The sequence below is a fragment of the Barbus barbus genome, assembly GCF_936440315.1.
Source record: "Barbus barbus genome assembly, chromosome: 5".
NCBI lineage: Eukaryota > Metazoa > Chordata > Actinopteri > Cypriniformes > Cyprinidae > Barbus > Barbus barbus.
In genome coordinates, this window is record NC_136733.1 from 39,987,291 (window position 1) to 40,059,379 (window position 72,089).

The 72,089-nt window shown below is 38.0% G+C and overlaps 2 protein-coding genes across 3 annotated transcripts in view; both read right to left on the reverse strand.

The window, feature by feature from the left end:
- Positions 1-1,689, reverse strand: part of LOC306870004 (heat shock protein beta-8-like) — an 8,632-nt gene extending 6,943 nt beyond the window's left edge. Inside the window, exon 1 of one of the 2 annotated variants that reach the window (XR_013784229.1) lies at positions 992-1,612. Coding sequence is in view for 1 of the 2 variants with exons in the window: in XM_079417014.1 (XP_079273140.1) it covers positions 992-1,361 (370 nt within the window). In the remaining variant the exon portion in view is untranslated. Of the gene's footprint in view, positions 1-991 lie in introns of both variants that reach the window. The other variant, XM_079417014.1, reaches the window with a different exon arrangement.
- A 4,390-nt stretch (positions 1,690-6,079) lies between these two features.
- Positions 6,080-60,170, reverse strand: srrm4 (serine/arginine repetitive matrix 4; the record flags this gene model as incomplete). Its single annotated transcript, XM_079416725.1, has 13 exons — positions 6,080-6,341; positions 9,251-9,379; positions 9,470-9,574; positions 9,693-9,878; positions 10,752-11,080; positions 13,329-13,467; positions 16,676-16,750; positions 20,309-20,359; positions 20,782-20,808; positions 20,927-21,001; positions 21,962-22,051; positions 30,258-30,398; positions 60,040-60,170. 13 exons carry the CDS (start codon positions 60,168-60,170, stop codon positions 6,080-6,082), a joined length of 1,740 nt encoding a protein of 579 aa, XP_079272851.1.
- Between the last annotated feature and the right edge of the window lie 11,919 nt (positions 60,171-72,089).

Consider the following 72,089-nt stretch of genomic DNA (forward strand, 5'->3'; position numbering starts at 1 on the left):
TTTTATTTTTATATTTAATTAATCAAATAAATAAAAAAGTAAATAAAACAAATAGTAAAATAAAATGTCATTTTTTATTTAATTGTTGTGTTGATAATATCACTTAAAATTATCATTTGTATTAAATTAGAAAAACAAATTAGAAACGTAAAACTCATATTAAAGTGTGCAAAGAAACAAATAAATACTTTTCTAAATTACAAAAATAAAACTTATAATAAAAGAGTTGTATATTTTGCAAATAAAAAAATGAAAAAATGTAGAAAAATTAAGAAAAGATACTAAAGGAGTTATGTTATGCTTTATGCAAATAAATAAATAAATAAATTGAGGGCAAGATTTATTATTTATTGTTTTGTGAAAAGAGGCCTTGTTAACATGTAGGAATGATAATTAAAAAATTAGCAAAAATCCTTTGGTAATAAACGTTTCATATCATGTCTCATGATCAGTTTTTTTTTTTTTTTTTTGGTTGTATTGTATATAACATTCTGTGTTATTCCATGATTTATTATTATAGGCTATAAAATATGTGACCCTGGACCACAAAGCCAGTCATAAGGATCAAAGACATCCTCTGAAGGCTGAATAAATAATCTTTCCATTGATGTATTTGTTATGATAGGACAATATTTGGCCGAGATACAACTAGAATCTGAGGGTGCAAAAAAATTAAATAAAAATAAATAAATAAATAAATAAAATCGCCTTTAAAGTTGTCCAAATTAAGTTCTTAGCCATGCATGTTGCTAATCAAAAATTAATGTTTTTAAATATTTACAGTTGGAAGTTTACAAAATATCTTCATGAAACATGATCTTTACTCTAATGATTTTTGGCATAAAAGAAAAATCTATAATTTTGACCCAAACAATGTATTGTTAGCTATTGCTACAAATAAACCCGTGCTACTTATGACTGGTTTTGTGGTCCAGGATCACATATGTTATCAATAACACATCCTTCTCAAAGTTCAGATGTGTTTTCTCACCTGACACCTCTACAAAACCTTCTTTAGTTTTGACATTAAGCTCCTCAGGTCTGAAGCTGTTCACGCTCACGCACACTTTCCACGGCTCGTCTGGGTTGGTCAGAGGAGTACTGGATCGGCGCGGACCCTCGCTGTATCTGGCGCTGAAGCCCCGCGGGAAGCCCGTGCGCAACGGGCCCGTCCACGGCGCGTCAAGGCGGGTGCTCAGTCGAGGTCGTGCCCAGCCGGGCCAGTCCATAGATAACTCGTCGTGAAAAGGTGGCAGTCCAAAGTCATCGTCCATAAATCGAGATGCGAGCGACTGTTCACGAAACGGATCCCTTGGAATCCTCTGTCGGTTGCCCATAGTGTAGTAATCCCCTTCTGCCATGGTAAAACTGGGGAAAAATGTGACTTCAAAAAACTTTTCTCCTTCCAAACGTCGCGTTCCTGTTAGAACTCAGAAATTAATCAATTATCAAGAAGAGTGCAGTTTGAAAAAGTCTCCAGGCGCGTAATTACGCCCCCAAGTTTACGCGTAACACTGCGCTCATTTAGGAGTTCTAGAAGTTTACTGACGATGTAAGCTCTTTCCACTGGTTTATATGTGATTTACCGGTCTACAAAGTCCAGAAAGTGCTCGGCGCACACGACAGCTGACTGAAGACCCTCCCCATCCAAGTTTAGACCCCAGGCTGTGACTGGCTCCACCGGACAGCGACTGGTCCAATCTCACCCTCCCCCAGATGACTCATTCCCTTCATAATAGAAAACTACTCACTCCTCAAGGCCAGGAGAGGAGTCACACACGCATATGAAGAGCACTAATAATGTTCTAAACACGAAATGTGACGAAAGGCATGCGGTATCTGCTTCTCCTTCTTCAGATGAATCCTTGCATTCGTCATGAAGAGTAAAGTTGAAAGATGGGCAAGAAAAACATGCAACAAGTTATATTTCAGGATGTCTTCTGTCTGCTGAAAAGTATGCAGTGGCCTAAAAAGCCTCACTTTAAATGTAATTTCATGAGACAACAAAATATCAAGCAAACTGATAATTATTTTGTCAAAATACAGCACTTTTCTGACAGAAAAAATAAATATATACACACAACCCAAATTCCGGAAATGTTGGGATGCTTTTTTAAATTTGAATAAAATGAAAACTAAAAGATTTTCAAATCACATGAGCCAATATTTTATTCACAATATAACATAGAGAACATAACAAATGTTTAAATGGAGAAATTTTACACTTTTATCCACTAAATGAGCTCATTTCAAATTTGATGCCTGCTACAGGTCTCAAAAAAGTTGGCACAGGAGCAGCAAAGGGCTGAAAAAGCAAGACATTTTTTAAAGAATCAGCTGGGAGAACATCTAGCATCTAATTAAGTTAATTGGCATCAGGTCTGTAACATGATTAGCTATAAAAGGGATGTCTTAGAGAGGCAGAGTCTCTCCAATCTCTGAAAGAGGGCGTAAAAAGATTGTGGAATACTTTAAAAACAATGTTCCTCAACATCAAACTGCAAAGGCTTTGCCAATCTCATCATCTACAGTGCATAACATCATCAAAAGATTCAGAGAAACTGGAGAAAGCTCTGTGCGTAATGGACAAGGCCGAAGACCTTTGTCGGATGCCCGTGGTCTTTGAGCCCTCAGACGACACTGCATCCCTCATCGGCATGATTCTGTCATTAACATTACTAAATGGGCCCAGGAATACTTCCAGAAACCACTGGCGGTAAACACAATCCGCCGTGCCATCTGCAGATGCCAACTAAAGCTCTATATACAAAAAGGAAGCCATATGTGAACATGTTCCAGAAGCACCGTCGTGTCCTGTGGGCCAAGGCTCATTTAAAATGGACTGTTTCAAAGTGAAAAAGTGTTCTATGGTCAGATGAGTACAAATTTGACATTCTTGTTGGAAATCACAGACGCCGTGTCCTCTGGGCTAAAGAGGAGGGAGACTTTCCAGCGTGTTATCAGCGTTCAGTTCAAAAGCCAGCATCTCTGATGGTATGGGGGTGCATAAGTGCATACGGTATGGGCAGCTTGCATGTTTTGGAAGGCACTATGAATGCTGAAAGGTATCTAAAGGTTTTAGAGCAATATATGCTCCCCTCCAGACGACGTCTATTTCAGGGAATGCCTTGTGTATTTCAGCAGCTATTACAACAGCATGGCTTCATAGTAGAAGAGTCCGGGTGCTGAATTGGCCTGCCTGCAGTCCAGATCTTTCACCTGTAGAGAACATCTGGCACATAATTAAACTAAAAATATGTCAAAGGCGACCACAATCTCTTCAGCAGCTGGAAACCTATATCAGGCAAGAATGGGACCAAATTCCAACATCAAAACTCCAGAAACTCATAACCTCGATGCCCAGATGTCTTTAAACTGTTTTGAAAAGAAGAGGAGATGCTACACCATGGTAAACATGCCCCCGTTCCAACTATTTTGAGACCTGTAGCAGGCATCGAATTTGAAATGAGCTCATTTTGTGCATAAAATTGTCAAATTTCTCAGTTTAAACTTTTGTTGTTTTATCTATGTTCTGTTGTGAATAAAATATTGGCTCGTGATTTGATTTTATTCAAATTTAAAAAATGTCAACATTTGTTAATGTTACTGTTGCTATTTCTTATCAAGCAACTTCATCTCATTTTGCACATTATTACTGTTACTACTGCTATTATTATTATTTAGTTAGATAGTTTGCACTTGTCTTGGCATTCACTGTGGACAGCAAAGAAATAATTTCATTGAACAGAGAAACGTGTTTTTCCTCACTGTGCACATGACAATAAATGCTTGAAACTTAAATATCATAATTATTTTATCCAGTCTGGGTGACTCGTCTTACCCCACTGTCCCTTTTTCAGTAAAAAAAAATCATGTATACAAAGAAATAGCTTCAGTGTGAATAAAGAGAGTGCAATTTCAAAGAAGAAAAATACTGGGTGAATTAATTAGATGAATAATTTATTTAGAACTCTTTGAATATCATATTAAGACCACAGAGAACTAGTCATTAATTTACTTTAGCAAGGGAGACATTGATATTCTTGTGCACATAGACAACAGTGTATATACATTGTAGAATAGGGGAAACTGGGGAATGTTCTTGACATAATCTTCCTGACTGGCGTCCTGCATTGAAAATTTTGACTTTGCGCTAAAACACAGACTTGCTTTTCTTACATCTTCACCGCGCACTCTGAGCAAAAATAAATGAATTACTGATTTTACCGGTGTTTGCAATAATTTTTGCAATTACAGAAGCCAGATTCTGTGAAATAGGTTGGATTCATGGCAACATTTCAGCATGTTTGGTTTTTAGAGGTAATGCAAATTATGTCAATTAGAAAGCCAGCCTTGTAAATAGTCAGTTCCACTATACTCCATCTCAATAAATAAAGCCCATGCCTAATATTGCCACACTTAACGTTGGCATATTTACACAACGGATTTACATAATCATTTACTAAACTCATTTACGGTTTGAGACTAGAGAACAAGATGAATTCAGGAAGATAAAACATTTGTGATACACTTCGAGATTTTCATCTTTCGTCTACAGCTTTTATATCTGTACAAGTGTCAGAATTCACAACAGTCAAACAGCTAAATAATGTACAGTGCATAGAGATCACCATGCCTTCATTTAACAAGCACTCCAATAGACTTTATGACACAGAAACAAAAAAGCTGCCATCATCTGTCATGATGAAGGTGATGATTTTTAGACGCCGTTTCATCAAACGGTATGGCACACCAAATATATCTCTTTGATCCTCTTTGATAAAAAAAAAATCCTGGTCACTCTGACTGACTTCTTATTATAGCCATCTTCATTTCTGTAATAGTTTCTCTGCTGTTGCACTGACGTGCAACCAATAAATATGCTTTATAAAACATTCATATTTATAAACATCATCGTGTGTGATATAATTAGTGCAGGACTGGATGTTTAAACTGTGGGGTTTTGAGGAAAACGAACAGAAACAAGTCAGAAATAAATGATACAAGCAAAAAAAGTTTTTCTATGTGAATATCAAAGGTCTTACCTTATAAATAATTCATATATTCGAACCGTACAATCAGAAATGATCACAGATAAAAAATACAAAAAAACTGAGCAATAAATTAATAAATAATATGCAATTTAACATGGCTCAAGGGTTGTGCATTTTGAAAATTACATAAGAATAATCATAATAATTAATTATAGCAGTGCTTTGAATCTCAGAAACAACAGGACAGGGAAAATGCTCCTTTTCTTTGATCACTCAGACACAGCCTCGAATTCTACAGATAAAAATACCTTTCAGTCTCTTGAGGTCTGCAAGATCAATATGTACGTTAACATATTTGGTAGACACCTGGATACGCAAAATTGCATTTTGATTGTCCACCACCACCACCATCATCATCATCATCATCATCTCCATCACGGCCAATGACATTTGAATTGTTTTCCAGTTCAACAGAAGATAAATAAAGCTGGCATTTGGGCTGATGGGGTGTGCGTTTGCCAGTGGGGCCAATTTGGATGGCACATTTTTCAAAGCAAAGGTGTGGGCAACACAGAAGCAGCTGTTATGGAAGCAATAAATCTTTCTCCTCAAGCGCTTTTGACATCTCCTATAAAAAAAGAAAACACTAGAAAAATACAATAGATTCATACATGGACTTTTACGGTCAAGGATATGAGTGTCTGGTGAGTGACCCTGCACTTTCTTTTATCTACTACGTCTGTTTTGATAAACGACTAACAATATCCTCACACCTATGAGAAAAGGTATAGCAGAACTCACATATTGAATCTCCCGGTCCGGTCTTTCCTACAACAGCAGGCTTTGTGATTGATAGACACGTTTTCCTTTGAGCGGGATGGATGAAAGCACACAGTTTAGTACACAACAATATGGAAAGCTTCAGTCTTATCTGACACTGAACAGACGATCCTGTCACTGCCTGGTGTTCCACATCTAAGCACAGCATGTTCTCAGCGCTGCTCCATTTCACTTCCAGTTACAGTGAGATGTGGTCCTGGGATTGTGCTGTAGCTCAGCATTCTGGCATCTGGTTCTTCTGTAAATTAGCGACGGGCTCTGCTGTAGCTCACTACTGAGTCATAGCTTCTGCTCCGACTGCGACTGTGTCTGCTGTACATAGAGTTCCACGATGAGCTGCGACTGTAGCTCCTATATGACGCGTAAGTGTGACTGCGACTGCGACTCCGTGAACGGCTGCGAGTTCGACTGCGATTGAGAGAAAAGAGATGCCAGGACAGGAGGCTGGAGGATCGGCTGCTGACCGAGGGACTGGGACGGTAGTAGGGGATCGGCCTCTTTCTGGCACTGTGCAGGAAAGAGAATACAAACAATGACATGTTATTGTTAAGGGGGAAGTCGTGGCCTAATGGTTAGAGAGTCGGACTCGTAATCGAAAGGTTGCGAGTTCGAGCCCCCGGCCGGCAGGAATTGTAGGTGGGGGGAGGGAATGTCCAGCGCTCTCTCCACCCTCAATACCACGACTGAGGTGCCCTTGAGCAAGGCACCGAACCCCCAATTGCTCCCCGGGCGCTGCAGCATGGCTGCCCACTGCTCCGGGTGTGTGTTCACGGTGTGTGTGTGTGTGTGTGTGGATTTGTTCACTACTCACTGCTGTGTGTGTGCACTTGGATGGGTTAAACGCAGAGCACCAATTTCGAGTATGGGTCACCATACTTGACAATACGTCACGACTTTACTTTACTTTTAATACATCATTCTGAATGGGGAAAAAAACACAAAGTAGCTGAAGTTGTCCGCACACTGAGAAAATACAATCTAAAAAAGGTCTATCAAAAATATATTTTATTTTACATATGCAAAAGTGAAAAAGTGCCAAAAGTGCCAAAGTGTCAGACCAAAACTTTCATGAGCACTGAAGAAAGCATGGGCTGAAAGTCTGCTCTTTGGTCTGTTTTTAGGACACTTTGCACTTTTGTCTCTTTTTCTTTACTCCAGTCTTCAGTGTCACACGATTTAGAGATTTGTTTTGAAGACATTAATGCATATAATCAGCAAAGATGCATTAAATTGATTAAAAGTCACAGCAAATATGTTTTTTTTTTTATAAAAGATACAAAAGATTTCAAATAAACGATGTTCTATTGAACTTTCATTTTATCAAAAATAATCAAGGTCTCCACAAAAATATTAAAAAGCATGACTGTTTTTAATAATATTAAGAAATATTACTTTATCTCTCGATTTTACTATTGTAATTCAATTTTTCCTTTTTTTCCAGGACTGTGTTGTATACAGTTGTATATCTTTATACTTTGTCATGTTTTTTTATTCCTTTCCCATGCATGTTAGTGTTTCTTGGAAAATAAAAAATGTTTATCACAAAAAAGATAAATGTTTCTTGAGCAGCAAATCAGCATATTAGAATAATTTCTGAAGGATCATGTGACACTGGAGACTGGAGGAATGACTGATGAAATTCAGCTTTGCATCACAGGAATAAATTAAAACCAAAAACACTATATATATTAATTTCTTATATAAATTAATTTCTTCAAATTAATGTTTATACACACACATACATATATATATATATATATATATATACACACACATACACTCACTGGCAACTTTATTAGGTACACCTTGCTAGTACCGGGTTGGACCCCCTTTTGCCTTCAGAACTGCCTTAATTCTTCGTGGCATAGATTCAACAAGGTGTCGGAAACATTCCTCAGAGATTTTGGTGCATATTGACATGATAGCATCACGCAGTTGCTGCAGATTTGTCGGCTGCACATCCATGATGCGAATCTCCCGTTCCACCACATCCCAAAGATGCTCTATTGGATTGAGATCTGGTGACTGTGGAGGGCATTTGAGTAAAGTTAACTCATTGTCATGTTCAAGAAACCAGTTTGAGATGATTTGAGTTTTGTGACATGGTGCATTATCCTGCTGGAAGTAACCATCAGAAGATGGGTATACTGTAGTCATAAAGGGATGGACATGGTCAGTAGCAATACTCAGGGAGGCTATGGCGTTTAAACGATGCTCAATTGGTACTAAGGGGACTAAAGTGTGCCAAGAAAATATCCCCCACACCATTACACCACCACCACCAGCCTGAACCGTTGAGACAAGGCAGGATGGATCCATGCTTTCATGTTCATTACGCCAAATTCTGACCATGCCATCAGAATGTCGCAGCAGAAATCGAGACTAATCAGACCAGGCAACGCTTTTCCAATCTTCTATTGTCCAATTTTGGTGAGCCTGTGTGAATTGTAGCCTCCGTTTCCTGTTCTTAGCTGACAGGAGCGGCACCCGGTGTGGTCTGCTGCTGTAGCCCATCTGCTTCAGGGTTCGACGTGTTGTGTGTTCAGAGATGGTATTCTGCATACCTTGGTTGTAACGAGTGGTTATTTGAGTTACTGTTGCCTTTCTATCATCTCTAACCAGTCTGCCCATTCTCCTCTGACCTCTGACATCAACAAGGCATTTTCGTCCACACAACTGCCGGTCACTAGATATCTTCTCTTTTTCGGACCATTCTCTGTAAACCCTAGAGATGGTTGTGCGTGAAAATCCCAGTAGATCAGCAGTTTTTGAAATACTCAGACCAGCCCGTCTGGCACCAACAACCATTCCACATTCAAAGTAATTTAAATCCCTTTTCTTCCCCTTTCTGATGCTCGTTTGAACTTCAGCAAGTCGTCGTCACCACATCTAGATACCTAAATGCATTGAGCTACTGCCATGTGATTGGCTGATTAGCAATTTGTGTTACCAAGCAATTGAACAGGTGTACCTAATAAAGTGGCCGGTGAGTGTATATATATATATATATATATATATATATATATATATATATATATATATATATATATATATATATATATATATATATATATATATATATATAAACATTAATTTGAATAATTAACTTGTTTCCCTTGAGGATGCAAGCAGAAAGAATTTGAATACTGACATTCCTGCCACTTGCATTTTAATCTGTTAAATATTTTTGCTAATTTGATAACGCCTTCAGCTACCAATTAGAATTCTACTAATATATTCTTAGCTCAGTTTAAACATTTTACAGTGTTTAAATCCATTCTGCAGTTTTCCACAGATTTGCCCGCACAATCAGTAAACCCAGATCTCCAAAGGAAGATCGGCAGAGCAGTTAATCGTGATTCATACAGTAGGTTGTAAGCTTGTATTGTAACACTAGTAGTTCTGTAAGAACAGACCTTGTAATTCTACGGGCTTCCAGGTGACTGGGGGAATCTCTTCTTCTCTTCCTCATTGGAGAACAAGGTCTTCTCCTGCTGTGCTTTCTGCTCTTGCAGGAACTGCAGTGTCTTTTCCGCTCTCGAAATCTTTTCATCCACACACGAAAGATGTGAGCATGTATGTGTTAATCAAACAATTATTTTAGATAAACACTTCTTCTTTTAGCTGAAATTCACCTGTTTAGTGTGCACCGTGAGTGATTTAAACTGCGGTAACTGCTCGCACTAGACAGACTGTCTCTCCGGGAATCCAGCGAATAACTGGATGAACGGGAATATGATCTGTAAATGAGCCGAGGGAGATGATATTGTCAGATTCAAAAATACCAGTTTGCAACTAAATCCAAAGCTTCAAATCAGAGTTGTGGTTTCTATAATGAACAGCAGCTGCGTGACCCACCTCCTCCCTGAGGACAGGGATCGGCTTCTGGAATAGCGCCCTGAGTATCTGCTTTGGGATGATATGCTTCTGCTGCGGGATCTCGCTCGATCCTGATATCTATAATACGATGGACTCTGATTCCTATCAGTGACGACACCTGGGGGCTGTGTCTTCTCCAAATCAGAGCACCTACCCGCTTCTTCACTGCAATTAGAAGAGGGAAGTTATTTATTTACTTTATTTACATTTACATTTAGTCATTTAGCAAATGAAGACAATAGACGCAATCAAAACCACATGAAAGTGCTATGACAAGTCTCGGTTAGCCTAACGCAGTACACGTAGCAAGGATTTTCTTTTTTTAAGAAAAAGAGTAGATAGAATAGAAAAAAGAAAGCTAATGTTAGTTTTTCAAGAAAAGCTAGCAGTTAGAGAATAAATATGCAATTGATAGAGGGTCAAGTGTGTGTGTGTGTGTGTTTTGTTTGATTGTTTTTTAATAAAAAGAAGACAGATAGATAAAATAGAATTAGAATAGAGAGTGTTGGAGTTAGAGGGTCAAATAAAGATGGAAGAGATGAGTTTTTAGCCATTTCTTGAAGATGGCTAAGGACTGCTGGGATTGAGTTGGGCAGGTCATTCCACCAGGAGGGAACAGTTAATGTAAAAGTCCGTGAAAGTGATTTTGTGCCTCTTTGGGATGGCACAATAATGCGTTGTTCACTTGCAGAATGCAAGCTTCTAGGGGCACATAGGTCTGAAGAACTGAATTTAGGTAAAGGGGTGCAGAGCCAGTGGTGGTTTTGTAGGCAAACATTAATGCCTTGAATTTATTGCGAGCGGCTATTGGTAGCCAGTGCAGATTGATGAACAGAGTCAAGTCAAGTCAAGTCCTACATCCAAAATTCTACACTTACGCTGGAAAGATATTGTTAATGTTTATGTCATGGTTTAATAGTGTTTTAGACAGTGATACATTTAATGTATAGCATATATTCTGTTTACTTACTGTAACTGTAATAGAATGAATTCAGACAGATGCAAAGTTAATGTAAAATGCATTCAGTACAGACTCACCCTTTGAACTTGTTGAAGACAGAGCTGTGAAGGGTGTTTTCTTTGAGCATTGGTTTACTCAGAGAGTCATAGCTGGTTAGAGAGTTGCCTGAATCTGAGGCAGTGTCCCTGTCGGCTAGCCTAAGCTTCTCAGGAGATGTCTGATCCTGACATGAGAACTTTCCGTTTCCGGACACCTTTGACTTTGTGATGCCCGTTTTACTTGACGGTGGAGAGGCCGTGTCATTTCCCGAATCGTAATCGGCATGTCCTTTGCCCTTATTGGATATCGAGTCCTGGACGATCACCATTTTGTTTAAACCCTCAACCCCAGGACGTGATGGCGAGACCTGCGAGCAGACAAAGCAAAGTTGTTGTTTTTCTAAAGAAAATCAAGGCCGCATCAATAATCTGCAATCTGCATGATGCAGTTTCAGCACTCTTTAAAAGGCACACATGTCCCTACAGAGCACAGAGAGGAAATTAATCAAGTTTTTTTTTTTTTTGGGACAGAAACTAAAAGATTAAAAATGCCATGCAGATCTGTCACATGCGAGAAATTTGAAAAGGAGAAGAACAAAGCAAGAACTCTTACAAAAGAAACTAATGAAATAGAGACTGAAGAGAGAAAATAAACAATGAACCAATGCTAATGAACGAGACAGATCAAAAAAGAGAAAAGAAAAGAACCTACATGAATAAACTTCCAGCTACTTTTATGTTAGAAGAAAGAGAGAGAAAAAGGAAACAGAAATCCCCAATTTGAAAGTACTTTTCCTTTAAAGAACATTGAACAGACATCACAGAATGGGCTTAAGTAAAAAATTATATAATTATATGAAAAGGGTTGCAGACAAAAGAAATATCTCCATCACTCTAACTAGGTAAAATCCTTGAGAGAAACAAAAAGAACATGTTTCTGCTTTAGTACCCTGTCGGAAGAGATTTTACAGTCCACCAGCGGCCTACAGTAAGTCCCTAAATCTGCGGATAGCATCGACTTACCAATCAAGACTTCCTCCTTAAGTAGGTAAGGTGTAAGAAAAAGGGAAGAGCGGGTGACATAAGTGCATCATTAGAGTGGTAAAGTGCAAGAAAAAGACAACAACCCTCTCTTCTTTAAATCCAACTCCGCTCTGCCACAAACCGGCATGAGCCTTTTTCTTTACCTTTGTTGTGCACCTGTAGGTCTTAAATGAGTTCTCATTTTCTGTTGTGGGACTGATGGAACAAATTCAAACAGACTCTGCATCCTTCGTGGAAAATGGAAAGAAGCTGCTCAACTTCAATAAAGTTCTAGTTTGCTACAGTGGCACAAAAAGCAATCAAACTCTGGTTTGTGGTAGAATTTGCACAACTCTGACAGAGCCCGGTGGTTATTTGTAATGATCTAGCTGTGAAGTGAGACTGAAACAATTATGTGCAGGTTATGTAAAGATCATCAGCTTTTTGTAGCTTCAGTAGCTTACAAGCTTCAGTATATAAAACAAACCGCACCAGAGCAAAGCATGTTTTACTGAAACAGAAAAAGGCCACTGCTAACCAACCGTGCAATAAAATGTATCTAAAAAATACAAAAAACAATTTTTCTTGAAAAGAGAGACTTTTCAAAGACATTTATGTCAACATCTATAGTTTAAGCACTTTCAAAATACAAATAAAAAAAAAAACAATGGAAGAAATATTTTCTTCACATTCTGGACCATCTTTAAATATGATGGCACAAGACTGTTAGCAGTGATTAAAAGATTAGAGAATGCAATTAGTGTAACTATAATGATTATGTCAGGAAAAGTGATTTATCTTCTGCGCATACAAACGATCACCAAAGATACAAAAGTTTATTTAAAAGCTTACTGAATGTAATGTTAGAAAATCCATGAAGCAGTATATAGGTTTATGTTAATTATGACATCATATGACTACTCCCCTGCACCATGTTCTTTAGCGATGGTGAACTTTTATTTATTGAATGATGTTTGATATTTCTGCTTGGAGGGATGCAGTTAGAGTGTGGCAGTAGGTTGCATGTCGCTTTTAACAAGTGTAATTACTGAGAGCGGAAATCACTCGAAAAGCACTCTCGTTAAAAAGTTAATTAAGTTAAGTTTAAATTGTGTGTCAAGCATGTGTTCAATATGCAAATCTCATATTGGTTAAAAATTCCAACCACAACAATAACCTCACTCAAAGGCATTGCTACAATGATGATTATTGTTCCTATTAAAAAGCAAATGGCAATGCAATATTAGCCAATTTTCTAAACAAAACGGACTGTAGAAAAACTTCATCTGTGAGAATTAAAACTGTTATACCTTTATGCTTAACTATGGCTAGCTTCAATCCAAATGCTACCCACTGTTATTGTAAAAGAACTAAACAACTTGCTAAAAGTCACATAAATCACAATAAATATTTTTCCATGGGGGAAAAATGTGCACTTGCTGACTTTAAAATCCATTAGTTATGTGTAAAACAACATAGCTTTTGTCGTCTTGACACCTATTAAGCAAAAATAATCAATGGTTTCACGAGGGCCTTAAACTGAGCAAGAGTTTGGCGCTGTAAGCGCATCAGGTAGCCATCAGTAACACTTACGGTGCGTTCAGAAAAGTGGCAGCAGCACTTAGAGGAGATTTTACTGGTCAGCTTGATTGCCGACCTGCATGCGTTGCCTCCATGGACAGCTGATGAATGGCCACCGTCTTGCAAACCAGATTTTTCACAATCTTCATATCTACAAAGCAATTGAAATCATTGTTAAACGGCCCCTTCACCTCAAGGAGGAATTAAAATATTCATATTCACATTAAATATACATAATACTGTAAGTAGAAACCTTTCAGCTTATCAAGATAATGCTCACAGCACCTTTACAACAGTAACAATAAAATCATAATGTGGGACAGAGAAGGTATAACAGTCATTCGTCAGTTATCCCTTTCTACAGAGTCTGGGCAGTGAGGTGGAAAGGTGAATCCTCCACAGGTTAACATATGGAAAATGTCACTGCAGGCAGAAGCATCAAAGGAAGTGGCAAAAAGTGTAAAAAAAGGAAGCACTTTGTCTAAGGAATCCATTATGCAAAAGCTTCTGAATCGACCAATATTATATTCCTGCTGAAATACCAGTTGAAGAGAGATCCAGCTAATGTCCATTTATTTAAACAATTGGAGACATGCAGACTTCTATTTCATTGTCTTCCATGATCGGCTAGTTCCTCTGATCTGCACAGGCTTAAGGTGGAATAGAACGGTTTCCTATGAAAGGACATGCCAATTATACCAGCTCAGGACATAGATTATCTGTAATAGGTCTTTGTGAAGTGAATGAGGATTCACCGGAATGGGAACTGATGGCCATTGTTCCTGTTGTGTGGCATGAGTGGGCTCTCTGTGCCTTTTCAGCTCCTGAAACCATGTAAAGCTTCACTGTGCTCGCTTTCTATAATGATTTCGTCCTTTGAATATCCCTAAGAAATTCCAAATAATGGAGAGATCAGACAGGGATTTAAAAGCAATCACCTCCAGCTTAAGCTTATTTCAATTTGAAACCTGAGCGCGTTTTTCTCCGGTCTTGAAAATGGCAGAAATGAGAATGAGAGCGGCTTTTGTATGAAGGACCGATGAAGTAATGTGACACCTGGGAGAGCATTTGAGGCCAATTTAATGCATTAAAAACTGTGTCTGTGATTACTCTAATTCAAAATGTTTTTTTTTTTAAATATGCCTTTGACCCAGTACAAAATGGTCTTATTTTACATCTCATAAACTACACTCATTTGTGCAATAAGGAAGCGTGTACTCCAAAGTCCTAACTTGTTAGAGCATTTTTCATAATCTCTGTACATGGGCAATCAGCAGGATTGACATTTATATGCTTTACAGGCATTCTTCACTGACGCCTACTATCAAAGGAAACAGATTTAAACCTGAAACTTTATTTCAACACTATTCCCTACAGTGCTCCATCTCTACAGTACCTCAACCCCATCACCCCACAACCCACTCCAAAGAGGCGCAACTGTCCATGGGGGCGAGATTTCAAATTTCATTCCCTTTCCCGTTTCCATTGATCTACACGCCAAATGTTGGACATCAGCTGTGAGAGGCAGATAAAAGAGTTTCCACTGTGTCACCTCTACCTTTATCAGTCATCGCCACAGTGCCACCGGACACTCACTGATAAGATAAAAACCTGACTGGCCAGCATGAAGCCATAAATATCTCTGGCCGCTCAACCCCCCCCCCCCCCCCCCCCCCCCCCCCAAAAAAAATAATTATTTTTTAAAAATGTTTGGAACGGTCATTTAAAATGTTCCGAATACGAACGTTCTAATCCGTATGAATGTGGGAATGTGCAGGTGAATGAGTGTGCTCACAAACTTCTATTCTATTCTATTCTTACTTGAATTTGACTTAGATCATTAAATGTGATGTTATAATGTCATTGATAGACTGGACAACATAGCAGCTGTCTTCGGTTTTAGACTCTCTATTCTAATCTAATCTACTCTATTCTATTCTATTCTATTCTTACTTGAATTTGTTTTAGATCATTAAATGTGATGTTATAATGCCACTGATAGACAGGACAACATAGCAGCTGTCTTCGGTTTTAGACTCTCTATTCTATTCTATTCTATTCTATTCTATTCTTACTTGAATTTGTTTTAGATCATTAAATGTGATGTTACAATCCCACTGATAGACTGGACAGCATAGCAGCTGCCTTCGGTTTTAGACTCTCTATTCTATTCTATTCTTACTTGAATTTGTTTTAGATCATTAAATGTGATGTTATAATGCCACTGATAGACTGGACAGCATAGCAGCTGTCTTCGGGTTTAGACTCTCTATTCTATTCTATTCTATTCTATTCTATTCTATTCTATTCTTATTTAAATTTGTTTTAGATCATTAAATGTGATGTTATAATGCCACTGATAGACTGGACAACATAGCAGCTGCCTTCGGTTTTAGACTCTCTATTCTATTCTATTCTATTCTATTCTATTCTATTCTATTCTATTCTATTCTATTCTATTCTTATTTAAATTTGTTTTAGATCATTAAATGTGATGTTATAATGCCACTGTTAGACTGGACAACATAGCAGCTGCCTTCGGTTTTAGACTCTCTATTCTATTCTATTCTATCTATTCTATTCTATTCTTATTTAAATTTGTTTTAGATCATTAAATGTGATGTTATAATGCCACTGATAGACTGGACAACATAGCAGCTGCCTTCGGTTTTAGACTCTATTCTATTCTATTCTTACTTGAATTTGTTTTAGATCATTAAATGTGATTATAATGCCACTGATAGACTGGACAGCATAGCAGCTGTCTTCGGTTTTAGACTCTCTATTCTATTCTATTCTATTCTATTCTATTCTATTCTTATTTAAATTTGTTTTAGATCATTAAATGTGATGTTATAATGCCACTGATAGACTGGACAACATAGCAGCTGCCTTCGGTTTTAGACTCTATTCTATTCTATTCTATTCTTATTTAAATTTGTTTTAGATCATTAAATGTGATTATAATGCCACTGATAGAATGGACAGCATAGCAGCTGTCTTCGGCTGACTCCCTATTCTATTCTATTCTATTCTATTCTATTCTATTCTATTCTATTCTATTCTATTCTTATTTAAATTTGTTTTATATCATTAAATGTGATTATAATGCCACTGATAGACTGGACAGCATAGCAGCTGTCTTCGGTTTTAGATTTTCTATTCTATTCTATTCTATTCTATTCTATTCTATTCTATTCTATTCTTATTTAAATTTGTTTTAGATCATTAAATGTGATGTTATAATGCCACTGACAGACTGGACAACATAGCAGCTGCCTTCGGTTTTAGACTCAGCCATGGATTTTATTTAAATTTGGCTTCCTCCCAATTATTCAGTCGTAAGGTCACCACTGTACCTGTTTTCCATGCAGGAAGAACTCCTAATTTCTGCTTTCCGGCGCCGGTGTCTGCGATGAGAGTGGCTCCTTGCCCTGAAGGGTAACCAACAGAGACATACATATCCCACCCACATATTCTGCTATTTTGTGCTGGGACAGCAAAATCGAGACTTGAATTTACATCACATTCCCATTACACCTCTTATCTTATCAAGACAGTGATAGAGAGAGAAAGAGAGAGCAAGCAGTGAGTGAAAGAGTAATTACAATGCCATAAGACAAGAAAAAACATGACACAACACCATAGCAAGAGTAAGAGCTTTTTGTGTGAATGTCTCTGAAGTGTTATAATTTAATGTGGCACATGTAAAACAGTGTTAATTGAGTCTGAAATGGAGACAGTTTAGTAGCACGTTCAGTATTTGAGTGCAGAATTACATGAGATTGCTGAGTGATTTCAATTAAAGTTTAAAACTTAATTCAGCTGCCCGACAACAATACATTATGAAAGAGCAGACTATGTTTAATAGATTGATGTAAAATTAATACACATTAAACAGCAGCTTTTACAGCTAGTAGATTCCATTAAGAGATAAACATTAAGGTGTTTTTTTTAGTACTGTTTTTTTTAAGTCTATATTTACACAGGCTGTATGAATTAATGCTATTACTGATTCTATGTTTTGAGGACAGTGATAAGGATCTTAATATGCAGTTTTCACAACTTTCGAGACACTTTTTGAGACATCTCTTTTTTTTCCGTTAAAGTCAACTTGAAACAGCTACCACAACTATATCCCCAGGGCTCGCGAAATCGCTAGCCTGATGTCCAGGGCTATTGTTTCTACCAGTCGGGCTACCAAAATGTATCACCACCCTGTATCTTAAATACAGGGTTCCCACAGGTCCTTAAAAAGTCTTAAATTTAGTGGAATTAAATTTAAGGCCATAAAAGTCTTTATTAAGAAAAGAAATTTCTTAATTATAATTTCAAGAAGTCTTACATTTGGGGACTGCAAGATAAGAATTACAATACAGCTTAATGTCATGATTAAACTTCAAAAGGCTTTGATTTCATTGAGTATAATGTGGTCTAAAAGTCAAAATATGGCGCGGGTGTTTTTATATGAATGTATCTCTGAAGGGAACCGACTGTCTTCAGAAGAATTTCGATGGAATTTATTTCTGGCATTTATTTCTGGCATTTATTCCATCTTTCCTATAATGCCTGATAAAGCAGCATTTATGAGCAAAGGACTGCTTTGTGTGCAGCCATTACCGGGAAACCACTATATTTCTGTCGTTCCAAAAGTGCCACCTGCTGGCAGAGAATGAATGTGCATCACTGATCATTATACAGATCAGTGATTTGCATTTTCAGTAAGCCCGTCTGCCATTTATGTTCAGACCAATACGAATATCGACCCATATTTTTAAAGCACCAAACAAAATTGTAAATGTGAAAGAAGCTAATGTGCCTTCTAAAAATCTAAACAATTAAGACACTAAGATATATGTTTTAAATTAATATGATAATGTATATGTCATGAATCTGGTCTATGAACTTCCATTAACTCACCACCAGAGGTCACTTGCTCACCACATGGACTCTTGCACCACACTAACTGTTGCACGCCACCTCAGACTACAATTCCCATCATCCATTGCACTGACGACACACAGCTGATTGCACTGATCACACACCCTACATAAACCATGGACTTCCTCTTCCTCTCTGCCGAGTATTGTATTATATTTATCACTCCCCTAGTGTTAGCTGCCTTACCGAGCCATTCTGTGTTTTTCTGTTTAGTTCCAGTATTGTTCTGCATTTATAAATTTCCTAGTTTTAGCTGCGATACGGAACCCACTTTGTTGTCATAGTCTTGTCTTGTGTGTTTTTCTAGTGTTTTGATTCTTGCCCGCGTTTCCTGGATTTACCCCTTTGCCTTGCCGTTTGGACTCTGTTTGCACCTCTCTTGGACTACTGCTCGTACACCTGGGTTATCTCTCTGCCTTGCCCTGTTGGATATTGTTCGCCGATCGTTGACTCTGACTAGCCCTAGAATTGCTCTGTGTCTTGCCCGTACCATACCTGTTTGCCGTTGTTTGATCCTGCCTGTTTATTGACTATGTTTATTAATAAAAGCTTGCACTTGGATCCGTATGTCTCACGTCTTGTTCGCCCCGTTACAGTATATGCTTGACTCATCCCATTTTCTTAATGGTTTAAAGGCTGAAATGAGATGTTTATCAAGATTTATTTATTTATTTATTTTTTGGTGAAAACTTGTATCTGAACTGTAAATCGTGTAATATTTGGTTTAATATGCTACCATAGACATTGCCCAACCCTACTCATACGGTGTTCATTTTATTTGTGCAGGTCTTAAAAAGGGTAATAAAAAAAAACCTTATATTGATTTCTTAATTTTTAATTTGCATATACGCTGTAAATAGTAAAAAAAATCCTTCCTTGATATTTGTGAAAATATTTTTGATTGACATTTCGACACTACCTAATTTTCTATATAAAAAAGTATTATTATTATTATTATTATTTTGGCTAGTTAAATTAATTTTTGGCTACCAAAATCTGAAGAGTGCCTGGCCAAAGGGTTACCAGAGATTTCAAAATTGTGTGAGCCCTGATTTCTTAGTGTATAAGAGTACTTTATGAGAAATACATAATTAATTAATTGACATTCATTTTTCCTAATTTCTGTGGTGGAATATGAATATTTACAAGATTAAATAAAACACTTTTGTAGAATAACATACAGTATCATTCAAAGTTTGGGGGCAGTAAGATTTTTTCTAAAGGCTTTCCACAAATATGCATTAAATTCATAAAAAGTGACTGTAGTTCCATTTCTGCTCTTTTGACATAGAATCAAGATTTCCAAAAAAATATTAAGCAAAACTGATAAAAAAAACTAATGTTTCTTAAGCAACTTATCAATATCATTTAACACTTCAGAAATAACAATATCAGATTTTTGCAAATAAGATTCTCATGTCCTGACTATTTCCTAAATCGTCCTCAGCATCAGTATATCATAAAATGTCGAATAAATCAATAAAATACAGGAATTAATTAAAGCCTATGTAAACAGTTTCAGTACAAGTGCAATTCAGTTGCAAAGGACACATAATTTAGAGTACTGGGTCGTGAAGCAATACCACTTGAGATCCACTGATTTAACACACTCACAAAACCTGAGCGTTTCGAGGATCAGAAGCCCAGCGAGACACTTCTTCTCTGGCTGTGTGTGCAGCAGACTAGCGCCGTGAAATTGGTTCATGTTTCTGTCTCTCTGGCTGCTTTCAGACTTTGCACTCAGACTGCACCAGCCTCCTTCAGTTTGAGAGACCACACGACAAAAGCAGCCAGTAACAGCACTCTCTGAGAGGAGCTGAGGTGCACTACAGTGCGGCTGTCAATACACCGTAATCTAATCTAGAGCATGTGACTCTCGTGCATAAGAGGTCACGCAGGTGCCTTATACTGTGGAATGCATTAAGCTTTTGACACTAAATGATAAACCACAGAGGAACTTGAATATAACTCAATAAAATGTCAGTGCTTGAATTCTTTCAACTGAAGTGTGAGCTAATGGATTTTAAATTATTAATTGTTAATTCACCAACCTCTTTTTATGCTTTTTGTCCTCCTTTCTTTTACATCTGGGACTCGAGCCACTGTAAAATAGGAGGAAAACTATTGATTAGGTTTAAATTAAAGGTCCCGCAGGAAAGAAAATAAACAGGTGAGATATCTTCGCTGTTTCTGCTAGAAAACAATAGAATTAAATGGATCCTGTGTGTACAGATCCCCATATTCTTACAGTATGTCAATAATTGTGCCTTTTTAATCTCTTAAAGAATTGTAGGAGAAACATCTGAGACAAAGTGGATACTCAAATGATACATAACTTCAGTCTCCTGAGCTATGAAAGAGGAACTCTGAGCAATAAAATCTTCCTCTGGGGAGCCATAAACTACTTAAGAATACTTCACAATAATCATCAGGCATTATCTGTACTTTGTGAAAAGCACTGTGCCCTTTATTCTAGGAAAGAGCACTAATAACAAGCGAAATATTAAACAAATATAAAATTCACCTGTGCCGTCCCTTCCTTGACGCAGACCTGGAGGCAGAGAGGAGCTGACTTTAAAGGCAGTCATGACAAAAAACACACACCACACCAGCAAAGTGTACGAAAAGCAAACCTCCAAATGCGATCTGATGTGAAAATCAATCACTACCTATGTCGCTTCCTTTTCTTTGAGCTCTTCTTTTTCTTCTTCTTCCTCACAGGTGATGGACTGCAGGAGGGAGATCTGGAAGATCAAATATGGTCACATGTAGCGTAAACACGTAAAACATTTTTGCCTATATGAATATGTTGGAATGTGTTCCAAAGGCTTTTAAATAATTGAATATACTTAACCCTTGTGCATCAATAAAAAAAAAGAAACACATAGGTCCATAGTGGACAAAAATGTCCATGTCAAAAAACGGACATAAAAATTTGAAGCTTGGGAGCACAGAGTTACGTTTAGTCTCATTTTAAAGAAGACTCATGGCAGATTATTGTTGAAGTAAAAAAAAAAAGTTTAAAAGGTGAAACCAAAAAAAGATGTTATATTATTAATATTTTATATAAAATACATATTTTATGAAACATGTTGAACTCTAAACCTGCTAGAAAATCAAAGCCATAAATCTAAACAAGTTCCAAAAATTAGCTTTCAGTAAAATTTAGTTTGGGCGCAGTACCAAATTTTCTCCATTAGATGCCAGCAAAACTCCGCTGGTGCACACAGTGGTTGGATTTGTGATTTACAGTAGAGTTTTTCCTCTCAAAAATTACAACACACACGCAATGTTTTTTTTTTATGACACACATACAAACCACACTCTGACATTCATACCAGCACACCTACACAATTATAGCTGCATTATTTATCCAGTTGGCTCTATAATATGCAGAAGCAGAAAACAGGAACAAAGCGAGTATTTGCTTTATATGCCAAACCTGAAAAAATGGCACCATCTGGTAAAATTTTTTAAAAAATTTCATTTTAAAGCCTTGCCAACAGAATGAAAGCCTATTAACAAAATTGCATCAGCAAAAATTGCGATTAAAAATAGCAGTTTTAATGGGTTTCAATGGGGACATTTTCGCCTAAAAGGTGCTGAGAGGAGCTATTATTTCAAACATTGTCAGTTTTGTTGACTGCTTAGAATAAAAGATAATTGTCGTCACATGTGATTTCTTTGTGTTTGTTTTGCCTGACCTGTGTCTCCTCCTCTTTCTCTGTGACTTCTTCTTCTTTTTCTTTGCTTTAGGCACCGACCGAGAGGAAAGATCAGCATCTAAAGAGACACTGGAAAAGCAAATACAAGAGAGAACACACTTTCAGAATCTTATTTTCATTTTACAGATCATACAATGACAATTCGATAGTAAGAGCTTGATGAATGACCAGTCATTCACTGTAAGCAAAGGTCAGGGTTGAGTTAATCAAACGCTGATTGATTTCTAACAGTAAAAAATGACAGCTGTACATAAAATTATTTCTAGAGGCACAAACTAATATTCTTGGATGTACTGAATCTACACTGGCAACACAAGCTTATTGAGACAAAAAAAAACGTTTCTGTGGTGGCATTTCAGCAAAATGGCATTGCTTCTTGCACACTTCTCGCTACACCTTCAAAGTGAAATGTCCAATGAGTGGCACTAAAAGCACGTTTCTGTTTAACCCGAAACTGATGAACTGAATCTAGCGATATTTTGTTACGTTGGTTGTTTCATGGCTGTTCGGACATCCTGTGTTCTATAACGTTTGAAAATAATGTAGTACATAAATTAAATCATACACTAAACCCAAGCGATACCAATATTAACTAAAGCAAACGTGAGATAAAAATGCACTTGCTTAATCATTGCATAATAGCTTGCTTCTACAAGTCTATAAGCTCTTTTAGCATGATTTGTGTTTCACAGGACTCATACTCGAGCGCTCCACATTGCAAGTGCAACCTTTTACCAGGTGAGTGACCAAGCATGTCTACATTATTAGAAAACCATACATATGGAGCTGGTTATGCCATGCAAACCTCAAAATGCATTCGTTTACAAATCATGTACTATGGTAAAAGTGTTCTACTTGCAAGGAATTGCACCTTTATTAATCAATAAACAGTGTTTTATTGTCACTAGTGCTCATTTCAGCTGGTAACTGCAGTGAATTAAATGCATAGTTTTGGGAGTTTTACAAAAATGTAGATAGAGGCTCATTTTTTCAATGAACCTATGCTGGCAATCTGTCACCCAAAACATCTAAATTCTTAAGAACAGAAAAGGCACTTGGAAAAATAGAGGTTAAAGAGGAAAGATGCATCAAAGACAGAAAAGAGAGAAAGAAATGGAAAGCTGCATGCTTGGACAGGCAGCCACACTTCTGCAAACAACAAAGCAGAAGATCAGAGAGAATGGACGGCGTGTCCTGACTGAGCGGGACATGTGTGCCGTTTCAAAAGCACTGAGGTGTCACCTCAAAAGCATCTTTTAAAGGCAATAACGTCGAGGGAAGTGCAAGGAAGGATATGAAGCTTAACAGAGAGATACCACAATGCATCTACTACTGAGAGTCTTGGTTCCTCGGGAAAGCAATTCAAGTGCAATCATCAACAGAGAGACTATTCCCAGACAGCAGACATTTATATCACACATTTTCAATGTTTACTAAAGCATGGGGCGCAACTGTTATTATTTTGATTGCAGTGATGGCACACCACTCTCATTCCATCAGGAACGGCAGAAGATTCAATCAAAAGTGGGCGTGAAACGCTTTACCCAAACCACCAATATTGCAGATTCAAACCGAAGGGAAGAGGCCAGCTGAATGAGTTACAGGCTTTTTTCAAGCTAATTACAAAGGTTACATTTCCAACTCCCCAAACGAAGGGAATTTATCAAATATAAAGACCGGAAAGCTGGAATGAGCAAACACTATTCCCCCTGCCCCTATCTTATTTAGCGACATCAAATAATGTCCTTCAATCACTTTTAATCCTTTGAACCCAAAAAAATCCATTAGATGCTTCAAAATCCCCAATCTGTACCATTCCAACACTGATAAGGCCCTTGGAACGGAACAGCTGACCTCTATAATATTTTCAAAGGCAGATGTTCTGATACTGACCCTATTTATATCAAAGACACTCATTTTAGCTCGCTATATTAAGCTTAAAATGCTCTGTGACCGAAAGAGCTTGTCTCGTAAGAATTAGCAGAGTGGAGGAGGGATAGAACATTGAAAATGCAATGCTTTTTTTTCTATGGAGGTATGTGTGGACTAAATAGCTCTTTATACTGTACACATACACAGCAAAACATCACAGACTGTCAGAATGACATGCATCTGACAGGCAGCAATGAAAATATAAAGCGTGGGAGAAGGTATACAGGATATTCATGACAAATACTCATGACTGGTCCAGGTTAAAGGAACGGTGGCAGCGGCAATGAGATTTCCTTCTTGAGGCACATCGCTACAGCAGGATAATAATATTTCATAGACACAGGGGAGCGCTGTCCGTGACAGTCGATGAATTACAGACTGTTGTAGCTCAGCCAGTCAGTGATTCAATATGAGCACAGAGAGGAAACCATTTAGATGGATCAAAACACAGACGGAGAGCCAGGCCGGCTGCGTGGATGCTTACTCGCTCTCCGAGGGTGGAAAAGGCTGTTTGGTCTGAAATAGGAAGGCAGTTCATCCAGCCATTAGCATGTCTGAAATGCATTAGAAGCTGATTAGCAGAAAAGCAAGTGCCATTTCTGCTTAATTAGGAACCTTTGTCTCACATTACACCGTTGACACAAAGGCACACACACAAACACACGCAAGCATTACAATAGTCTAGGATTTGTACGGTTAATTTTGGTCATGCTCTTTTTCTGGCAGAGTAAATGAGGTTTGGTTGGTGAAGCTTTAAGCAAAATATAGAGGCGTCACTAATTCTACACCACAAGAATCACAGTCGATCACAGAGTTATACAATATTTTATTGTAGCTCACTCACATATCAAACAGACTATATAAGTGCATGGGGAAATCTTTCTCCATACTTCATGAACATAATCGTATATGTTTTCAGCAGTTCTGGTGTTCATGTTAACCTTTCAATGAATAAAGTGTAATTAAAACGTCTTGCGTTTTGAAGATAATTAAAATTCACAATAAAAAAATACTTTTGATAATTGTCCGAGTTGGGTTTGACTTAAATTAAGTTAAGTTAAATAATTAAATAAACTATCCTAAAAGAAAAAAATTAACCAGTTATGACAAAAATGCTCTTTTAAGAACTGTTGTCAGCTTATGGTGCATGTCTCAATATACCAGTACCAATATACCATATTAACCTTGATGTTAAAAAATAATAATAATAATGAAACATTGATATTATGTAAAGACTACACGTATGATAATAGTGTAAATAATCCAGCACCAATAACTATTCGGTTGACACTCCAGCATAGAAGGTGGCAGAATTGCACTTTAAAGCTGGTTGTTGCCTGTCAAAAACAGACAAGGCAGTGTGTAGTTACTACTGATGCACAAAATCATGTTGTCGGAGATGACAGATGGAAGCAAGACACTCTACCCACACCTGAAAAAAAGTTAGTTTGACACTGTGTGACTGATTTATTGGTCAAAAAAGAGAAAACACAAAATTTAGTTAAAGATGAATTTGACCGATCTTCTATTTTTCTCCATATTTATGTAGATATTGGACTAATATCATTATTGTAAATTCTTTTGGCCATGGTAATCATGTAGTGAAAACCTGATTTCATGATAGCCCTAATCTCTGAAATCAACCACAGAACCTTTTCTGCAACACTGTTTGATCCATTGACTAATGCTTTATGCTTTTTATTAAGCTTGTTGGTTTGCTCTCCGGCTTTTAAAGTCTTTCCGTCAGTTTCAGTCGACCTTGAATGCGCACAGGTAACGAACATACCCCTAATGGCCACCGTCACGTCAGCTGTCAGAAGGAACAGCACGGAGAGGGTCGTCTTGTGAGTTAGACCGAACACTGACACACTCAGGAGAATAGACAAGGTTAGAGAGTTAAAAGTAGCAGCAACCTCTGGTAAAAACAAGGGTGGTGGAGTATGCATTTATGTAAATAAATCATGGTGTAAAGACTCTGTCATTGTTGATACCTACTGCTCTGCTGAGCTGGAGTTCCTGATTATCAAGTGCAGGCCATTCTATCTACCACGTGAGTTTACTTGCATTGTTGCTGCTGCAGTTTATGTACCTCCGGACGCTAATGCTAACGTGGCTATGAAAGAACTCTGTGCTGCTATTAGCAAATTACAAACCCTGCACCCGGATGGAGCCTTTATTGTTGCTGGGGACTTTAATCACTGCACTCTTAGATCTGTTCTCCCTAAATTTAATCAAAATGTCTCCTGCACTACAAGAGGACATAAAACATTGGACCACGTTTATACTAATGTGAGTGATGCCTACAAAGTCACACCCCTCCCCCACCTGGGTCAGTCTGATCACCTCTCTTTGTTCCTGCTCCCCAAGTATACCCCGGTCATCAAACGTGTGAAACCTACAACAAGGACTGTTAAAATCTGGCTGGAAGGTGCTGACTCCACTCTTCAACATCAACTCCAGCTCACAGACTGGAGTGAGTTTGCTGCCCAGGCCACCACAAACTCTCAGATTAACATTGACACTTACACCAACTCTGTCATGGAGCACATCAACAGCTGTGTGAGCAGAGTGACTACACACAAAAAAATAAAAATCTTCCCCAATCAGAAGCCCTGGATGAACAGAGAGGTTCGCCTCCTGCTCAAAGCAAGAGATGCAGCCTTCAGGTCTGGAGACCAGGAGGCTTACAGCTCAGCCAGAGCCAACCTGAGGAAGGGTATCTGCCAGGCCAAACTCACACACAAACAGAAGATTGAAGATCACTTCAATTCTTCAGACCCCCGGCGTATGTGGCAAGGCATACAATCTATCACGGATTACAAACCACCTAACTCTGTGCCCCCCTCCAGCTCTGCCTCCCTCCCAGACGAGCTCAATCACTTTTATGCTCGTTTTGATCAAAATAATAAGGAGATCTCACTCAAAGCTGAGCATCAACCCAGTGAACTGCCTCTCACTCTCTCCACATCAGATGTTTACTCCACTTTGCGTAAGGTGAATGCACGGAAGGCAGCTGGCCCTGACGGAATACCTGGTCGTGTGCTTAAAGCCTGTGCGGAGCAGCTAGCTGAGGTCTTCACGGACATCTTCAATCTGTCCCTGGCCCAAACAACTGTCCCCACTATCTTCAAAACCTCCACCATCGTACCAGTACCGAAACATTCCACTGCCTCGGTCCCTAACGACTTCCGTCCTGTTGCACTCACCCCCATCATTGCCAAGTGTTTTGAGAAACTGGTTGCATCCCACCTAAAATCCTGTCTCCCTGCTACACTGGACCCATTCCAATTTGCCTATCGCCACAATAGGTCAACAGAGGACGCCATCTCAACAGCGCTTCACTCTGCCCTCACCCACCTGGACAGTCAAAACACACATGTGAGAATGCTGTTCATGGACTTCAGTTCTGCATTTAATACAGTAGTCCCCTCCAAGCTGATCTCCAAGCTCAGCCAGCTTGGAATCAGCACACCCATCTGTAATTGGATTCTAGATTTTCTGACTAACAGACCTCAGTCCGTTAAGTTAGATAACCTCTCCTCCTCCATCATCACCCTGAACACCGGCGTGCCACAGGGCTGCGTACTGAGCCCTCTCCTGTACTCCCTCTTCACCCATGACTGTGTTCCTGTTTATGGCTCCAACACCATAATCAAATTTGCAGATGACACCACAGTGGTAGGTCTGATCAAGGATGACGATGAATCAGCCTACAGGGATGAGGTGCAGCACCTGGCTGTATGGTGTGCCACCAATAATCTACAGCTAAACACCCAGAAGACAAAGGAGATCATTGTGGACTTCAGGCGGACTAGGAGTCATGCACACACACCCATCTACATCAACGGAGCTGAAGTGGAGCGTGTGTCGAGTTTCAAGTTCCTTGGCATCCACATCTCTGATGACCTCACCTGGTCCCATAACACCTCTACTCTGGTCAAAAAGGCACAGCAGCGCCTTTACTTCTTAAGGAGCCTTAAGAAAGTTCACCTGAATCCCAGGATCCTTGTGGAATTCTACCGCTGTACCATTGAGAGCATACTCACGAACTGCATCTCAGTATGGTACAGCAATTGCTCCGCATCTGACCGCAAAGCACTCCAGCGGGTGGTGAAAACTGCTCAACGGATCACCGGCACCCAGTTAACTTCCATTGAGAACATTTATTATAAGCGCTGTCTGGGCAGGGCAAGAAACATCATCAAGGATGCCTCTCACCCTAACCATGGACTTTTCACCCTCCTTCCATCCGGCAGGCGTTACAGGTGCCTACGCTCTCGCACTAGTAGGCTCAGGAAGAGCTTCATCCCCGAAGCTGTGACACTTCTGAACGCCACACCACCAATCTAACCTGCACCTGCTTATTACTGCACTGGTCACAGTACTTTACACACATGCATTTGCACTACTCATATTTTGCACAGACTGCACATTGTCAAAGTCATTACACTATAGACTGTTTAAAGTTGTTACTGTACAAGCACAGTAAACTATTTCTATAAAATATTGCACTACTGCTATTTTGCATAGAATACATTGTTCTATCAATATTTTGCACACTCATCCAGCTGTATTTATTTATTACCACTGTTCTCACGTTTCTGCTGTTCATAATGTGTATATATAATCTGTAATCTATATAATCTACATTGCTCTGTTCATAATGTACATACAATCCCTACATTGCATTCCTATTTTATATTCTGTATATACTCTGCTCAATACTGTATATAGCAATTCCACTGTATATTCTGTAAATCATATCTTCACTTACTCACATTCTTGCACTTCTGGTTAGATGCTAACTGCATTTCATTAGCTCTGTACTTGTACTCTGCATAAATGACAATAAAGTTGAATCTAATCTAATCTAATCTAAAAGGATGTCAACATTTCACTGAGGGCTTCAGCGCTGTTTACATTACCAGCACTGTTGTACTTACCGTTCTGCTTCGAAAAAAAAAAACTGCACTATGATTCTCAACACCAAAATTGTTATATGTCTGGTCTTCCGTTTCCCCTGTGACCTAGTTTTCCCCATTCTGTTTAATTAGTCATTCAGTTCACCTGTTGTCTTAATTATCTCATTAGCCTCCTTTGTTTGGTTCATGCTTTATAAGTCCTCAGTTCTCCCTTAGTCTTCGTCCGTTCTCGTCTATGTATATGTTACACCCTTCTACGTCTTGAAAGCAAAGTATATTGTTTTGATATTCCTGCCTGCCTTGTCATGTTTATCTACCTGGAGTTACACGTGACAAAAATACAGAGGCTTAAGCTTGTTGCCAGAGTTATGAAAGGAAAAGTGTGGAAGAATAAGACGGCACAGAGGGCTTTTGATTACTGACACACACTGTCAAACCTGCAATGCGAAAGCGCTGTCAGGACTAATAAAATACTTTAAACAGAAGGGTCTTCCCAGAAGGACAGAGGGCTTCTATTTAAATGTCACTTCACTGATACTGAAATTGTCACTAGACAATAAGACTTTCCACATTTCAGATGTTTCTTTTATTTGGATAAGAAAACAACTGTATATGTACACGATTTAGGATTCTTCAGTTGTTGTTGTGATGACGGAAAGAAAGCCGTTTGTGGATTTCAGAGGTTTAGCTTGATCTGATTGAATCGTTCTTTGATCTTGCATTGTTTAGCTGCTGATGTATGCTTGATTATAAAATCTCAACCCCAAAAAATAGCTTTGCATCTGCCGTTCTCTGGCATAAAACAGAGCATGAACTCACCTAGAGATTAGCCTGTTTAAGATAACACTTGAGCTGGCGTCCTCCCTGTTTTACATACTGATGCAACGCTTGTGCACCGCGTTATCACCAACACTTTGAAGATATCAGTGGAATTACGGCGTTAAGAATCCTATGCTGAATCAATTTCATTCACCAGGTGGAGTTTGAATTTTGGTGGATGGGAAGTAAGAGGACTCCATAAAAGACACCCGTGTTAAAAATTCCAGCAACACCTGAATGTTTACACTGTGGCGAGGAGATAAGAGTGTTTGTGTCTGCCTCGCTTTAAAGTTTGGGGTTTCCAATTCATGCTTATAGAGTGAGGATGTGGCTTAGATGTGGATTCAGTGCTGCATATTTTCATGTGTTTGATCTTCTCTGGGGTCAAAAATAAAAATAAAATTTATATTTGAATAGATTTATCTATACAAAGGTTCTGTGGTTGAATTGTACATTTTCAACAGCACATGCTGTTTTCAAGCACTTCAAAGGCGGTGGAAAACGCAGCAAATGCATGCTTTACACTGAAGTGTTTACTCCTAAGCACCGAAACATCTTTGATGAAGATGTGTCTATGAGGCACAGCCTTAGAAGATACAGACCTGCGAGCTCGACGGTGGCTGTGGCGTTTACGTCCTCTGCGTTTCACGTGTCCATTCTTCTCATGGCTTTTTGCAACTGCATCTTTCGTTTTTGCTTTCTCCTCATCGTCTTTGGGTCCTAGGCTAACTGCTGTCTCCAATCTGGAAGGACAGAATAACAAAAATTCTTTAGCATCAAATATTTTACAGCCAACAGGTGATCCTGGAGCACAAAACAAGTCATAAATAGCACAGGTATATTTGTAGCAATAGCCAACAATACATTGTATGGGTAAAAAAACCAATATTTATTTTATGCCAAAAATCATTAGGATATTAAGTAAAGATCCCATTACATGAGGAGATGTTGTAAATTTCCTACCGTAAATATATCAAAACTAAATGTTTGATTAGTAATATGCATTGCTAAGAACTTCATTTGAACAGCTTTAAAGGTGATTTTCTCAATATTTAGATGTTTTTGCACCCTCAGATTCCAGATCTCAACCAAATATTGTCCGATCCTAACAAACCATACATAAGTGAAAAGATTATTTATTTAATTGGCCCTTATGACTGGTTTTGTGGTCCAGGGTCACTTTTGACTTTTTTGTGTTTTCCTTTTGTAAAGTTATGCAATGATCTTAAACAATTATACATGTAGCTCAATAATGAAATTGAAATGCATTGTTCAGAAAGCATGAAAAAAGCCCATTATTTTGTTATTCAGCTTGTAAACGCTCTCATGTTTGAGGAAGCAGGTTGGGTTTGGCTCTCTGCTGAGAGACATTGAGCATTTTCATGTTTCTCTCCTAGACCTTCATAAATGCAGAGGTCATCTGCTCAGCATTCAAATGAGGTGTCAACAGAGAAGCCTTTATTTACACGCCTCAGTTGAACTGACATTTCTGAAATTATTTGTGCGTATCCCAAGGTTGTAAGGAAACTCAAGACTCATATGTGCTCATCTTTCTGTCTGTCGAGGAGAGTAAAAAGAGTGATATGTGTATCCTTCATGACATGATATTAAAACTGATCATTTCTCACTAAAGTCATTGTAAAATATATTTCCCATGCTGTCTGATAATTCACTGATTGCACCCAGCCAGGCTGAAAAATTTAATAATTGGTTTACATGAAAACTGAGTAATTCGGTTTGTGTTAGCTATATAACATAATACTTACTAAAAAGTTAATCTCTTGCATTCATAGGTATTTTGTGTGAAGTGTACATATTTTTGATCACTTGTATAGACAATGAAATCTACAATATCAATGTACCGACAGCCTCAAAAAAGTAAAACAATTTTGGATGTACAACTTTAAAGGCATACAAATCTTTATGGTTAAAATAAATTTGGTTAAAATATATAAAATGACTAAGTATATTTGAATTGGCTTAACTTGGATAAACTATTAATACAAAAAAGGAACTTGAAAATATAATTCTAGAATCACACTTTACAAATACTAAAATAAAATAATATTGCTAAACAGTAGTTTTAACAGTAAAACTTCTGTTTAACGGTCTGCTCTATTCTCAATCAAAATGTGTCTTGAAATGGCACTTGAGCAAAAGATAGACCCAGGTGATTCAGCAAAGACCGTGACATGACACTTGAGCCATTCGTTTTGTGTAAGTGCCATGTTTCTTATAAATAGTTTGAAAATAAATGCATAAATAAAACTGATTGCTAGAGCTGGGTAAGTAGGCCTGACTGGATCTCCGTGGCATAATTACAGATCCACCTCTGGAGTGTGAGAGTAGTGTGTGTTGCGTGCGGCCCTGTGCGTTTGTACATGAGTTTGTGTGCCTGCATGGCGTGTGTGTGTCTGATTGTAATGAGAAGTTAATCAGTCTTGCAGATTAAATGCTGATTGCCTCTCTCTCTCAGCAGCAGGAGGAGGCCTGCCCTCTGCCACCTCTGGATAAGAGAGGGCAAAGCACAATCACATTATTAATGTCAACCTTCCGGCTCCGCAGCCCTACACGGCCCTCCAGTGTGCCAGTACGTGATTAGAAAATACACCGGCCTGCTGGGTATAATAAGGAAGAGGATTGCAGACGGTGAAACACTGAAAACATGTTGGTGTGAGGTCAGCTGAATGACAAAGTTCATGTCTGAGAGATGTCACATGTTATTGGTGGACAAGGAAAAAAATCTGTGATTTCGAATTCATATTTAAATCTTTTTTTTTTTTTTTTATGGATTATGGCCTGAAGCAAAGGTTTATAGTTATAATGCCCTAATGATGGACTTTTTTATGAACATGCTGCTTTTCACAAGATGTTAACTGATAAACTAGAGACTGCTTGTGGACAAGTGTTTTTTTTAGCTGTTTGGACTGTCATTCTGACGGCACCCATTCACTGCAGATGATCCATTGTGGTGTTGAGCAAGTGATGTAATTCTACATTTTTCCAAATCCAGTTAAGATTCATCTACATCTTAGATGAGGGTAAGTCTTCAGCAGATTTTAATTTTTGGGTGAACTATTACTTTAAAATAAATACTAAGAAGTTGATGAGAACGTTCCTATGTGCAGTTAGGAAAAAAGAAAATGCATGGGAAAGCTAAATATTCTTAACTTTATTCTTAAGTTTGCAAATAAGAAGAAAACAGCAGTTAAGAATAATTTTATTCTTAAGGATGTTTTGTGAAAATGGGGACCAAAAAGAAGAAGCCTGCTGGGATACAGCAACAACAACCAACTCTAGCTCAGGAGGCAGTAACTATTACAGCCTTCCGCTGTAATAGAATATTTCTCATCATTTTCCACAGACTTCTTTAAACCCAGACTCTTTCTTACTGCCCGTCAGCTAGAGAGACCCGCTGATGAGAGCTTTAAATGAAATTGATTTCCCCATCACTAAATGACTTTTCTCTGATCGGCTTCAGAGTTTATGGAAGAACTTCTCCACAGGGAGTCAGATTTATGGCGCGCTGTTTATATCTGTCTCAAACACGTGCATACACACACGCACTTGCATTGGTTCGGGCTTGCTAACTTTCAAAGCTGTCTTGAGTGCTTGTAATCCATTACTCTGGAAAGTACAGACCATTTGAAGGGTCTAAATGGAACTATTCAAAGTTCACAGCAGGGAAAAGCTTTCTAGCAAATAATAAGCTGCAGATTTTAGCTGCAGAACATTTACTGTAGAACTGTTAAGACACTTCAGTGTTTCTGTTTGTTAGCAATAATGGAATGGAGACTTCTTTGGTTTAGCTTGATTACCAAAATAACTAACATTGCCAGTCATGAGGAAATATATTTCCATACATACATTTTCATGTTAAATGTGTTGCTATGCAGGTTACTATGGTGCTCCGGATAGTTGCTTTCTGGTTCAAGTGAAAAGAGCCTATACCGAGCATTTATATTAATTGATATTTATCATTTATAAATGTCAGGTGTTTATTTATCTGTGCAATTTGAGGTATGAGTCATGATTGTAGTACAAACAGTGTGGGATGAATTACAATTAGCAGTATAAAAAAAATATTAATATAAAAAACAAATAACAAAACCACAAACAAACAAAAAGCAATAATGCTACAAAAGAAAAATATAGCATGGAAAACTAAAGTAGAAAAAACTGATAGAGTTCTAAACTAAATTTGCACACTTAGGACATCAAGCAAAAACTGTTCACCACTGCATACCACTTTCAAGGACAGGTGGGCATGTGAAATATCAAGTCACATCTTTACTAATTCACTGTTTTCAATTATTTAGTTTTAGCAGTTTTCATTTTTCTAACACTAAAACTGCAGATTAAATGAGATAGTTCACCCAGAAATGAAAATTTGATGTTTATCTGCGTACACCAAGGGCATCCAAGATGTAGGTGACTTTGTTTCTTCAGTAGAACACAAACAAAGTCAGTCATATAATGGCAGTCAATGGGACTCACGGCTTTGAGAGACAAAAAAAACATACACAGACAAAACCAAATTAAACCCTGCGGCTCGTGATGATACATTGAGGTCTTAAGACACGAAACGATCGCTCTGTGCAAGAAACTGAACAGTATTTATATCATTTTTTACCTCTGATCCACAGGACTGCCCAACCGTCCAGAGCACGTTCACAACAGCCAGCGTTAGACGCATGCGTTATGTAAAAATGATATAAATACTGTTCAGTTTCTTGCACAGACTGGTCGTTTCGTGTCTTTAGACCTAAATGTGTCGTCACGAGCCGCAGGGTTTAATTTGGTTTTGTCTGTGTATGTTTTTTTGTCTCTAAAATCCGTGAATCCCATTGACTGCCATTATATGACTAACAGACTGCAACGGATTGAGTTAAAAATCTTCGTTTGTGTTCTACTGAAGAAACAAAGTCACCTACAATGTTTATATTAATACACAGGTAAGGCACAAGACAATATTAACTAGCAACCAGGGACTATAAAGTGTTGAAAGTATGTAGGGCCCTGTCCTGTCCGTGGTGTGCTGTTTGTGCTGTGATATGGGTCCCGGTGGCAGTCTAATGGCAGCTCTCCAGGATGTGTTGATGTGTTTCTGTTGTTGTGAATGAGTCATGACTCCTAGCTTGGGTCTCCTCACTGCCACTGTCATATGACACTGATACCGGTTTGATGGGAGAGAAAAGCCGGGGGCTGAATGGAAGACTGAGAAAGGAGCGTGATCCTGAAGGAGAAGGCAGATGGATCAGGACTCACACAAACACACAAAAACGTGGGCGGGAGAAATGTCACTTCTTCGCAAAGATGACAGAAGAGCAGAGGGCTGCTACAGAAGTTCGAAGACTTGAACACACACACATGGAACAAACACGTAGGATCTATTTCCACCTGCTGTTAAAATGTGTTTTTGTGATTTCAAGTGGTCAGCAATAAACACAGGTGGACACAGGGTTATGTGATCAGATCACTGATCCGGAGATAACTCGTGACCACATCCAATTTTGAAATGAAGCACCAAGTACTGCTCGACAACTCATCTAACGTGATTATAAAGGGACATGTTGTAAAAAAGCGCACCAATAGAAGTGATTCTTACTCATGTTAATGTAACGGGATTAGGTGATTGACAGCAGCGTTAGCCTATCAGCAAGTAGTATCTCCCATTTAAAGCCTGAGTGGCTGTTACCTGGGATGCGTCACGTCCGATTTCCCCGTTTGTTTTGCTCGTGTTGACTGAGGTTGTAGGTAAGCGTGCAATGTTTGAATGGTTGATAATTTTGGGAGTTGTTGGTATGCATAACCTGAAAGCGTTGTATGTTAATCATAGTGCAGCTTTGGTGCTGGTGCCTTTTCGTACTGCTTAGTGGATTTGATGACTGTTCGCCTCTCAGGTATGTTTGTGGTTAACAACTCGTTCTATGGGCTGGTATGGTTGTGTGGGCTTAACATTTCTTCTCGCATATTAAATAGGCATGATTCCCTGTATCCCATTGTGTTATCGGTGGGTATGACTGTGACCAATCTGTGTCTATAAAGCGTGCTATCTGGCGTGATATCCTGATGGTAAGTGTTTAAACGTAACTATAATTGGGAGTGGGGATTATAGGATGATTAGTAACATCTTTTTTTGTGTTCGCTATAGGATTCTCCCTCTCGTTCTATGCCGTGATTGTTTGCTGCTCTTCGCGCTGTTAACGTGCTGCTGTCTATGCAGCCGCACCAACGCGTTCATCATCATAAATAAAAGGGGACTGCTCGGTTGGTTCTTATCGTGGCGTTTTAGTGCCCTGCTTCATATGTTTGGTTTGTGTGGGAGGACTATTTAGCTCCTTCCGCTTTTAGGGGAGCTAAGCTTTTTTTCTTTGATTTAAACTTTTTTTTCATTTATTTCTTTTGTGTTTTCTCTTACTTCTAATTCTGTGGAAGTATAGTTTGTTTGGTTGAATTGATTTGCTTTTTCTTTTCCTTCATCTGTATTATTGTAAAATCAATTAACTGCTCATAACTTGGGATGCATGTGATCAACCATCTATTAGTGTAACTCTATTTGTGTGTGATCATCTTGTCCAAGTGATTTTGTGGTAATTTCAGGTGACCAACTATTTGATTCTTTTGTTCTTTTTTTTGTTCTGTTTAGGTCTGTTTGTTACTAATATTCATTGCTGTGAGGACTGGCTTCATTAGTGATGTCCATGTTATCATTTGTATGTTTATTTCTATAGTGTCTTATTCTTTTTATTTGTTTATTACAGGAGCTGGGGTCCCACGGTTGGATTGCTCTTTCGCCTTGTGGTGGTGGTTCTTCTTTATCGTGTGCGGTGTACACTTGAGTGTTTGGTAGTGTGATTTAGACTGCACGGGTGTGCGTGGACGTGTGCCTTGTAAAACCGAACTCCACATTGATTCCTGCTGTTGGGAGCCTCAGCCCTGCCGGTATTTAGTTTTGTTTCACATATACATAACTGCTACATACCAAGTTGAGTTGTATGTTTTTCTTTTTGTTTGAAGTGGGGTTTTAGTCTCTCTTGTTGTCTTTTTAGTGTCTAACATTTTAAATCATTTTTGTATTAATAAACACTTGTATCTTTGTACATTACTCACGTCTCTTTTGTCTATTTCTATGAGGGAACCGAACCTGTGTTTTGCTTCATGTTTGAGTATTTTCCCTGGGGTTAACTCCTAGGGTGGCGTAGTCGGATTTTCTTATTAGTAAACAACTTGGGCTTGTGCCTCAAACTGCACCGCCCCGCCACATTAATATCAGTTGGAAACAGCCATTGAGACGAATCCAATTGCTCAAAAATACACATAAACACACATACTCTACTTTGGTGATTCAAAGTCATGACTCACAAGGATAGTAATCAATGCCTGAATCAGACCTAACAACAGCTACTTTTACACACACCCGCTACGCTTACAGGAATCAGTTTATAATCCGACTGCTGGCTCAGTCGGACTGAAAAGCCTTCAAGTGAACACCTCAATTGAAGTCATATTTCAAATCGGTTGAAAGAGGTGGTGTTGACTCTAAATTTCCTGAAAGGCATAAACACTGTGGCATTATCAAATGTTGTTTCATTTTGTGTAAGTGGCGTGAGTTTAGGGCGGGATTTGTGCGTTCACCCAATTGAAATTTGCTGGGAAAACAGTCATTATTTTTGAAATTCTGTCGGGTGACACTAGTGGGACAGAAACGACACACTTCCACTTGAATTACCACTACACTGCTGTCCTTCAGTATATAGCTCCAATTAGACTGTTTATGCAATGAAATTTAGAAAAGCATCTTGAGATGACAGCAAATCAGAGAATAATGAACACATTTTATTAAATATACTTCTTGTCACAACCTAACTTGCCTGGATGCACTCACAGTTTATGTACAGTATGTGAATGAATGTCATTCAAATGAATGAACTAAATACTTATTGTTTCACTTTTCATTATATCGCTCTTAAATCCTAAGGACACTCTGATTCATCAGGGGAAGAAGTGTTATTTGAGAATGCTGCTAGTTACCATGGCAGCCAAATATGAACAAGTATGTTTCATGCAAGCTAACTTATGACCCATAATTATATGCTTTAACACTTAGACTCATTAGTGCCATTAACACTCAACAAGAAGACCTGTCAGAGACTGCAACAGGAATGTAAAACAAATTCTTCACATGCATACAGATGAAGGTTTTGTTTTTAGATCATTTTGACACAAACTATTCGTTTAGCTTTGTGTTTCCCTCCTGCATAAATGATTAAAAAATAAACATAAATAAATAAAGAGCTCCTCTCTAAAATCAGAGCTATGTACGAGTACTCTAGTACTAAAAGCCTTACATAGGCTACTAGTCCCTGTGCTCTGGCTCTACAAAAGGAAAACAGACATGAAACGAGACACTATCCTCCCGCTGCGGACACATCTGATATACGAGTCCCCGGTCCATCCTGCAGTTCACTGAAGCTATCCAGTTCTATTAGGTCTGTCATATTCACGGCCAAACAACTGATAATCGCTATCATGAAAAAGGAGGGTGGCAGATCATTTTGAGAGAGAGACATGATTGAGCATGTTAATTAAGGGTAGATACCGATTAACTGACTGCAGAGCTCCATCTATCAAAATGGAAATTGTTTATATTGTTTGTGTAACATTCGGGGTAAAAGGCAACCTCTTTTCATTGTGATATTGATACTAATGATGGGTATGCTTAGGCAAGACATACCAATTAAACTCGTTTAGGCAAATGGACATGTCTATCAGGATCAAGACTTGTTATTAATCATTTTAAATTCACAGAAATTAGAAGATCCTCTGCATGAAATCTGCATCTGATCAATGACCAGAAAGCTAAGCAGACTTTATATTGTACATTTTTTAAGATGTGATGTTTAAAAACTGTATCATCTTAAAATTCTGGCTATCACAGTTATGTTCCATGTCAAATTGACCCTAATTTTGTTCAATGCAATTTACCAAAATTTAAGCATGAAATTTCTAGTTCAAATTAGCATCATAATCAAAATAGAAATTTCATATGCACATTCCACAAAACTTTGCAGGCATGACCCTTAATAGGAATTAGACACTTAACCTAACAAGTATTTCTGACAAGCAGTGTTCTCCACTAATCTGAAGCTCCACAGACAAGCAAACCTGCAGCATTACACTGCTACCAGGTCAGGAACGATGCAAATGGAGCAACACCATGCTAATTATGGAAGTTGTACTATTCTTGAGTAACTCAAATATACACATTTTCCTAACAACAACAGATGTGCATAACAATCCCAACACTTTGTGAGGAACTGAGCTCATGTCTCCTTATGGAAACAATTCCAAACTCAAATTCTAGGAACTGCATCCCTCCTACTGTTGCTTCACCTATCAGAATAGGAAATAAGATAAATAAATGAATCATATTAACAAACACTGAGATTAAGCATGCTGAAAGCAGTGTAAGCACTAACATAATTTGCATTTTGACCCAAATAATTTTATATTCATGCCTTCAGCTGTTGATGCAGGCCAACAAACAGAATCCACTGTCATACGCAATTACATGTGAATGTTTATGAACATATCACTGGCCATCACATCACAAAACGTCCAAGCACCACATCAAAGTTTCTTTCTTTGACATTTGTACTTTCTGTAATTCTTTTATCAGGCCTTGAATTGATGTAACATCTACTTAGTGTAAGACTGAGCTGACGCTTCTTATTTTATAAAACGGGAAGACAATAATACCAGCTTAAATTTCTGCAACATGAGGCCTGCTGCCTCCACTGAGAAAATAACCTGTGTGGCATCATGGGAGAAAGAAAATCACAGCACCAGACCTCATTATCTGCCACAGACAATGTCCTCGCTAAATCCCAAACGAGCCAGGAAAGGTAATTGATTTGTAGAGACACTTTTAGAGTGAAGGGGAAAAGGAAAACGAGTTTGGCAAATGTGGGGACAGAAAATCCACAAACAGCTGAAGTGAATGGAGAATTGTCTGCCCTATTTCCAACTCCGCTGAGCGATACAAGTGGACATGAAGGATTTAAGAACAATCAGACTGATTTAGCAGCTTTATTCAAGCCCTCCCATCTCTCCCACATTTGTTCTGCTCAGCGGGAGGTACGCAAGAACGACATAACAACAGAAAGTTACAACCTCGCTGTGCATCTCACTGGATTTCTTACTTCAACCGGAGGGTATTTTTTTACCCAGTTTGCATTAGAGTCTGACGTGATGCTTCTGGAGAACAGATGCAGAGTTATAGACAGGTATGATGGCGAACAGAAGGGTAGACAGATGGAATGATAAAAGGGAATAATTTCTGAATAATTTTCTTGTTTATATAATAAGCAACAGGAAAATCCTTCCCCAACCAAACAAATGCAATGGACAATTTCTAACCTTCTGTGCAAAATATAGCCGGCACACATAGCGAGAAAAGTCATTCTGAAGACAAGTGAAGTTAGTTTATTCAATTATTGCTACCTGATGATAAAACGGAGCAACATAATGGTTTGATTAATTTCCTTATTACAACAGGCATAAAGAGTGATTATGGCCCAGTCCACTACTCTACGAGCCACCAATCAATCAATTTAAGCACTCTTCACTCCCTACCGTCCCCTCTGCTCAAACAAAACAAATTACCCCTCTCTCTCTCGGTCGCACATTCTCGCTCTGGAAGACTTTTGCCCCGGGCCATGGAAAATAATGCCGGGCAACCTCCAGATGTTCACACACACACACACTCAGGCCAAAGTCTCTATACAGCAGCCTAACAATTATTGTGGAGATGCAGTGTGAGGAAAAGGGCACTGTTCACAATGAGCAATCAACAGCTTGCCACTCCAGCTTCACCCAGTGCAATGGTGGGTGAAACATGTTGAAGCATATGTTAATGACTTAACGGGTGCATACAGAGCATGCCTTCATAGTTTTTCATATTTTCTCTTGCCTGATTGGACTCATTTATCTGTATGTGTCCTTAACTGAGAGGCTTATCTGAGGTCATCGAATATGATCGGGACGAAATGAGAGTCCTATGATTTTTGTTCTCATTAACATATTCATCGTCTCCACCATGCAATTTGTTTTAAAATGCTGCTTTCAAGTCATGTCAGAATGTCCATATTTATAAGAAGAGGGTACAGCCGATGTTCTCCAATAATTACCAGTTTGATTTTCTTTGAACTGTGAGGAGTTTCTTACGAAATCATAACGAAAACTTAGTTGCATTTATCATAAGTTATATTTATGAATGTCTCTGAGCAACCTCTCGATCTCATCCAGGCAGATGAGAAGGCACACATTCTGCATTTGATATCTTTATCGAACACTGAAATAGAAAATAGAACAACACTCTCAGAATAGAAATATGGTGTTGAGAAATGCCAAGAGAGAGCCAAACAATACCAAGAGAATATGTTCACCCAGTAGTTTTTCTTTTTAAACCTAATCTAGCATAACCATGATAAATGTTACATGATATAATATGATATGATATGATTTTTAATTGATGAAAAGTCTGAAGAAGGTTGTATAAATGAGTACCTTACTGTCTGGACACCTTTGGCTCTGCTCTATATCACTGCTGCCATGTTTCACAGCCCTCGGGACACAAACCTCAACCAATCTCCGCCCCACTTCCCCATTCCCACTGACACTCTTCAAATTCCATTACCTTTACAGCCTCCCATGCATTACAAGCCAATTTATTTCATTTCATTAACCTCCATCAAAAAGCTTTCATGATTGCTGGGAGACAGAAAGAGGAGAATGCAGTGTAGGACATAGAGTTCATCTCCGGGATGAAAATAAAGATGCTAATCAAAGGTTGTTTTTTTTTTGTTTTTTTCTTATTGCCTTAAGCAAAGCAATATGTTGTAGGTTTGTTTTGAAGTATTATTGCCAGTATGACTAAGAGTGAATGAAATAATATATATATATTTATATACACATACATAAAGATATATATTATAAATGAGCCTATTCTAATAAAAAATTAACCTGTATAATAGTACAAAAAACATAAAACCAAAATCTCATGAAACATAAAATAATACACACACATATATTTACATAATAATGATAAAAAAAATATATTATTTGTATTTTTTAGTTTTTTAGAAATAGGATATTTGAGAGATTTACTCCTTAAAACTATAGAAGTGCTGTAGCGCACTCACTGAGAGAATTGTAATGCCTCTCTCAAGGTCATAATTAACAATGCTAATCTCACCCTCATCAAGAACAGATATGTTTTCGTTTGTTAACACCCAAAGAATGCGTATTAGATCACAATGGCTCACAAAGCCCATCAGCTACTCAGTAAATTACTCTGCAAAATCAAATTAAAGAAAATGAGGCATTCTTTGTTGCTCAATGATAGAGGCGAAATGTTTCTGTATTTAGAATTTCGTGATAAACCCAATCTCCATGACACTCTTCCTGTCTGCCTCCTGAGGAAAGAAAAGATGCTTCTCAGTACACAGCTAATAGACAAAGAGAATAAGGGGTCCAATCAGTGGGCGCACTGTAGCTAATTACAGTGAAAGGGATGCGCAGAGGACGAAAGAACAAGAGTCAGCTGGGGTTGTTGATTGGAGTGTGGCATTTCAGACGGAGCAAAGGATCCACCATTAACACATCAGGCATGGTTCACTGCAACAGATTTAGCGTCTTACCACAGAGAAACTCCATTGAGCACCAGGCTTAGATGTGGGCCAGGTGGCACTCAGAAGCAGCGGGCCGGAGAATTTGATTGAAAAGATGAGAGGGTTGGTCCAAACCCATGGGCGCAATTTTATACACAAAAGAAGACAGATGGCTCGGCTTGAGATCGGCAGAACTTCTGATTTGTACATCTTTTGATTTGGGAAGCTTTTTTTTCCATGTTAAGGAGAAATACAGGAACTTAGCAGGCAGTCTATACGAAGGAGGCCAATTAATTTCAAGCGTGCTGATTCTAGATGACTGCGGAGATGAGCAAAAGACCAAATACAAATTCAAGCTAATTGCTTTTTCCACTGAGACTGTATTACATTCTATGAACTCAAGTGTAGAAGTTTTCATGTACTAGAAAAGTTGAAATAATGTTCATGGTGTTCAATGACACAAACTTGAATGCATTTAAAATCCAATTAATTTATTTAAGTGTAAACGTTTAATTAAGAATTGCTATAAGTACAAACAGAGAAAGCCGTACAGTCTGTGCGGTCTGATAGGGCTGGCAAATGCAAATAGAGCTTATTATCTTTAAATTACATATGGCTAAAATTAGATTCACAAGCAATAGACCCTTCAAGCTCCCTCCTTATGTGGCACTGGCAGAAATTCCAGACACAGATCACGAATTCAGAAAATGAATACCGAAAGAGAGAATTTATAATTTGTCATTATTTAAAAGGGCCATTTAAAAAGTTGGTTCAGGGGCAAAGGGTTTTAAAAACCTGTAGAGTTTCTCAACAGAAGATGTTTTTATATTTGGGATTGTCTGGAAGAAGTACTCAGCTAATGCCAGTGCTGTGACAATATACTGAAACTCAACTCAACTCCTGCTCAATCTGCTGTAGCAATACTGTAGTAATGAAGAAAAAACCTTCCCCAGTCGAATTCTGTATAAATCGTCATAGCCAAATTATAAAAGCGACTCAAGCTGTTTGCAATTGCAGTCTTTCTTCTTATTATGAAAGAAGTTTTGCTGTGAGGTTTTGCTTTTCTGTTGCATCTTTTTTTTGACTGTGCACCAGTCTGTATTGTTGAAGTCATCTATTTTCTCCTTGTATAGACAGTGTTGGGGAGTAACTAGTTACATGTAATGAAATTACGTAATTTAATTACAACATAAATGTAAATGTAATTAGTTACAGTTACTGAGAAAAAAGGTGTAATTAATTTACAGTCACTTCTGAAAATGTTAACGATAACAAAGGTATTTTTGGATTACATTTGAATTTTTCACACACACACACACACACACACACACACACACAGTAATAGAAAAGTAATCAAATGTAATCAGTTACGTTACTTTAATAATGTAATTGAAAAGTTACACTACTTATTACATTTTAAATAGGGTAACTCGTAATCTGTAATCTATTACATTTCCAAAGTAACCTTCCCAACACTGTGTATAGATAACCTATAAGTATGCAAAGTGAGTGTGTGGCAGTGTCTCATAGACCGAGAGGAAGGATGACTGTAACAGCGACGAACCGAACAGCTAACGTAATGTGCAGTGGAGCAGGACTAAGCAGCTTCACACTGAGACTCAAAATGGAAACCACAAATCATTGATTATTTCAGTCCTGACTGAGTCCCTCTCTCTGAGGAGGATGTCATTTGTGGAGGATAGAGCCTTCGTCGTTAAACCAAACCCCACCAGAGCAGCCCTAATTATACCAGGCTATCAACAATACACCCTTTGTGAGTGGGGAGGTTCATTTTGTTATAGCCCTGGGGGTACAGTAGCAGAAATAAACAGAGAAAAGCCTACAGCAAACATCTTGTTTATGTAAGACTCCTCCTGATTATGTTGGCATGAATAAGAAAAAACAGACAGATGTGTCCATCTTGAGGTGAAGTAATTGAGTAATTGAGCAGGTGTGCGATATTTACATAAAGCGATTCAAATTTCTGCTAAGTCTCAAGAGAAGGGGTATTGCTATCATTTACGTTCTCTTATCTCATTAGTTATTTCCCAAAACTAATCCCCCCCCCCAAAAAAAATCAAGTCTTCGAGTCTCTAGGACTTAAAACAGTGTGCCCCACTTTTCATTCATTTCAGGCATGTCAATATGGATCAAATCCAATTATCTTTTTTACAGCATAAATATGACAGATGAGTGGTAAAGTTATGACTGAAACAGATAAATGTTCTCCTAAAAGTTATTTACTGAAAGCCATAATAATTCGTAGCTTAAATGGCATCAATCCCTTTCTGAAAAACAAAGACAAATATCCTTTTCTTTCCACTGACAAATCGTCCACATGCGGCTGTGACTCGAGAGGAACCGCGGCCCCGATGAGAGCCAGATACGGTAATTAACGTGATGAGAAGCTGAGAGGAGGAAGCAACACTGTGTCATTCCTCAACTCGAGATTCACCCGACTCCACAACCCCCTCCTCTCTGCCGGCCTTTGCTATGCAAAACAGCTCACTGAATAATTCACGCTCTTTTTACGAGCATCCGACATACTTCACACAGCACTCTTTACGAAATAATGAAACCGAATAAAATATAGATTGTTTTTTGTGTGGAGGAGAGACAGAATTTCTGTTGTCACATTTACAGTTCCTCATAAGAGGATGAAACATGTAGTTAAACTTCATTACCCTTCTTGGAGGAATTTCACCTAAACTACTCTAAGACTGATGAGTAAATCAGCGCTCTTTGTTAATATTCTATGAAATTTAGGCACCCTACAGTGTTTTTCAATTTAATGAATGCATAGTATTCTAATTACTGTATACCTGAGGGATGCGGTATCATCTATAAATATAGATATTACGCAAAGCTTATTTTTTATTGATAGCTGTTCGCTCCAAAAATGAGAACGTCACCTGTAGAAGAAGACAAAGAAGTTTAGCCACTAAACTTCTACTGCAAGCTGTGCCTGGATGTACAACTGGTAGATTGCCTTTTTAAATATTAAACTATTCAATTATTTACACATAATCAGCAGGCTGCTTTACTTTAAAAGCAATGCAAAACATATTGTACTCCAAGCATTAGTGAAATTTCAGCAATATTTTGTGTGCCAAAAGGCCAACTGTTTATTGTCAATAGCATTGAGGTGTATAAAGAACAGCTGTCACTTTCAAACCAAACAGCATTTTATGTTGGGCAGTGTGGTGAATTCCAACACTATCTCACGAATTAGTACGATTTGTCTAAACCCCAGTGACGAGTAGGTTTACATCGAGCTGTGAATTCATATTATCAACTTAAACAAGAGCGAAATCTGTGTAATGTTTTTTTTTTGCCCTGATGTGATTTGCGAATTCCTATTGAATTGACTGGATTTCGGCCACAAAATTTTGCAGAGTAATGGTAAATGTCACCAAACCTGAAATCAACAAGTTCCTCTTCAGGAACTCGAGTTGCGTCCGAGAACGCTTGGGGAACGCCTTCAGCGTGACCGGGCTCTGATACAAGTGTAATCTGTCCAAAGGATGGGCACGACGTCATGGGTGGGTGACGTAATGGCCAGGAGGCATAAAAGCACGTGCAGTGGAACCGGCGTCAGCTTTTGTCATTCAGCAACCGCTATTCTGTATGTGTCTGTCGATCTGTGAGGCAATTCTTATTTAGTGTTTTTTGTTTACAGTCACTTGAAATAAGCTCCACAATGTCTTTGAGTGCAGGGAACTAGCACTTGGGCGAAAGCAGATCCCATTACAAGCTGTGTTCTGCTGGGGATGCACACAGTCCGTGTGTGGTCTGCTGAGGCATGGCGGCGAGTGAGATCGCAGGGATCGCATTTAGACGGGTTGGAGACGGGTTCGCCCTATCTCCACCTGCATTCCCCAGAGCTAGCGCTCTCGCTCGGGGCTGGAAGCCCGCGGTGCGGTTCTTCCCCCCCCCTTTGAGTGAGAGCTAGCTGGTGCAGCACACGTTGCCGAGGCGACGCGCTCATTCTCGTTCATTTCATGAATCCCTTTTATATCAGACCATGTTTACTTGTCTGGTTGTTTCTGCATTTAATTTTGAGGAATTAAATGATCTATGGGATTTTCTCGCGTGAGAGCACAATGTTTTACTTCTCTTCCTCTGAGGAGGCTGAGGCGGTCAGCAGGGGCTGCTGGGCAGAGCAGCCCCAACCGTGTTCTAGCTCCTCATTTAGGGGGTGTCACTTCTCGTACTCCCCAGAATGTTAGAGTCAGAGTGGTGCTCCCGGGCCATAGCTTCCTAGCAGAAGGTGAATCTGCGGACAGTCATTCTCGCTGGATAGTCTTCGGCTAAAACATCCTACTGCCTATGGCCCAGGACTTCTGAGGGCCGGTCCCTCTGGGGAAGAACGATGTACGCAGCGGTACTCTAGAGATCGGTCTGCCAACCCTGCCACATACGGTGTTCCAGGGCGCAGCGATCTCCAGCGAGCACACATCTCAGTTTCTTCTGCCCAGAAACGTAGAGGAGCTGAGACGCTCGCCACCCCTTCGGGGGTCTCTAGAGCGGCTAGTTCGGTTTTCTCCTGCCGGTGTGCCCTTCCAGGATACCAAACTAGTCTCTCTGATTACACCAGAGGCCAGTCTCCAGAGACTGGTTCCCTTAGTGGGCACCTGGTGTGGGAGCCCCTGCCAAGCGTGTCTCATTGGGTCCTGCCTTGCAGGCTCTGGTTCTACCAGTTTAGTCTTCCTAGAAGATGACGTCATGCAACTAGGCTCTAAAAGACGTCTAGTGTGTGGAGTGTAGTAGGCCTCCTCTCAATTCGAGAGTCGTCATGCTGAGGCCTCCGCTCCAAGAGCTCGGCTGTTTCGGCGAGTGTCATCAGGCCTCCTCTCGCTCTGAGAGTTTTAGAGGCCTCCGCTTGCCTGAGCTCCACCCAGACAGCATCTGTGAGTAGTAGGCTCGAAGTCAGTCTCCTTACAAGACGTCCACTGTGTGGAGTGTAGAGGCCTCCTCTCATTTCGAGAGTCGTCATGCTGAGGCCTCCGCTCAGAGAGCTCGGCCGTTCGGGCGAGTGTCATCAGGCCTCTTCTCGCTCTGAGAGTTCTAGAGGCCTCCGCTCGCCGGGACACGAGGAAACTGTACGCCCTGAAGTGGAAATCTCACTTCATGGTGCGGAGGCTGCTAGTTCGACCCAGTCAACTGCTCTATTGGTACAGTTCTGGAGTTTGTGCAGGCCTGTTCCTCCGCAGGGTTAACCCACTCCACCCTAAAGGTCTACGTGACGGCTTTACCGGCCTACCCTGCCCGCCTTGGTGGCCAATCAGTGGGTAGACACCCCCTAGTTACATGTTTCCTCCAGAGGCTGAGGCCTCCGACCAGAGTGCTTATGCTATGTGGTGGATACAGGATGCTATAGCCTCGAGTCCTCTGCTCTCCCCTTTCCTGGGGATCAAGACTCATTACTCAGAAGTTGGCCTTCGGGACGCAGGTCCCGCCCACTTTAGCCACTTGTGGCCTTTTTTATCTCGCCCTAGCTGTGCTCCATCCACACTGGGCAGGGATTTGTCAGTCTGGCGGCGTAGGTATCTCATTCCACTAACGTTCTTAGATGCAGTTCGAATTCCTGAAGAGGAACGTCTTAGGTTACGAATGTAGCCCCAGTTCCTCGAGGGAATGAGACGCTGCATCTCAAAGCCATATTTCCGGCATCCCTGCAAGCGGTTGCTTCATTCCTGAAGCTGACACCGATTCCACCGCACGTGCTTTTATGCTTCCTGGCCATTACGTCACCCGCCCGTGCCCATCCTTTGGACAGATTACAGTTGTATCAGAGCACGATCACGCTGAAGGCGTTCCCCTAGCGTTCTCGGACGCAGCGTCTCGTTCCCTCGTAGAACTGGGGTTACATACGTAACCTAAGGCGTTTTGTAGTTTTCTAAATGGTTTATAGGCAAATTTCTTTATAAATATCAAAATTTAAAATATTAAAATAACTAAAAAGCAATACATATTGTGCATCACGATCACAAGCTGAACAACCACGTCAAAACCAAGGTTATTATCATTAACTAAAATCATAGGGAAAAATTCATTTCGTTATTTGAAATAAAAACATAAACTGATATAAAATTTATAAAATTTATTTCAGCTAGTTGCCAACATTTCTCATTTTAGTACTATAACAAACTAAATAAAAGCTAACAATTAAAACTTCATAAAAACTTCATAAAAATACACACACCGCAAAATTACTACATTTTCTCTAACATTTAAATTAACTCAAAATATTAACAAAAAATATAATACTAAAATAACATTGCTCCAAACATACACACACACACACACACATGCATTCCTGCTCATTAATCCAATGCACAAAGGATCAGGAATGTCCTCCCCACCTGTGCTCTGTTACATGGGCAGATGGAGAGAGGCCCCCACTCTGAGCAGGACTCATCTGTCTACTTTGTGAGTTACAGTACCCAGCCACTCTCTGCTCTGCCAGACCCTGAAACCAACCGGGCAAACAGTGCAAGAGGAGCTATTTTGGAGTTGGATGCTACTGACAGTGGCCCGTGTAATGGCTGCCTGCTGACACTGTTCCGCTTGAAAGGATGGGAGGCTGCTGGGACACGCACAGAAAGCATACACATGGAGACAGACCACCAAGCCCTTTAGTCTTTTAGCAATTTGTAATTATTGATTTAATTGTGATTGAACACACATGTTCCATTTGGGAAATCAAATGCATACTTGTAAACTTTGAGTTGGTAAAAAATTAAAGGAAAATCCTTCACTTGGTGGGAACTGACCGCTGTAAATGTCCGTGATCTGTGAGTCCTCATTACAGAGACTGTGAACTCCCTCCTAACAAGCAGGTGTAGGAAGGCCATTATGTGGATGCCCAATAAAAATGCTACCATCATTTCCACTAACCTTCTATATTATTTAGTACCCCATCACAAAGAGGCTATTTCCATTTTATGCGAGGGAGGTTCGTTTACTTCGCTGAGGCTCCTCAAGAATGCTCCCTTTCAAGGGCAAGTGGATTATTCTGTTATCCATAATGTGTCACATGAAGTGTCCTCAAGGACATACAATTTACAAAACACAGTGACATTCTGTATGCTCGATGGCTCATATCCTAAAAGAAGAGGTTATTTATAATATGCTACACAGAAAGAAAAAAAAAACTTCACAGAGTACATTCATTGGCTGTTGAAATGAGATCTGAATATTTCAAAACTGAGAATTTCATTATGCACAAGTCAAACAGGGACTTGCTAATAATGCATTCTGGAATTGCCATCAAAAAGTATTTATTTTCAATTCAGTTATGGAATAACACTGTTGATCTACTAATGTCTAATTGATTCATTTTGTTGGCGTTATTATCCGGTTTGTAAGCTTAAACCCCTGGTGAGGCAATCAAATGAAGTAAATATCATAAACTTGCTTGAGCTTAATTAAACTCTGTCCATTCAATTTGCAGGCAGCTCAAGGAAATGACCAAATATTGCAACACATACTTCTGTATGCTTTAATTACATTAAGTGGAACCTAATGACAAAAATGATGGCATTAATATTAGGATTTAATTGCAAATTCTAAGAAGCTAATGAGTAATTGCCTAAATTAACATATTTTATGTTTTTTTTTTTGTGCAAGTGTAGGCAGATTTAAAAAGGTATAAAAATTATGTAGGCTACATTTATGTGAAAATCACAGCAGAAGAGAAGAGAACTTCATTGTCACGTCAAGAAAGAAATTGTGGAACAATTACACTCTAGACAAAGTGCATTCTGTATGTTTAATTTCCTGTCCAGAAAATCATAATAAACCATAAAACATAGAAGGGAGCACTAGTTTAAAGTGCAAAAATAGGCCTTAAAAGACTACACTCAACTCCAACTCAACATTACTTTGCCCTGTTCTTGACAGCTTCTTTATACTAAGTCATTCAGAGGAGTCAAATTTTCCCACTTATGTCAGCTCTTATACCTTTTTTTCTTATGACCCTGATACTTTAAAGTAGAAAGGGAGAGAGGATGAAAGAATAATAACTATGATTAGTCATACAATTTCCCTACATTTTTTGATACAAAGAGAAAATTTCATATCAAAGCAAAAGAACTTTTAGCACACTGTGGATCAAGAGAACGGGTCTCTTAAGAATAAATTCACAGCTGCTGTACAGGACACTGATATGTTTTCCATATTACTTTGTAAACTACTATCAAAAAAGCATTGCTACAGAATTAAAAGGCAAAAAGTGCAATATTGTATATTGAGGGCATTTAAATAATTAAATAGCATCTGATTCAAAAGTCCCATTATAATGTGGATGGGAACATGCCTTGATCAGAGACTTCAGTTCTGTGTAATAGGCCTGATTCACTGTAGTGCACTTCTTTTACAAAAGCTTAGCTGGAGAATGAAAAAGCAGTAAGGTGTTTTTTCTAAATTCCACAAAGCCTTTTTCATTTAAAACTTGAAATAACTACTTCATTGCTCACCTATCTACATGCCTTTCATGTTCTGCACATGAATAAAATAACAGATATGTGAAAGTATTACTTTCTGAAAACAGTATGTTTGAAGTTAGTCTCTGAAAACTTTCTTCAAAGCCTGGGAAGATGCAATCTTTTAATAGCTTAATCTTCACTTAGGAAGAATTAAATTGTTTGTGGAAATTATTATTTTTTTCCCTCACATAATTTTCTCCAGAGTTTGTGGAGTGCACAGCGAGGTTAGCAGAGAGTGGTTAATGAGTTAGAGGAGAACATTTAAAAATAAAAAATCCTCGCTGTAGGGGGAAATCTTTCTCATGCACTTCACAATGCGCCACAGCATTTAGAGAACAACAGCAAACCTGTCAGCTTTGGTTTTTGTAATAACTGCTCAGCTGAATCTGTCGGCTACTGAAATGTCAGTGGCAATATTGCTCATTGTAAGAGACCATCGCAATTTATGAAGCACCTCCCAGACGGCATCCTCTTTGCGGCTGCCTGGCATGTCAACCGCTACAACTCTTTTAGGGCTCAGACGATCGATGTCACTTGTGAGTCCTTCCCTCTAAATGTATAGCTGATATTGTTCACTGAGGAGCAGATATGACAGAATCTTAATGATCAGAGGGAAGATTTGCATAAACTACTGTGAACCTCCCATGCGATATGCAGTAATACAGAATACAGAGAGGCATCATTATAATTCCACTTCATTAAACTTCACTTTCCAGCCTCGATAAAAAACATGCACAGTAAAAAGAAGAGCCAAAAACAATAAAGAGAAAATATTGAATATTCAGACTCGTATCTTAAAAAGCCCATCCTGGATGCTGAATAAATCATTCTGTGACTTACTATCAGAGCACTGCAGACAGTTGAAGCCTGAACATCTGCTCAGCCAGAGGGTGAAGGAAAGGAAATGTCAACTTAAGGAACACTTGTCCTTGACTGCAAGATTGATCCCTAAATTGAGACGTGGGAGAGTTCCATTCGCTCGTTTTTGCTGTCACTGCCTCGCTATTGTGCATTGACATCGCCACGGAAACAGTCCCGGCCCAAATGAAGCATCAGTTATGCAAATGGAAGCAATTTTGCGTGAGTGGCAGATCGTCTTCCTGAAATGAGGATGGGCAAGGGATGGAAATGAAAAATGAAGGGGAGGCAGAGAAGAGGAGAGCCAGCCAAGCTTGAAATGATTTAATTTAAGTGATGAAGGTTTGACTTTGATAAGTTTGCATTTTAATAATGGCCTTTGATCACTCCAGGAGTCCAGTGGTGAGGAAAGTAGCACTACAGCACGTGCGCATCAGGAGTCGACAAGCTGATAGACAGTAACCTCTGCGATACGTGAGTCACAGCTTGTAGTAAGATGTGCCTGCCTACTCGTCTCATGTTCGGTTTGACACAACCTGCTTGATTGAGTCTCCGAAGACTGTGTTCAGCATCTCCGGTGCAGGACAAACAAATCACAGGAAGCATGTAAGTTGAACATATGGCATATCTATTAATTAGCTGGAGTGTATCATCAAATTTCTCAAAGTCATGTAAATTTAGCCTTAATACCACTTTCTGAATGTCACAAACATCGACAGGCACTGCTATGTGCCAAACTTTTATTTTTCCTGTGATAAAGGATGCTCAATATATTGGAGACCACATCATTGTTGGCAAATGTATTCTTCATACAGTGCAGTGTAGTACAATTTTTTTTTTGTATCATGTAAACGATATCACACAAGCACAAGTGCTGCTTTTTCTAAATATCAGCCCAGTATTGATTCTGTCAATCCTGGTGTTGTAGGTAATCATGGTCTATCAGCTTGGCGAGTCCTGATACTCAAAGGCTGTAATATGTAAAAATGATAAAGTCAAATCTTCATCACACCAGTGCAATATTTGATTATTTCAATAATTTTATATACTAAAGTTTCTATAAATTTATATTTTATGTTTTCATTTAAATTTTTAAGTTTTAGTTATTTTGTTGTGTGTTTTGCCATTTTATTTGATTTTTTTAAATAAAGATTTAGTTGTTTTAGTACTTTAACTTAATATGAAAACGAAATAATGTTGCCTTGGCAACTAACAATTTTTTCATATTTTATTTCATTTTATTTCAGTTAAAGTTTATTTTACTTTGAGTAATACAAATTTTGACTAACTTACTTTTAACTTACATTTATTTTGTATATTTTTGCTAACTTTTTTCATCACTAATTGATGGATGTCTAAAATATAAATATAAGGAGAAGCCTAAAACAGGCCCAAGGCCCGACCCGCATCTGAACTATGACGTGAAAATTGGCCCGAAGCCCGGCCCTAGGAGCATAACAATGTTGGGGCCCGGGCTGAAATGCAGGACTCTACTCTTAATACTTCTTCTGAGATAAACAGATATAATAGAAACCGTTCAAGTAGCATTCCACTGCACAGACTGACAGCGGCTGTGTCTCATTTTGAAGGCTGCACCCTCTGAAGGTTGCATTTGTCGGCCATATACGTCATCCATGCTGTCATATTTCAGAAAAGTAACCATTACATTCCCAAGTAAGAAACAAATTACAGTAATTTACGCCACACAAAGAATTAGAGTCAGCAGTCTAATGGTTGCTTTCTGAAATTAGATGACATTATGTGGCTGCCAAGTGCTTTCTCTGGAAGGTGCAGGCTTCAAAATGAGACACATGTAGCCTGTACTGAATGTGGAGCAATGCAAACAGTGAAATCTCCCAGGGCTGTAACACTGTATGTATTCCAGTTATGTTGCACAGCCAAATAAATATCAGGCCTAGAACGACTGTATCAAATTATAAACTACAATATTTAGTGTGAAAGGAGACATTTGTCTCTTTAGTGAAGTCAGCTTACCTGAAGTAAACAAAAATGAAATAAATAAACTCCAATGTACTCTAGTCAAAAATAAACACCGACTTGTCCACTCTAAGAAACATTTGGAAGTTCAATTAAGTTCTTTTTCAAAAACACCATCATGCAGCACATTCTGACTGAAATGTGGTCGGCTCTGTAATTGGTATCTTGGCTCCAACACACTTGAATCCGTCGTTCTCAACAAAATGGCAGCATATCTAGCGCCATGAAAACATGTTTTTGAGGCTTCTTACGTGTACCGCTTATATCAATCTTGGGGTGATGTCTCCTGAGATGCGCTTGCATATTAGACGTGTTTCCTGTCGTATAAGAGAGTTTTGTGAAACAGTTATGACAGATTGTGTGCGCTTTGTCTACGGCACGAATTCCATTCCTGTACTCCACTGGAAAACCAAAATGTTCCCACACAGGAGACTTAAATGTGTCCGGGGGATCTGCAATTTCAGCACTATGTGAAGCAGCCATCCTGCATATACTAGCAACCGAGTGTGACGCTCTGTCCCAAGTCACATGAAATGACATGCACTTGGAAAACAGTAACTTTAGAATATAATATTTAGAACAAAATTTAAAAAGCTCTTATTAGTCGTTACTCATACAATTGAATCAACCTCAACAATGGGCAGCAGGGGGCGTGAGAGTACCGCGGTACGCCACGAGAATTCCGCGATTCATATCGTGGGTGGTGTATTGCGATCTTTCGGTTCGGTTTGTGATATCGTTACAGCCCTATTTATAATGTCTGCAGGCTACAGTCACCTGTTAATTTGCTACAGTTCTGAAGTGTTACACATTGGTCATTTTGAGACTGAATGCTTTTTGGCTTGGCTTTTTTTTACACCTTGATATTAAATGTTAGTCTGGCTTTTTGCTAAAAGAAGACAATAGGTCTGGAAAAATAATTAGCAAATAATCAGCTTGCTGCTGCCTACACATTGCGCACACACAGCCAGAGGAAAAACTGGTTCAATTGTGTCCTTGAGTAAACATTCACACTGACAAGATGCTTAAAAACATTTATTTGCCTGCTCTATCTTCCCTGCGATACTCCCTAACAGCCTGTTTTGAGTCTATTTGCATACAGACATTAAAAAGTAAAATATAACTTGCTTATTCAGGTACACATTGCTGCAAATCCTGTGCACAAAAATATTGCAAGAAAAGTAATAAAGTAATAGCAACCGCTCAAAAGTTCAACCCAGTAAACAAGCCCACAAATTCTAAACGCTATGGCAAAATATAAACAGGACGAGACAAGCTTTACACAACATTTTCACAATCCTTAGCAAAAATTAGTAACAGGGCCGTACCTCTCCTGGAAGAAGAACAGAAGAATGTCTGCTCTGTACATGCTCTAACCTATTCATTTTATTCTCCATTATGAGTCCAGACAGTTTTGCATACATTACAGCTGAAATTCTCCTCAACCTCTTAATTTGCTGAAAAAGAGCTACTGTTAAAACTTTATTCAGCTGAAATGTATATTGGTTTTAGTCTGTAAATTATCAAGGCATGGAAAATAAAAGTGCATAAGTGGATTTATACTCATTAAATATGGCTGTTAATATTTAATGGAATCAGTATTACTTTCCTAAATGTATGCAGTCCTGTGCCAACACTTTATGGATTATTCATCCTGGTAATATTACTCCAGCATAACCTCAGGTTGTGCCTCCTTAATCTCACCAGCTTTTCAGTAATTCAGTAATGCTTTACAGTGCCTCTGAAAATAGTTAAGGTTTGTGGACTTCACAAGAGAAAGGTAAGATGAGGGTGAAGCATAAATTTAGTGAAATGTGATTTAATGTGGAGTTCACTGTGATTATAATAAAATCAAGAGGAAGTACACTGTTCTGGACTAGATTCGGCATTGTGCATAACAGCCTTGAAAAAAGAGCTTTAATGGTCACATGAATGGTGTTAAATGACGATTAAGACTTTATTTAGACTTTCTCAGCACAGCTGTCGAAGACATGAAATATTCAATCATATGCTTTCTCACTCTAGCTCAGTTCGCCAACGTAAGTCCTCCATATCAAGACCATATACTGCATTTCAATATCTCCCTGGTGTTTCACAGCTGTGCTTTTCATCTTGTTACTGACTGAATGTTGGACTCACTTCCGGCTAAATAAAGATGTGTCTCTCCTACCTCTTAGATGATGTGCTGGAATGTAGTAGTGGCTACATTTAAAAGAAATTATAGCTGAACCCTGCAGGCCTGGCAACCATATCAGCATTTCTACAGCTCTGCAGCTGTTTCTGAGCCAGAGCTCAGCTCCAGGGGTTACAGTCCTTTCAGAGAGCCCACCCACCCAGAAGAACAGAGGAAGAACAAGAAAAAGTGCGCGAAACGGCCCTCCAAAAAACAAAATAAGTGTCGAAATTAGATTCCCTGAAATGTAGCAACTCTATTTGCGACCTCCGCTTCAGCTGATTTAAATCAAGTGAATTGGAACTAAACAGAACTGAGAGTTCTGACTGGCTTCTACATTAGGCCCTGACACACACAACCTTTGAACAATGGGGCTTCCTTCTGCTTTCAGAGCAAAATCAAAAGAAAGACTGAGTGTACTAGACCTCGCCGATGAAGAGCACTGAAATCATTGTCCTTCTATTCATTTTATCACTTCAGCAGTAGCCTGGGTGTGTGGCGACTACCTAATTAAAAACAAAAAATAATGGCTTGTACCAAGCTACAAAGATGTTACATAAAACACAGTATTTTTATAATGATTTGCAGGTCAATAGCAGTTTAATCCATCAGAATTTTGCTTTTGCACGAGGAAATGGCTGTCAAAAATCTTACACAAGCTGATTAGGTTACGATAATAAACAAAAGGGTAACCGCAGTCTTCATTTCATTTAGTTTCACCCAGTCAAATCAATAGCAGAGGAACAATCAATCTTTGAAACAAGCAACTCTGTAAACTCAATTTCTTCTCAAAGCAAACATGTTCAAACCTTTTGTCTTCAAAAAAAAAATAAAACTTCCCAGGAGATTATTGTAAAAAAAGAAAATGAGCTTGAATGATAGAAAATGAAAAGCAGTTTTAAAGGTGACATGCTTGTTTTCACTTTGCTCTAAGCAAGTACCATATTTGCATTGTTGAGTGTACAAGTCACATTTTACTATTATTTACAGCAGTAATACCAGTAAACTGAATAAACCATTTATTTAAACACTATAAATATGTATTTTAGTTCCCCATACTCCAAAACAAATCCTATGGTATTCAGAACAGAACAGGATTGCAAAATAAAAGTATAAAACAAATCATTTAGAGTAGCATTTTATATAAACAACATCTATCACAAACATTAAAGTTTAACAAATGTATTTTAAGTGAAACAGAAGCTTGTGGGAATGCACTATATGAATAAAATCTGGGCTCATACATTGTTGTCATTTAGTGAAATTCTAAATGTGTGTGCATTTTAATTTATGTGTATAAATATATATATATATGTGTGACCCTAGACCACAAAACCAATCATAAGGGTCAGATTGTTGAAGTTGTGATTTATATATCATATAAAAACTGAATAAATAATCTTTCCATCGATATGGTTTGTTATGATAGGACAATATTTGGCTACAACTATTTGAAAATCTGGAATCTGAGGGTGCAAAAAAATCTTAATATTGAGAAAATCACCTTTAAAGTTGTTCAAATGAAGCTCTTAGCAATGCATATTACTAAACAAAAATTATGTTTTGATATTTCTATGGTAGGAAATTTACAAAATATCTTCATGAAACATGATCTTTACTTAATATCCTTCGACATAAAAGAAAAATGTATAATTTTGACCGATACAATGTATTGTTGGCTATTGCTACAAATATACTTGTGCTACTTATGACTGGTTTTGTGCTCCAGGGTCGCATATCTATAGGATTTTTATTGTACATTATACACTATTAATTTCTCTTCTTTTGTATGTGGGTGCAGTCCCATTCCCAGGTTAGTTACCCTAATCTTTTTATTCTCCTTGTTAAACTAACATCTGCTAGGGGATGGGGTTCTCCCCCTTACCCTTTCTCCCACGGGCCATCTGCTTCCTAACCCACACAAACACACTTATACTCTGTCCAGCTAAAACCCTCTGCATTTTTAATGAGGTATGCCACTGAGAAGAACAGCTTGTGGAGCTACAGTGACCGGGGGCAGGACCCTCTAGCTGCACGGGAGTGAACTCATCTCTCTAGCCTTGCCAGAAAACACTAGGTCTACAGACGGGGATCAGCAACACCCTTTATAATTGCCCTGCGCTGTGGGCCTCTGTAAAGCTCAGTGACACCACGAGAAAGGAGGAGGAGGAATAAGAAAATGAAATATGGTCGATTAAGTAGAGAAAAACAAATGTGTAAAGCAGGGGAAAGTGGGCTAAATGTACACATAGGTGACCAGCATTTTTCAGCTGAAATAACCAATAATGATGTTTCTCCAGTCATGCAGCTGATACTACAAGCTAATGGGCCTTATGCTCTGTGATTTATTACTGCAAATTGAAAGAAATCCTTTTATTTCTCAGCCATTTTAACATCTTACGTCTGAGTGCCTTGTCTGATCTGTGCCTGTGGTAAAAACAACCAAGACAAACCCAAATGCTGAATTTGCAGATGGCACTGGTTAAATTGGTTTTGGTTGTAAATGTTGCTGTCATTGCCAACCTTGTACACATCAACATCATGTGCACCCTGAAGGGTGAGCAGCCTTATGAATATGTAAATATTCACAGTGAGATAAACAGATAGAGAGGAAGAGACTAATGACAGAGCGAGAAGAGGCTACTCAAAGCAAAATTAACAATGTGTATTTTTAACATTCTCTCTGATGATAACAACATAAAAAAAGACATTTTTGAGAGTTTAAAATATTTTTTTTTTGGGGGGGGGGGGGGGGGGGGTATCTTTTAAAGAGAATGTACACTCTAAAGTGATTATTCATCCAAAAATGAAAATCCTGTCATCATTTACGCAGACCATTTGACTTTCATTGTGGACAAAAGGCAAGACGTTTCACAAGAAAAAAAATATATATATTTTTGTGTTTGGAACAACATGAGGGTGTGTAAACGATTACAGAATTTTCATTTTTGTGTGAATATTTAAAGAATGTTTTGTCAAGTAACCTAAATTCTAAACAACTAGTTTTACTCTTAAGGTCAATAATATCATTTCAGCCCCTTCTAATGACTATTCCACTTTCAAGTCAGGTACAAAAAAATTCCTTAAAGCAACAATGCTACATTTTCTGTTTTTACAGAATACCGAGAACCAGAAAGCAGCAGGTTTGCGGTAGGTTTCGACTATTGATCGAGCAGTTACTGTAAAGTGCATGAACAGTGAACTAATGTGAGCAGCACAATACACACGTTCAACCGGTGCCTCGATAAGGAATAAAGTGGACACTGTGCACTGTGAAACTCCAGTCTCCCCGAGACTGCAAGATGAGTTATCCAGTGCATGGAAAGATACATGCACAAGAGTGAATCACAAATCAGTTATGCACTCCTTCCCAGCGTAATGAGCGAGGAGTAAGGCTTGATCCTCATTAACAGGAAATTAAGGAAAGGGAAGCAAAGCCCTGGTTTCTCTATTGCTATTTCACATTTTCTCTCTATTCGACACGCTGCCATGCCTCCTAATTCATGGGTGAAGGAGAAGGCGCTGAGATCATCTTCATGTCCTAACCTACGGGCATGATGAAGGGCTCTACTCTGACTTGATTCATTAGGACTCTATGTAGCCTCTCGCTCTGCTGTGCACTTATGTGTGCACAAGTGAAACTGACTGGCCTCCAGTGAAGGACGCCCAATGATGAATGTAGAGCACAGGAGAAATCTGCACTCAGTGTTTGTGTGATATGAAAATGGGACAAAAAGTTGCATGAATGCAAGTGAGGGCAACCAAATGAGATGATCTGAGAGAACTTATACGGAGATCCCAATACAAAACACATTATAAAAAAGACAATAAAAACAAATACAACGAGACAAATGTCATAATAAAATATTACTATACAAATGTCAATAATATTAATATTACTATATGGTTAGGGTTAGGATTGGGGTTACTTGCATGTAATTATGCATCATTTATTGTTTTTATAATAGTAAGTACATGCAACATGTGTAACAAGGACACCTTCAAATAAAGTGTCACCATGTGTTTTCTATCTGGCACTCCAACAAGGAGAAATAAGTCTGAGGCTTCAAATGTGAAGCACTTATCAAGCTATTAAATGGCATTCTGAAATAAAACGACTGCTAATCATTGTTTTAATTCTCAAGATATAAACTGAGAAAGGGCATAAGAAGCCTCAGGCTAAAGAACTCACTTAGTCACGGCTCTCCGCGCGGTGATGCTGGCGACGATGATGCTCTCGGGTCTCGGCATCGCCACGGCTTTGAACATGCCCAGCCAGAACTTCTCAAAAAGCTGCTTCTCTCCCTGAAGTACACCTGCCATGGCGTCACGATGTTTTAGGGGTGAATACCGAGAAGAACCGAGTCGGTTTTGTGCCGTAGTTTCGATGAATCCTCACACGGTCGATTTGTGAAGGCGCGTGAACGAGGGAGCTGTCCAAGTTCTGAAACCAGCGGATTGTTTGAGGCAGCGAAGCTCCTTTTCCCGGTGTTTGGGCTTTTCTTAAAAGAAGAGTCCGGTTTAAGTTCTCTTCAGAGTTCGTTTTTACGTTTCCCCCATCAGTTGCATGACGACGGCGGCCAGCTTTTATTTATTGCGTCTGCGTCCCTTTTCGCGCATCCCGCTTTCAAGTCAGTTTAAGAGTCGGAACCCACCAGCTAAATCGCTTTTTTTTTTTACGATATGCATTGAACTCCTGGTAGATAGAAATTACATAAACGAGCGTGCATAAGTCCAGTGCCAGCGTATGTGAACGGAAGAGTTGTGACAACCTCAGCTCGCTCGCGTCGCGATGTGAGAAACTCAGCTGATGCTGGCTCGTTTTTGTTGCGCGCACCTTGTGACGTTAAAGAAGAGAAGACTATAGGTCACAGAGAGCGTGACCATCCCTCCGTGCTAGTTCTCTTTCTCTCTCGCGTCCTCTGACTTGAACAAAAGACGGTGCCTGTTGCCTTAATCAGCATAACAAAGGAGGCAGGGGTCGGCGCAGAGGCAGCAGACGGAGCATGTGTCGGGTACAATACTTCCGAGGCAAAGCATTTCCCCCATCAGCCCTGGAGGCCCCACAGTAAACCCTCCTCCCTCTCCCAAACACCACCTGTCACTGAAACCCCACCTGCACCTGCAGAGTGCACAGGTGATAGTATACAAACAAAAGCAACAAGCCTCCTCACTTAGTATCTATGTACACTCCTCATATGCAATCATTCTCTCACTTTGAAAGGCATCACTGAGTCAAAATTATGGATTATATATACTGTATGTATGTATATATATATATATATATATATATATTATATTTATTTTTTTTTTTTTTGGTAACACTTTGCAATAAGGTTCATTAGTTAACATTAGTTAACATGAACCAAGAGTGAGCAATACTTCTACAGCATTTATTAATCTTAGTTAATGTTAATTTCTGAATTTACTAATGCATTATTAAAATCACAAGCTGTGTTTGTTAACATTAGTTAATGCACTGTGAGCTAACATGAGCAAACAGTGAGCTACTTTATTAGCATAAAATTAATAAAAAGTGTAGTAAATGTATTGTTCATAGTTCGTTCATGTCAGTTAATACAGTTAATATTGTAAAGTGTTACCCTGTGTTTTAGCTCATTAAAAGCTTCTAAGCATTTCCATTAAATAATTAAGATCCCGAGAGCTATACGGTTATGTGACTGCTAAAGGTTACTGTGAAATAATCAACTTATAAAACACAAAAATATGAGTAATATTTTATGATATCCTTCATTAATAACAAAACAACCATAATAGCCCTTAAATCCTGGGGAATACACAGACTTTTGATCACATTTACATTGCAAAGCATCTACTTTAGTGACTTATAAAAGTCTGGATTAAATTTATCATCTTGATCCATGGCTGCATGCTGTGAGAAGGCTCGTGGTAAATTATGATTTTTTTTTATTTTCATAGGAAATACAAACTATAGATTTGATCAAATTACAAATAGGATGAAGTATTGATTTATATTTTTGCATTTACTGTATATAAATATTTGAATGTGTCTGTTATTCAACTGCATTTGTATATTTTATACTCATTAGTGACTTGATGATAGCAAACAAAGTGTTACAAAAGTATCAGTTTAACACATTTGGCAAATTTAATATAATAGGTGACATGAATTAATGATAGAAGAATGAAAAAGTAGTATGCTGAAAGGAATATGATGAATTGTAATATTTGCCACACAAGTGAAGCATCTGAGCTTTCATCATAAGCATATATAATAAGTGTGAAGACACAGGCTGATATGATAGCCATCATTCATTAGTTCTGCTTATTTTAACAGCTAACATAAAACTCCATGTGCTACGCCACCATCCTCTCGATTATAAAGGAGAACCGCACTGTAGTGATATGAATGAGGATTAAGCCTCGGCACGCTTCAGTTGAACCAAATTCAAAGATTAGTTCATCTTAACATTCCATATGTTATGTTTATACAGCTTTTCTTTAACATGACTATGTGCAGATATCAAAAGTGTTTTTTTTTTTTGTTGTTTGTTAGTTTTTTTTTCTCTATCAGATTACAATTTTTATGTTCTTTGCATTAGTTCATTGCTGAATGAAATATAATATATATATACATATATTAATATAATTATCTCTTTTTTTTCTTATTTTCTTCTTTATTTTTTAAACACCCAATGAACATCTTATGAGCCCCTTCACTATGTAAGAAACAAACACATACTGCTAGTATGCAAAAGCTTTAAAAGAGATGTGGAGTCCAATTTTATTTTACTGTAGTTCAATACAAAATTTTAATCCACTGTTAATCCACATTTTGATTATTTGATTTTGAATCTGGCAGGTATTTGCATGGAAATTTAAATCATATAAATTTTAAATCGTCCTGCATGTAGAATATTTTTTTTAACCATATACAGGATTTAACACACAATAAATTGTACCATGGCAAAAGGTAATGTAATGCAGGGTTATTATAGTAAACTAAAACCAGAAAACATTGCTAGAAATAAACTTTTTTTTTAAATATATAAATTAACTGTTTAACACACATATATAAATGAATTAAAAAATAAAAACTAATTTAAAAAATAGAAAAGTACAACTGAGGCCCAGTCATTGTCCATTGTGATTCATCTTGAAAAAAAAATGTTGTTTGTTATTTCATGAAATTACTCATGGCATCTCCTCATATTTGCTTTCTCATATTAAAAGGCCGTGAGTTTTGGCTGTCACAGCATCTCTATTTCCTCCCTGCTATCACGTCCATTACTACAGAAGCCTGGCTCTATTCCTGTCACCACATGAAACAGAATTGTGGGTAACTGCTCAATCCTGTCAGCTTTTGTTTAATTCCAGTAGTCAACATGTCAAGAGATGGGATGCTCCATACACAGCATAAGGACGGAGGAAAAGGCTACATAAATCACTGACAGAAATAAACTAGCATGAAACATCATTCTAGATACAAACTGCCAGGGCAAGATGTTGATTCATATTTAATTTCCTTTGAGTGCATTCCTGCATGAAATACCGTTGAAATGCAAATTCATTATGATAACTTTATATTGATGACTGAGAGAATGAACTGACATCATGTGATTTCATCTCTGGGGAAAAAAATAAAAATCTTTTGTTACTTATTGTTAACTGCATGTTATAAAAAAGGCATATTAATTTGATTTCTGTTAGTAAGTTGTATTGGCAATTTTAAAATGTAGGTTTGTTGAGGGCATAAAATGGAAAGAAAATATAATCTCTCACTGATTCTTGCCTTCACACAGACATTCACGTTTCAATATTCAAATACAAAATATCATGTACTCAAAAATAGCATAACTAGTTTACTGTAAAACAGACTTGACGATGCTAATTACATACATAATTAAATCAAAGTGGCAAAAATTGCCAAACCAGCTGCGATGTCTTTAGCATTCTTCAATTAGCACATTTCACTGTCATTCACACACATACTTACCCCAGCCTGCTCTATAAGGACAAATCATCTGGAATCAATAGCCCTTATCCCCTGTCTACCAGCTATCTCTATCATAGTGAACAAATTAAATTGTAGCTAAAGGCAATCAGTTAATGAACCAGCAGTCTTGAAGCTCATTCCGTATCTTTATCTGTCTGAATGCCACTGGATGACTTTGCACTGAAACTCTGATTGGATTATTCTGGAAGAGCATTATTCTGAAAGAGCATTATTCTGGTAGAGCATTATTCTGGAAGAGCATTATTCTGGTAGAGCATTATTCTGGTAGAGCATTATTCTGGAAGAGCATTATTCTGGTAGAGCATTATTCTGGAAGAGCATTATTCTGGTAGAGCATTATTCTGGAAGAGCATTATTCTGGTAGAGCATTATTCTGGTAGAGCATTATTCTGGAAGAGCATTATTCTGGTAGAGGATTATTCTGGAAGAGCATTATTCTGGAAGAGCATTATTCTGGAAGAGCATTATTCTGGTAGAGCATTATTCTGGTAGAGGATTATTCTGGAAGAGCATTATTCTGGAAGAGCCTTATTCTGGAAGAGCATTATTCTGGAAGAGCATTATTCTGGAAGAGCATTATTCTGGAAGAGCAATATTCTGGAAGAGCATTATTCTGGTAGAGGATTATTCTGGAAGAGCATTATTCTGGAAGAGCATTATTCTGGTAGAGCATTATTCTGGAAGAGCATTATTCTGGTAGAGCATTATTCTGGAAGAGCATTATTCTGGTAGACCATTATTCTGGTAGAGCATTATTCTAGAAGAACATTATTCTGGAAGAGCATTATTCTGGTAGAGCATTATTCTGGAAGAGCATTATTCTGGAAGAGCATTATTCTGGTAGACCATTATTCTGGAAGAGCATTATTCTGGTAGAGCATTATTCTGGTAGAGCATTATTCTAGAAGAACATTATTCTGGAAGATCATTATTCTGGTAGAGCATTATTCTGGTAGACCATTATTCTGGTAGAGCATTATTCTGGAAGAACATTATTCTGGAAGAGCATTATTCTGGTAGAACATTATTCTGGAAGAGCATTATTCTGGTAGAGCATTATTCTAGAAGAACATTATTCTGGTAGAGCATTATTCTGGAAGAGCATTATTCTGGTAGAACATTATTCTGGAAGAGCATTATTCTGGTAGAGCATTATTCTAGAAGAACATTATTCTGGTAGAGCATTATTCTGGTAGAGCATTATTCTGGAAGAGCATTATTCTGGAAGAGCATTATTCTGGTAGACCATTATTCTGGTAGAGCATTATTCTGGAAGAACATTATTCTGGAAGAGCATTATTCTGGTAGAACATTATTCTGGAAGAGCATTATTCTGGTAGAGCATTATTCTAGAAGAACATTATTCTGGTAGAGCATTATTCTGGAAGAGCATTATTCTGGTAGAGCATTATTCTGGAAGAGCATTATTCTGGTAGACCATTATTCTGGAAGAGCATTATTCTGGAAGTACACACAGTGGAGTTATGGGATCACTTTTTTTTTACGTCTGGAAGTAAATAGAATTTTTAGCATTTTAAAATATTTAAATTAAATTAAATTTATGATATAAAATGAATAGGATATATTTCATATCCTGAAGTAAATACTTTCTCTACTCAAATAAGCAAGTTTGTGACATTTCATTGCAGATACTGAATATTTGCATATTAAGCTGATAACATGGATCAACATTCTACATAATCTTAAATGCATGCTTTCAATAAAGCAAAAGGAAAGATATTAAATTATATCTCATTCAGAAGTTTGGGGTCAGATACTTTTGCTTTTGAAAGTCTCATACTGTATGTTCACCAAGGCTGCATGCTGTATTTATTTGATCAAAGTACACAAAACCTGCAATATTATGAAATATTGTTACACTTTAAAATTTCATTTATTCCTTTGAAGACTGGAGTAATGCTGAAAATTCAGCTTTGCAGTCAGTGTCACAAAATCCTTCAGAAATCTTTTTAACATGCTGCTTTGTTGGTCATGAAATATTTCTTAATATTACAGTTGAAAACAGTGCTGCTTAATATTGTTTTGGAAATCATGACACACTTTTATGAACAGAAAGTAAAAAAAAAACAGTGTTTATTTGAAATCTGTACTGTCACTTGCAATCAATTTAATACATCCTTCTCAATAAAAGTATTAATTTCTTTAAAAAAAAAAACAATAATAATAGTGCATAAATACTATATAAATAGTTTCAGTTCAGCTTTCCACTCAGACTGTCAGGCTAATATGTTCACTATATGCTGATATATTATCCAAATGTCTCAGACTTTAAGACACCATTATATATGCACCATTTATACCCTATGTTTACATATGAAGATTGCACTTGTTGATACAGTACTCAATATGACACTGATTGCTCATCTACTGTAAATTTTCTTTTGATTCAATTAACACCAAATTCTCAGCTAATTCGCTGATAATATAGATAATTTCTTCTCCCTACATGCAAGAATCAACTGTTACTTCATAAACCGTGGCCTAGCTTGCATAAATGCTTGTTGCAGCAGTTCTTTTACCCAATTGACCAGTTCTATAGAGGGTCACAGTTCTCTCACTATGTGCACAGCCAGCATTATAGCCCAAAACAAGTTATCAAATCATAAGAGGAGGCAACGAAGCAAAACTTACCCAGTATGGTTCAGCACAAGCAGGCAGTGTCAGCTTCTGGCCATATTTGCAGACATCTAGGTTTTGCCATTAGAAACAGCATTTATTGCCATTTTTGCATTTATCCAATTACAAACAGTTGGTATTCGTATAGCCTGTGTCTGTAGAAAAGTGAAAGATTCAATTAGCTAAGTGCTGAATGTGATGTTAGATAGTAGTTTTCCTAATGGATTGTACGCTATAGAGCTTATGATGATAACTATAAAGTTCTGGGGAGGCAAAAAAGAAAAAGTTCTGATAAGGATCATTAGGTTTTTGTTAGGAAATATAAATGCCAGTCATTTTTTTGTTGATGATCAAGTCATGTCTTTCCACTCAGGCTGCGGCTGATTCACAAACTAGCGTTTAATGAACCCTGCAGTTCAGTTTTTAAAGGTTAACTTCAAGTTAAATAATGCTCTGCAGTTTTCACTTTGCATTTTAATAACAGCCGATTCATTTTAAAGGAAAAGTTCACCAAAATAATATGTAGATGAGTTTGTTTCTTCACCAGATTTGGTGAAATGTGCATCACTTGCTCCCCAATGAATCCTCTGCAGTGAATGGGTGCCGTCAGAATTAAGGTTTTTTGAAGGGAAAAACCTGCGAGTTTGTAAGAAACAAATCCATCAAGACGCTTTCAATCCAATAATGCTTTCACCTGTGAAAAAGTAGTTTCTTCTGTTAATTAATGGACTGTTTTTATCAGCTGTTTGGACTCTCATTCTGACGGCACCCATTCACTGCAGAGGATCCATTGCTGAGCAAGTGATGGAATGCAATATTTCTCCAAAGTTGATGAGGAAATAAACTCATCTACATCTCGGATAGCCTGAGGGTGAGTAAATTTTCATGTTTTGGTGAACTATTCCTTACACTGTCACATTACATTGTTCGCCCTTTAGCAGACGCATTCTCATTCGAAACATCTTACAGTACATTTTCACTACAGGGACAAGCCTCTAGGAAAAAAAACTGGAGGTTAAGTGCCTTGTTCAAGGGCACAAATGGTTTTAGCGCATGGATGACGCCATCTGAGACCTGAAATTACAAGCTTTAGCTTAGCAGTCAACCGCTCCATATTTTTGTCACAGGCACAACAAAACCTAGCTCGGTGCTGGTTATTTCCTTTAGAATGTAATTACTGCCACAACCTCTTAGTATTGTTGAAGTTCTGCATACATGTATAAGTTTAGAAAGGTCCTTGATGAGTAGATGAAGTAGTTCCGCTACCATTAGCTCTGCCATGGCATCTAAGAGCGCAGTCAAACATGGCAAGGGTACGAGGGACACATCCATCCCCTCGCATTAACTCGCTGTCATTCTTCTCTCACCTCAGGCTAGAACAAGGAGACCTTTCGAAACAGAGCTGATGAGACATAGCCTAAGGCCAGGGCATAATGTTTATCGATAATGATAGTCGCCATTCCTAGTTAGGTTAATGGAAGCAGTAAATGCTAACTAAAGAGACAGCTTCTCCTCCATGGCAGGGTTAGGGTGCTATTTTGGGCTGTTGTTCTGTCTCTTAGTCACTCCCTTGCCGACGAGAGTGCTTAAAGTCATCATTGTGGCTGCCGCTATGCTTATAGTAATGTGTGGTATTGCTTGCATATTAGTCTTGTTTGTTTCTTCCAGGTTGAGGTTTCAACCCAAATTAGGTTGAGTTCAGCAAATTTCTGTGACTAAACACTGTTGCTTCCATCTGTTTATTTATGCATTAACCGGTTTGCTGTTTATTGGACGGTGTGGCACCTCTTTCCATCACAGTTTTCTCTATCTACAGGCTGCAAGATGCATTTATGTATTATGCATAGATCACAGAATTACTGCAGTGGCTAAGCCATTTTGGCAAGTCGCTGTGCCAAGTGACAGACAAATGGAAAACTATCATATTGTTGCTAGAATTGACAATTAACAGCATTATTTGGTCCTAACACAGAGGACAGATTGTTTTATATAAAACTCAATGTGTAGCGTAACAGTGGAAATCTTCTACGCCAAAATGGCAACAGATTATTGCAAATTACAGTCTTTACCAGCCAACAAGGACACTCGATCTATGTGAACTTCATCAATACCAATGGAATGGATGTTATTGACATTTCGTTATTTTTGTCTTCGGTGAATACACCCCTAAATACAACCATTCAAATTAGGACATTAGTGATATTGCAGGATTTTTTTCCTTGTAAATATACTGTAAAAAAATAAAATAAATCAACTGTGGTTGCCAGAATAATTTTGTAAAAAATAATGAAAAACTGTAAACACATTTATGGCCAAAAAACTGTAATTTTACAGTATAAAACTGTAATTTACAAACAAGAAAATTTGAATGCAAACCAGTAAATTCAACAATGCACACTGCTATTAAAATCTGTTTTGTACCTTTAACATACTGACAACCACTATAATAATGCAGAAAGCCACATGAAGAATCAAAGCTCATCACACGTGGCTTCGCCACAAGCAGAAGTATATACTAATATATAGAAGGTGCACAGAGTCATTCATGCAAACACAAAACACCATCATGGTAACACACATGATGCTTAAATAATGCAATAAACTTTCATTAAACAACAGATTATGTAACATAAAGTCCAAATGCACAACAAAAACTATTTAAAAAATATGATTATTTAAACAAAATACTTTCAAATGTGGAGTGTCACGCAGGGAATTCTGGGAATATCAGTTAACAGTTTTTGACTCTAAATTATACATTGATTTGTTCTTTTTTACTTCTAAAAATTGTACAATTAACATCGTTTTACTGTAAAATTACGTGAAAGGTCTGGTTGGATCTTTTACAGTTTTCCCTATATATAGTATGGGAACTTATTGTTAACCTATTAACAGTTTTTTACAAAGTTACAGTTATTACAAAATTTTACAGTTAAAATTACACTTAGTTTTTACAGTAATATATATATATATATATATATATATATATATATATATATATATATTTTTTTTTTTTTTTTTTTAAATGATGTACATTGCAAAAAATACTATAAAACTAAAACTGACTTCACATCCATGGACCTGGTTTGCAATAGAGAAGAGCTGTTTGTGCAGTAGTTACAAAAAATCTCTCTTGACACAAACGATATCTATCAAACAACAATATGCATTTGTAAACAGAATAAACATTGATTCTGTCCAGGCCACTATTTGGCTTCGTTCACACAGCAGCAGTTAAGAGTACCAAATATGCTAATGATCATATGCAGTATCACAATGAAAGAGTGACAACTTCATTGTATAACTGAAGAAAACATAAATCATAAACAGAGTCATAGCTGAATTTTAGAAGTGAGTTTGGTTGATATGTGCTATATGAATAGAACATCAATGGACATAAATGCAACAATGCAACATAAGTGCAGGTTGTACTGTTGCTGTCAATCACTAATGTTAGGTCTGTCAACCTCTCTCGCGACAAGAAAGAGCAGAAAACAGGGGTATTGTGCAGCAATAAAGCAAACTGAAAATGTTTGAGTAGAGGTGGGAACACAAAATTTGAGAACAATGACAGCAGCAAAAAATGCCAGAACAAAATAATATTAACTCCTTAAAGACAAAAACAAAGTCTTACATGATGTACTCAGGAGCAAGAGAAGGTAATTGTTGTTAGCTGTCCATACAAGTGGTCAAGGTTTGGCTGGTTAGCACGGTCCTGTAACTAAACCATCTGGCTCCACTGACAGTCATTTAAAAACCATATTAGCATATTTTGGGATAAAAAGTCAATGATTTATATTACACCAGTGCCCGATATCTTTTTTACAATTTTTAAAAGTGGCAACTATTTGAAATACATTTAAGCACTAAATTTGCTAAAACAAGCTGAAATAAAAATAAATTAAAGCCACATTCATAAAAAAAACTAATAATAAAACATGAAAAAGAAAACCAAAATTTTAAAATAAAAGGTAATTCCAATTATTAATACGTTTTATAACATTATATAGCCTAAATAATACTAAAATAACACTGGTGTCACTCTCTGTCCACATGAGGATTCAAGTTAACAGTGGAACAAATAAAAAAATAATAATAAAGTTGAGTCAGAATTTGTGTTGATACTGTATCTAATACTGAAACAAAGCTGCCCAGGGCTTCACATGGCTCTCACCAAACCTTTACACTCACACAGAAGGACACACAAATATGATTGTGGGCACAACAAAATACCACATTTTAATGAAAGATGACTGAAACATTTGAAAAGATTATCGAACATTTCTCATAATATACTCGATACTTTTTCTCCAGACTTTTAATATAAATTTAGCAGGCCGTCATATGGCCTGTCTCAGTGCTCTTCCATCCAAGACAACAGTGTTCTAGTTGTTTTCCATCTATATCCAAAATGTTTTCCCTGAAACAGAGGTGTTTGGACAGCAGCACAGATCCTTTTTAACTGCATTGTGACATGGGACAAAACGGACAAAAATAATAGACCCTTTCTTGAAATTGTTTGGAAAGTAATACAACACCAGCCAAAATAGTGCTTGTTACACTATATAAATAGTTAGTAAATAATATAAATACTAAATAGTTGTTGTACATTTCGTGCCCAGCTCAGTTTGGGGTCTTTCCAGAGCAAAATAAAACTTGACAGAGGTCAGAATAGCAATATGTACAAATGTACAAGTAGCATGTGGTTCTGATTGTGTTGGTTTCTTTTTGGTGTTGAAAGCCAATGTAACCTAGTGGGTAAAGATAGCTGGTAAATGAAAGGTAGAGGTAATCTGGGATCTTTCACAAACGTACCACTGAGAAAGACACTTAACTTTAGGTTTCTCCACTGATCCTTTAAATTAAATCAAATCTAAAATCTCAGGGAATTTTAACTTTTGTGCTACTTATATGGTACTTTTAAATCATTTTTGTGTTTATACACTTTCATTCAAATGTTTTACATCAGTATGGTGTTTAGATGTACTTCATAAATATAAATGCATTTTTTATTCATCAAGGATGCATTAAATTTATCAAAAGTGGCAATAAAGATGCTCACACTGTTAAAAGACAAATTTATTTCAAATAAATGCTCATCTTTTGAACTTTCAATTCATAAAAGAATAATGAAAATAAATGTGTCACATATTAACACTGATTATAAAAGGAAAAGTTTATTGATCCAAAGGATCGTGTGGCGCTGAAGACTGGAGTAATGACGCTGAAAATTCAGATGTGCCATCACAGGAATAATTAACATTTTAAAATGCGTAAAACGTTATTCTGAATGGTGGCATTATTTCACAATATTACTGATTTTATTTATTTTCATCAAATAAATGCAGCCTTGGTGAACATAAGAGGCTTTTTTCAAAAACACTGAAAACTGTTACAGGCTGCAGACATTAGTGCATGCTTTCATTAAAAAGAGCAGAGCGCTCATTAGAGGTCATGGTTTGGCTGGGTAGCATGTCTGGAAGATGTCTGCAAAAAAAAGATCTGGCTTTCTCCATTGAAGGCCATTCAAAAATATAATTGTTTTAACGGAGTACAATTTTCTGAAAGCAACATATTTTCAAACAAATTCCAGCAGCCACAGCTAT